Source organism: Eretmochelys imbricata, chromosome 9 (genome assembly GCF_965152235.1).
Source record: "Eretmochelys imbricata isolate rEreImb1 chromosome 9, rEreImb1.hap1, whole genome shotgun sequence".
NCBI classification, from domain to species: domain Eukaryota; kingdom Metazoa; phylum Chordata; order Testudines; family Cheloniidae; genus Eretmochelys; species Eretmochelys imbricata.
In genome coordinates, this window is record NC_135580.1 from 56648436 (window position 1) to 56719499 (window position 71064).

The 71064-nt window shown below is 47.5% G+C and overlaps 2 protein-coding genes across 4 annotated transcripts; one reads left to right on the plus strand and one right to left on the minus strand.

Annotated features, from left to right (window-relative positions):
• Positions 1-4116: 4116 nt before the first annotated feature.
• On the minus strand, positions 4117-10881 carry LOC144270208 (centrin-2). Of its 2 annotated transcripts, none has more exons than XM_077826530.1 (5): positions 10753-10881; positions 9149-9307; positions 7366-7494; positions 6470-6607; positions 4117-4261 (listed from the first exon to the last, which is right to left on the minus strand). In XM_077826530.1, exons 1-5 carry the CDS (start codon positions 10753-10755, stop codon positions 4172-4174), a joined length of 519 nt encoding a protein of 172 aa, XP_077682656.1. In that variant the 5' UTR covers positions 10756-10881; the 3' UTR covers positions 4117-4171. The 2 variants fall into 2 exon arrangements, with proteins under 2 accessions (XP_077682656.1, XP_077682657.1); XM_077826531.1 differs by having other exon boundaries at positions 4117-6363.
• A 193-nt stretch (positions 10882-11074) lies between these two features.
• NSDHL (NAD(P) dependent 3-beta-hydroxysteroid dehydrogenase NSDHL) lies at positions 11075-42287 on the plus strand. 2 transcript variants are annotated; one of them, XM_077826348.1, is made up of 8 exons: positions 11075-11196; positions 13021-13071; positions 17138-17299; positions 18166-18312; positions 21009-21137; positions 35629-35771; positions 37901-38003; positions 39110-42285. In XM_077826348.1, exons 2-8 carry the CDS (start codon positions 13051-13053, stop codon positions 39440-39442), a joined length of 1038 nt encoding a protein of 345 aa, XP_077682474.1. In that variant the 5' UTR covers positions 11075-11196; positions 13021-13050; the 3' UTR covers positions 39443-42285. The 2 variants fall into 2 exon arrangements, with proteins under 2 accessions (XP_077682474.1, XP_077682475.1); XM_077826349.1 differs by lacking the exon at positions 21009-21137 and having other exon boundaries at positions 39110-42287.
• The last annotated feature ends 28777 nt before the right edge of the window (positions 42288-71064 follow it).

Genomic DNA, 71064 nt, shown 5'->3' on the forward strand with positions numbered 1-71064 from the left:
GCAGAAGGGAAGGGAGAGGGATAGCACTTTATCTATCGAAGAGACAGTGCCTGCCCCTGCCTTCCTCCCCAATACAATGCTAGTGGTTACCCAGGTTTTAATTAACCCTTACATACCCCAACACTCCCCACTCTCTTCAAAGAAGGGCCCAGGTGCCCCTCCTTCCCGCACACTGGATGGCGGGGCACTTGAGCTGGAAGCCCTGGCTCCGATTAGCTCAATACCTTGGTCCACCAGTCATGCTAGGGGTGAGAGAGCAAAGGTAGGTTATAAAAGGCATAAGCCGCTGAATTTACAAGTATGGATTTTGGGGCAAGGCTAAGGCAGCATATAATTTTAAGCACCCCATTAATATGATTAATAATACAGTTAGTATGAATAGCACCCCTATAACGTGAGTAATATGACCAAGAAGCGAATGAGGGTCCATTAGGCCTGTCCAAAGGGCACAGACTACATCAGTCCAAGTACAATCAATCAGCAGTTCAGTAGCTAGTTGGAAGGCATTCATTCCTTGAAGGGCCCTGGTTTCCAAGACCTGCATTTGGCGTTGCTTGGCCTGGAGCTGCCACTACTGTGTCCATATCATGAATATTTACAGAGAAACGGGGCACTGTCCAAACCAGCTTGAAAACTTGGTATGGAATTGGGTAATGCACTGGTTCAATTTGTCTACAGCAATGGGTTCCACAGATCCATTCATGCACCAAAGTTCCAATGGCAGCATGTAATTGTGCCAGATGCTGGTGCACTTGTACTCCCAAGTGTTCTATTACAGAATTCTCAAAAAGAAAAGGAGTACTTGTGGCACCTTAGAGACTAACCAATTTATTTGAGCATAAGCTTTCGTGAGCTACAGCTCACTTCATCGGATGCATACCGTGGAAACTGCAGAAGACATCATATACACAGAGACCATGAAACAATACCTCCTCCCATCCCACTCTCCTGCTGGTAATAGCTTATCTAAAGTGATCACTCTCCTTACATTGTAACAATCCAACTATTACATTGTAAGGAGAGTGATCACTTTAGATAAGCTATTACCAGCAGGAGAGTGGGATGGGAGGAGGTATTGTTTCATGGTCTCTGTGTATATGATGTCTTCTGCAGTTTCCACGGTATGCATCCGATGAAGTGAGCTGTAGCTCACGAAAGCTTATGCTCAAATAAATTGGTTAGTCTCTAAGGTGCCACAAGTAATCCTTTTCTTTTTGCGAATACAGACTAACACGGCTGTTACTCTGAAACCTGTCATATTACAGAATTGTGCACACTCCCAGCAGAACACTCCATATCCCATATACATTACACCCAATTGTTCACTCCTGGCACAGGGCACTGGGCCTGCTTCTTTATGGCCATTGGAGAGGGGCACATTTAGATATTTTATTTGGACAAATAATTACTTAACTGAATTATTGTTTATTTTAAATCATTTGATCTTTTTAGTGGTTCCCAGTGAGCTCTTCCCTTTCTTATTATTTCCATAGGGCTCATGGGGACCACCTTAGTTACAGTCTTATTTCAAGGTTCCACTGCAACTATTACCCAGGTGCTAGCCCCACTAGTTGAGCATTTTGCATTCCCATACACATTTCCCCCCCACACCCAAATTTCATGCACTTAACCCTGTGGTTCCTAATGCTCATAGATTCCTTCTGCAGCAACAATTCTATGTGTATACCCTTTAAATTAAATTAAATTAAATTAACAATTAAATTGTTGCTTTAACCCTTTTATGTATGTGCTGCAGTTAGAGTGTACCCTGTCCACCCACCATTCTTTGGCTTGTACCACCAATTTATATAATGGACTGAAAGGACACACTGACGAGCTTTTGGTGCACCCGCTCCCACACGTTCGCCCATAAGGACGTATTTTCAGCTCCAGGCTGCAGCCAGCTTAAATCAGGATCCTTCCATCTTGGCATCCATATTACCTGTAGGGTTACATTCTGCAAAGCGGTTAAATTGTTATATTCCTTGTGTCCCAGGGGAGACTTCTTGCCCAGTCTGGTATGTACATAACTGCAAGCTTAAGGATTGTCCTCTGTGGAGGTACCATTATGATTACACATTGTAACACCACACCCCAACAGCGGAACCCCATAACCCAAACACCCCAGGAGGCCAGAGAATTATATTTTTGGGCCCTTTGTGATAAACCACCTGTCTAGATGACTGTTTCCTGCTGTCATGCATTATGACATATTCTAAAGAATACCATGCAATATTTCCAGATACATTTAGTATTCTTCACTGGGTTAGGATTCCCCCCTCCAATTCATACACCACTTACTGACATTGCTTAATTCCCATGGGGGGGGTGGGGGAGGGCTAGTAGTACAGTTTTTTACGGGGAAATCCTTAGAGTCCCCATCTGCCTCATTACCACCACTTGGGGGGTGTAACAGTTCACGTGTTTCCTTCCTTTGCCACTTCACATCGCTGGATTTGGGTAGGGCTTACAATAGCAAGAATAGCACCAATGATTGTTTTATTCCAAGTCAGGGTGGATTTTGTTTTTCCTTTGTGGGTCCACCTGTAAGATGCATGCAACAGAATTGATTTATTCCTATTTTTAACCCCCACTCTGTGTAGTCTCAACTCCATATAGTCCTTGAGAGGGTGACAGCCCTTCTCGAGGGTTGCACTCGCTCTCTGCGGTTAGGCCCTTTGGCCCTGCTGCCTCCTGGGACCACATCTCTGAGCCCTCAGCATGCCTTTCTCTCTCTCTCTGAGCCCCCCTCAGGGAGTCCACTCGTTCTGGACCCCCAGGGCCTCCACACCCAGAGGGAATAATGAAACCCCAATCTCTAGACTGCAGTGACTCTCAGCCAGGGTCAAACAGAAGGGTTTATTGTACATCTGAACACAACACAGGAAGTTCTCAGGACCCTTGGTCCTCAAAAGTCTTAGCACCATCCATCTGGGTCTATACTGCATCCAGATGCCTCAGGCTGCTCTTTATCCCCACTCCAGAAGCGATCTCCTTCCAGTTGACCACCCAGTATCACCTTCCAGAAAGCCCCTCCTCCATTGTTTGTCTTTATTCCTGGGCAAACAGATCACCTTTGTTACCAATGGCCAGAACCAGCTGGCTCCCAGGCTGGGGTGGGCCTCTGGGTCACTGGTTGCTAAGTTCCACAGTATCCAGGTCATTTTCTGGGGGCCAGGCTACTAGGCGAGATCATGCCTGGTCCTCTGCAACAACAAACACGCTCTCCCGCCACCTCGTTAAACATGCAGCACATACGGTATTCATGCAAAACACAAAGAAAATCCCCCACTTCGTCACACCTAAAATTGACCATTTAAATATTAAGAGTCTAATAAGAGAATTTGGCACATTTGCTTTAGGTTGTTTGCAAATTCAAGAAGGCAGCTGTGTCCATTTATATTCATGTTACTGTATGTTAATTTCTACAAACATGATGGCTAAAAAAAATAGTATTTCATTTCAAACAAAATTGTACAATTAGGAACCCCTGAATGTTCCCCACAACACACAGTTTTTTAACAGTTGTAACTTCTCTTCTTCTCCCTCACCCACTATTAAGGACAGATTGCACAAAGAAGAACTTCTCTGATAGATAGCAGTACAATAAGCTGTAACAATCTGCTCACTTACATGTTTTTAACAGTATAATAAAAGAAGGAAAGGGTTTGTTCTTTGCATAAAACACAAGCTTGGTGTTCTTTGGACAGAGTTAAAAAAAATAAACAACACTGCTCCCTGTCAAATGCAGCATTTAATATCACTGTGCCCAAACCAAAACTCTGGATTCAAATGCACCGTGAACTGTGAGGCAGTTTGTATCAAAAATCTCTGGCTTCGAGTCCTCTCTTTTATTAACAATTCTGTAAGCATACACAATCTCTTTCCGGTGCTGTTTCAGTCAGATAAGGCTCTGCAAATATGAATTGTATATCTGAAACAAACTGGGTGTGAAAAATCTACAAGAATAAATGTGTGAAGATTTTTCTCAGTGAAAACAGTTTCAGCTTAGCAGTGGAACATTTCACAAATGAAGTTTAAAGATCAGACACACAGAACACAATGACCCAACTTTTCCTTTGTCCCTGAGAAATGACAGAGGCTGGAGAAAACTGATGCACCTACCAAATATATTTCCAACTGTATAAAAAGAAAATCCACAACAAACATATCAGTAAAGGCTGGTCTTCTTCATGATCCTCAGGAATTCCTGCTCATTCACTTCCCCATCTCCATCTCGATCTGCTTCATCAATCATTTCCTGTATGATGTTAAGGATTCAGAGACCAAATTAGATGGGTCCATTAAGGTATATCAGGGAAGGGAGGGAAATGGAATGGAAAGGACACAGGATTTTATTACAGCACATTTCACATTCAATCTATTCAAAAGCAGTTGTTATGCTGCTATACACACTGTGTGGTACAGGAACTATCCTGGAAGAAAACAACAGATCCTGCTGTATTGTATCTTTGTAACTCCAGAGTACTGCAATTTCACTGAAGTCATTGGAGTTACTCGGGATGTACAAAAGGATAACGATAGGGGGAGGGATAGCTCAGCGGTTTGAGCATTGGCTTGCTAAACCCAGGTTGTGAGCTCAATCCTTGAGGGGCCATTTAGGGATCTGGGGCAAAAATTGGGGATTGGTCCTGCTTCTAGCAGGGGGTTGGACTAGATGACCTCCTGAGGTTCCTTCCAACCCTGATATTCTATGATTCTAAGTAGGATCCACCCGGCCATATATGCTCAACGCAGTCTTGGCCTTTAGAACCTATTTCAGACACAGATTGTCATAAACTCTTTAACTTTATTTTTTGTACTAGTGCATGTGGAAAGGACTTTGATTTAAGATGCTGAAGGATAGCACAACATTCACTTAAGTAACGCATGACAGTGTCTGCACTGAGCAAGAATCCCCATTGTGGTGTGGAACTTTAACTTGCAATCTTTAGTCCCAGAGTACTGCCATTTGAGCCAGAATGACACCAGGAGAGTAAAGGAAACAGGAGGGAGTGGGAAAGAAAAGGGCAGTGGGAAATGGAGATAATTTAAGTAAAACTCAGCACTTTCTGTTGTTACAAATATAATTTACAAATTTACCTGCTTGCATCCAGGGCAAGAGTGGGTTTAAACAACCTTTCTATCCCATCCCTGATCCTGGTGCTTGTGGTGTGCCCCTTCCACGTAAGCCAGAGCAGCCACAGGATTGTGCTGGCTGAGAATAGCCCCCAAGGAGCCATAACACCAACCAGGGTTTGCAGGCACACAGCAACACTCTGGACACATTTCCTTGCCCTCCCATCTCCCTGCCTTGAAGACTGAGAGGGTTTTAACACAGATCCAGTTATTCCACCAAGGAATTTCCCCACACAAGGGAAATCCTCAAGTACTTGGTTAGGGCAGTCTTATGGACCTTTTGCACTACAACAGCAACGCAAAGGGGATATGTCAGGGACTGGGGATCCGGCCTATGGAGTGCGAAAGAACAAAAGATCTCTTGGGTCACCGATGTTGTTAGATGTTTGGCTGTGTGTATGTGTTTTTCCTGTGTGCTGTCCCAGCTTTGCGCAGACTTGGGCAAACTGCCCAATGACACAAGATCGGTTTAGGAACGAAGACACACAGCTAGGGTTATTGTAGATGAAGCACGGTAATAGCACCTGGCAGACTCTGAGGATACTAAAATATGTATGCCCAGGACAATGGATGCAGCTTAGTTAGTGGCAGGACTTTTCACTGCCCCATAGGCTGGCCAAAGACACTTCCTCGGAGACTTTATTTTATACATTAGTATAAACAAGTTACGTACTGCCCTTCTGACATGGTTAGTTAACACCCTCTGACGTAGTTGGTTACCACCCACCACCTTATACATTTTTATTCATTACACTGTTATTCTGACCTTATTTTTAGGAGGGGTCTATGTGTCCCTGTTATCTCTGGGGAATATTTATATACCATCCTTAATACTGAAATGCTCTGATACCACTCTTCTAAAACGAGTTTGCTTAAGTACTTTGTGCCTAGCACTTCTTACAAATGTATGTTTTTTTTCAATATTAGCCCTGTTCTTGCCAAATTCTGTAAATTTGCAAGCAGGCAAAGTCTAACGTTTGCTCACAGCCTAACTTTGCTTCAGCAAAGCTTGTCCACTACTTTAGCTCAGGCCTCATACCAGCCCTCTAAGACAAGGGCTTATATTTTAGGCTCTTTGTACTGCAATGTACACCCATCTCTTTAAAAAGAGCATATTCAAGGCCCCATGTACTGTGTGGCAAACTAAACCAGAACTCTGTTGTAAAACTTCTGGATTCTGTGGCACTCTAGTGTAGCAGACTGGTAATTCCGCAGCAGTTTCACCTAAGTTAAAAAATGAATGTTAATGAATTAAATCTGAAATGAAATAATACAATCAGTGACTACTATGTATACAACATACGTAGGCAAAATCATACAAGGCACAAACCTGTAGCTCCTCATCTGTGAGATTTTCCCCAAGTTCCTTGGCCACACGTTTAAGGTTTTTGAAAGAGATTTTTCCAGTTTCATCATCATCAAACAGTTTGAAGGCTTTTAGAATCTCCTCTTTGGAATCTTTTTCAGCCTTAAAGAAGTAAGCAACATACCAGTTCATAGCCAAAAACTTTGTTAACTTGTAGTTAAATCTAAGAGTACATATCAGTAATTTAAATGTAAAAGTTGTACTTATCAAAACAAATATTAGAAACACAGGAAACTAAGCTAAGATTCAATATAAAAGAAACCCAATTATTAGAAATTATGCAAATAGTGAGTGAAAGCACTCAGCGAGCCTTAATTTTGCCAATGTAATGATGTTCTCTGAATGTCACTTTTATGTTCCTGTCATGTCTAGGACCAGATCTTTGCATGATTAAAGTTTTGCAGCATCAACACTGTCAAATATGTTATTTTGTTATCAATGAGTTTTTCTAAGAATTTTTAGGTACAGTACACAGATCATGGACGTAGATATCTTAAATTTGGAAAAACACTGTACTGGCATAGTGACTATCACTGTCATCCTCACAACTTACCAAAACTTAGCACAGCTTCTCTTCTTGGTGGCCAATGTTGTTTTTCCTCTTTGGTGTGGTTTTGATTATATTAATTTCTCTCCACTCCCTTCTTTGTAAGCAATTTTATCCAAGAGAAAGATCTTAAAGACACCACCAACTATGATGGGATGGTTCCTGTTTGCAACCATAAATTTTGCACATGTGGTTGCTAAGATTAGGTAGGGAAGTTTTGAGTCCTTTCAACTCCCACTGAAGTCAACAGGAATTGAAAGGCATTCAGCAACTTGCAAAATTGGTTTCATTGTGACTGTCCCAATTTACATACCATCTTCTGAGTCATCACCACCAGAAAGTCATGGAAGCTGATCTTTCCTGTTCCTTCCTTATCAATGTCTGATATCATTTTCTTGATCTCTTCTTTTTTGGGTTCAAACCCTAGTGCTCTCATGGCCACCTGCAAACAATGAAAAGAGATTAGCTCCTCAGTGGGCAATGGAAATACAAGTATGGAAGAAAAAAAGTTAAACTATGCCATGCTGTGGTTAAATTAGGTATTTTTTTCTCAAGGCAAACAGCAAGGTCAAAGAGGTGATGGAAAAATGGTCTACTAATAACACTTAGCAACCTGGCGAGAGCTGAATGTCTTAACAGCAACCCTTGTATAAGGCTTGTATAAGGAGCTTTCTAGACATACTCTGGAGAATAATGCCTTCTCTAGTCAGTACTAGCAAGTAAGTGGAGTCAGTAAAGGGGGAAATTAATGGAAGAGAGAAGTTCTTGGTGCTCTGCAGACCCTCTTTCCCCTATAAGAAAAAAGCCCAACAGATGTAAGACTCATCATCCATGCTGCCTGAGAAATTGTACCCTCTGGTCCTGAGGTCTTTAACCTTATTCATCTGATCTTTCGCATTCCAACTCATTTTCTGAGGTCTGGGTTTTCCCTCTTTCTGGTTACGACTCAGACACCCACTCAGAGGGTAAGTGTTCTAGTTAGGTGAAAGGTTTGGGAAAACAAATAGAACAGATCTAAAAGACCACCTTTTCTCCACGGAAAATCAAGGTACAGGAAAATGCAGAAAACGCTTGTATTCTACTGGTCAAAGGGTCACTACATTACTATTTGGACACTACATTCAGGATGAGGAAGCTCAGATATACTAGATATACAGAGTTCCTGGAGCCACTAGGGAGGTAACTGGAGGGCAAAGAAAGGTCACAGTCTTCAAGGAACGTGACCCCATGGGAGAAGATCCCATCATGCCTAGTACTGTACTGAACTCCAATCTACTGTGCTCAACTCAACCAGCACTTAAGCCTAGAGGGAGTTAGGGTCTATACCTTGACATAAACCTTCAGAAGAAGGTCTAAAACAGCTGGGATTCTGGTTCCTCTATAAATCTTCTTTAAAAAAGCTGAACAGTTGGTTTTGTCTATCATGTATATAGAAATTACTTCTGCCCCTGCCACATTCCACTGACATAATGGAAATTTCTCTCTAAGGAGAGTAGAAAAAACACTTAGAATCCCCTCAGGAAAGAGTTTCCCCATCCCTCCACACTCTGCTTTTCCACTCCCTAGTGAAGAGACAAATGACAGACTTGAAGGTTGCCTTTCTGCATGGTCCTCTGAGCGAGGCAGGATTTAAACTGGAGAAGCAGAAGAGGGAGCTGTAGAAAGCAGGAAAATCCTAGACGGGGTTAATCATCATCCTCTCTAACAGAATGAGTGAGGTGGAGACACCAAATATCTGCTCTGTCACAAACAGTGACACAGAAATTAATGACACTGGCATGTCCTTTAACTATGGCTTTCGGAATGGTATGATCCTAAGATGGCTTTCATAATGACCTAAAACCTTGGACCTTCTGCCAACACCTACAAAGCTCATGACATCCTGGAACTACATTTCAGAGTGTGATTTTGTCAATCCAGCTCCAAAGAGCCCCATGGGAGAAGGGGACAGCACAAAGAGCGACAGATAGCAGTTGTGTGGGGATACAGTGACTTTATGTTGTAAAGGGATCAACCCTCCTCTGCCCCAGCTTAGATTAGTTTAAGTCTCTATACATCTAGGTCCTTTTTTTCTTTAACATCGAGTTTAATCTTGCCTTTAGCTCCTTAACATCTATGTTCCCAGTGCCATCGGTATCAAACAGATCAAAAGCCTCTCGGATCTCCTGCTTCTGGTCTTCAGTTAGTTCAAGTTTAGGACCGGTCTTCTTCTTCTGGGCTACCGCCCCTAATGTAGATTTCTTGAAGCTGGAAGCCTTGAAATATTAATAGAAGATCAGAGACTAGAATTAGATTCCCAAAGCAGGCAGACAAGACTTTCAGCATCAGGGGAGAACAATCCAGAATGAAACCAGAAACTTCCGTTCTCAGCAACCCTTGTGATTTCCAGTGAAGCCAGAAAACAATAGACAATGTGGCCACACAAAAATCTAACAAGCTGCCCTTTTAAAGGACAGAGATATGGCTTGTGAAGACAGAAGGTTCCAGCCTGAAGGTGGAACTTGCAGGGGTGATAGGTCCCTGCATATTATGCTCCATCTATATTTGTATATAAGTGCATTGAAACTGAGACAGTGAGACTGAGGCTGGTAATTTTTGCAGGCTACATGCAGAGCTGTCCCTAGAGTATGGTGAATTGGGGCAGCCGCCCCAGGCCCCACGCTTTGGGGGGCCCCTGTGGTGGCCGCCCTGAATCGCCTTACCCTAGGGACAGCTCTGTGAGCGTGTCGTGTGGGGGGTGCTAGGCCAGCCCAGAGGGGGAGTGGGGGGCCAGGCTGGCCCGGGGGGTTAGCGGGGGGGCCTGGCTCCAACAGCAGAGGTCAGGCCTGCACACACCATCGGGAAGTGGCAGCAGTAACCCCAGCCCCCCCTGCCAGCTCCCAGTGTCACTCGGGGGGAGGGGGCGGAAGCCAGAAAGAGGCGGAGCAGGGGAAGGAAGAGGTGGGGGGGGGGGGGCTTAAGGGAAAGATTGGAGTGGGGGCAGGGGTGGTCCCAGGCCGCACACTCACCTAGGGACAGCCCTGGCTACATGGTTGGGATCAAGATGATACAGTGCACACCAGAATATCTTTGCAAGCCACACAGCCGGGACCAGCACCACGTAGCACACACTAGGGACTGTTGCCTATGTAGGCCATGCCACCTACATCAACTGGAGCAACTCATTGTGGCAGTATAGCCTAATGGATTAGCACTGACCTGGTCTCAGAAGACCTGGTTCTAATCCCAGCACTATTATTAGCCTGTAGGGTGACCACCAATAAGTAATGTCGCTGCTCTGTGCCTCAGTTTCCCCCATCTATAAAATGGGGATAATGCTACCGCCCTCCTTTGTAAAGTACTTTGAGATTGACTGATGACAAGTGCTCCAAAAGGGCTGGGTGTTGTTATTACGGCGGGGTGGGAGGAGGACCAGCACATGTGGGGGTCTGCACCCCCTTGGAAGTCCCCCTGCAGCACGGGCAAGGATGCAGCTAGGAACTCTGTACCTGCCACGCCAGCGCGGACCCAGCCCTCTGGACCTCAGGGCCCACTCCCGCAGCTGCTGTGTGGGGGCGGGGCTGCTAATTCCCTGTGACAGGCTTCGGGGCCTACTGCTTCAGCACCATCACTCCATCAAGTGGCCGGCCTACCCCGCGCCCCTCCGTGTTGTGTCCCCCCGCCCCGTCCTCCAGACCGGACAGCTCTCGGACCCACTCACCATCCCTCAGGCCGGTGCTGCAGGAACAGCGCCTCGGGTCCGGACAGAAAAAAGGGGCGGGCACAGTATCAACGGCAGCCTTCCCCATAGGCCAATAGTTCTACCTTGATGCCATAGCAACCATTTTTTTCATTATGCTTAGTGGGCGGATCCGGAAGAAGAGAGGGGTCTATTCCGCCTTCCGCCAAGACCAGTGGCTGATGAGGAGTATCCAGGAAACCAATCAGTGAGCGCGTTGGAGCTCGGCTGATTCTCGGCCGCGGGGCGGGACGGGGCTGCGAGAAGAGGGGGAGGGCGGAGCTAACAGGAAATGCTGTCGCCGCTTGGAGCGGCTGAGGGGTGCGCGGGTGTCCCTGGGCGGGGAGAAACTGGGTCTGGGGTGGGGCCGGTGAAAGCAGTGGCGGTGTCGGGATCCTGCCTGCTTCTTTTCGGGGCTGGTGCCAGGTAGGGGTGGGGAAGGGCTGTGGCAGGAGGTTGGGGGCACGGGGGAGCTGGGAGGGGGCTGGATTGGCGGGAACTGTGGGGAGAGGGCAGAGCTGGCGGGAGGGTGTCTGGATGCTCAGGGCCGTACGGGCCTGTGGGTGGGGAGCCCTGAAGCCTGGGGGCGGGGGGGACAGTGGGAGTCCCAGTATGGGTGTTGGGAGGGGTGGTATCCCCCTAGGCTTCGGCCCAGGGCAGGGACTCACCTCGGGGCTCTCTCCCATGTTGCCTTTGTGTGGCCAATTCTTGTGCTTTTATTAAAGCTCCAGCTGCTGGAACTGCTATACTGCATGAGAATCTGAGTTTTCATTTTTTTAAAGAAAGTGTCTAGCCCTCCGTGGTGAGGAAGCAAGTGCAATGTGAAGGCACAGAAATATTTTATTATGTAAAATAACTAGTGGATTTTAAGACAATCTGATTATTTTTCAGGGCCAGACTCTGTTTTTTGAAGACTGTGGACTGACAATACTACTCTTCCCTGCCAAAATCCCCCTGATAAAATCCTAACAGCCACTAACTTAACCTCAAATTTTTCCATAAGAGTCACCTTTGCTGTTATACTTACAAACCCCAGCCTGTTAATCATAGCTGGGATAGGGACAAGCTGTGATTCTTCCTCCCCAGTTTGAAAACAGTCAGGGTACATCCTATGTAACTAAGTAGGGCCAATTCCTCACCAGATTCATTTGCTTATGTTATAGTCTCATTCTTTTTGTCTTTAAATTGTAAGCAATTCAGGGTAGGGATTGTCTCTTTTCTCTGCACAGAGCACAGTGGGGCTCTAGTTCCAATTTGGGAGTTTGCCCTACCATCATTATTAGAAAATATTTTTGTATTATAGTGGTTCAGTTCTGTCCTGGCTAAGGATAAATCATGTGGCCACTGGTTCCTCTGCCTCTGGATGTTGTGCAGATGAGCCTCAACAGATCTGCAGTAGATATTGATTGGCCCAGTGTGGCTTCCAGAGTGGTAGAACTGGTGGGGAGTTCTAGCCCGCAGCCCTGAAATGGTTATACAATAAACTCATACTTGGGAGGGGAGGCAAGATTGGGAACCAAAGAGGCTGGAGTGGCTACCATGGGTTGGGGGTCAGGCCAGAGAGAGGGACCTGCAGGGGCTGGAGTAGGCAGGGACTACTGGGAGCCTCCTTCCCAGACTAGAAACTCACTCCATTTCCTGGCTGAGTCTCAGTATTACCTCTCAATCCCCCACATTTTCAGGGAGCTTCTAGCCCCACTCCCAGGCTGCTCTCTGGGAATTATATTGCACAGTCTGCTGGTGTGTTTGCATTATAGTGTTCAATTCAGAGATGACATGGCAGTTTAAACTGTCTAAAGTGAGAAGGATTTGCTGATTGAGGCATTTTCCCACAAATACACAATTATCTGAGCTACATAACCTGTTTGGAGTTCTGTCATTGGCGGAGAATCTTTATACCAAATTGAATTTCAATAATTTATGTATTTTCTGGAGCTTAAAATAATAAGAGCTCAACTATGTTGGCGAGAAGTTTTATAAAAAATAGCCATTTTGTTTTTGTGGGACCTACACAAAAACAGTGTGTTCTCCCTATGAAGATGATGCCAGCGAGTAAAGTGTACAAGATTGATCCAAGTTACTCATCTGTTGTGGTAATGTTATATGGGAAAAATCTGTTTTTTCCAGTTTAAATGGCAGGTGTTTAAGTTCTTTGCACCACTCATTAATTGGTTAATTAAATGTGATATGTTAAAGTATTAACATCATTATTTATTTATTTATTTTTTTAATTTATTTTATTTATTTTAGGAATTAGATTTACAGTGAATCCTCCAAGAAATGGCTACACAACTCAGACTAGTAAGTTTAAAGGAAATATTTTTTCCAAGTTTGTTTTCTAAGCATCACTTATTTTTGTTGGAAGTTTATCCTGAAGAGGAAGAAAAATTGGTTATCTACCCTGTGATAAACACACAGCTAAGGGTAGCATAAAATCCCTCCTTTACCTGTAAAGGGTTAAGAAACTCAGGTAATTTGGTTGGCACCTGACCAAAGGGACCAATGAGAGGAGAAGATACTTTCAAAATCTGTGGGGGCAGGAGTTTGCTTTTGGTCTCTTTGTTGTTTGCTCGGGGGTCAACGAGGAACCAGGACAGGGAAAATACATCTCCCTAAGCCATATCTGAACTAAGTATCTAATCTTACAGAAATAGTAAGTAATCGCAAGAAAATGCATTAGATTATCTTTTGATTCAGCTTGTGAATTTTCCCTGTGCTAAGAGGAAGGTTTATCCCTGTTTTTGTAACCTTAAAGTTTTGCTTAGAGGGGAAACCCTCTGTGTTTTGAATCTGATTGCCCTGTGAGATTATTTTCCATTCTAATTTTTACAGAGGTGTTTCTTTTACTTTTCTTTTTAATAAAGTTCTGTTTTCTTTAAGAATCTGATTGGGGTTTTTAGTTTCCCTAAAAACCCAAGGTTGGTCTGTGCTCATCTTGTTTATTCTCAAGCCTCCCCAGGAAAGGGGGTGTGGGGCTTGCGGAGGATATTAGGGGGGAGATAGGGGTCCAAGTGGCCCTCCCTAAATGTTTATTTGAATCACTTGGTGGTGGCAGCTGAATCCAAAGTACAAGGGAGAATTTGTGCCTTGGGGAGTTTTTACCCTAAGCTGGTAAAAATAAGCTTAGGGGGTCTTTCATGCGGGTCCCCACATCTGTACCCTAATGTTAGGATATAGATATTCAGGCCTGTATGTAAAGGCCTATACTCTAAGAATTTAGATGTATTCTTATCACTTGGCTAGATAGAGGTATAGAAGAATCAAAATCACTGTCTGCCAGTGTAAGGTCCTTCTCTTACTGTGACAGTCTGAGGCTCTGTGCTTAGGCTACGGCCTTAGGCTAAGCAACAGAGGCAGCCATAAGCTGGGCGGCGAACGGTCACATCCTCACATTCCAACCTAGTCACATTGAAATAAGGTGCTATTGGGCTGTTAGGAATACAATCCTGTCTTGATAATGCCTATCGCTGCCAGAGAAAGGGAAGTACCTAGAAAATGTAAAAGGGAACTTAGTTTGATAGCATCCTGTCTGGCAAGAACTCACTTATCAATAGCTGGGATGTGAAATCCTCACTTCTGTATTGTTTTGTCATTCTAGTTCCCACTTTGCTATTGTTTGTCTGTATAATCTCTGTCTGGTTCTGTGATCGTTCCTGTCTGCTGTATAATTAATTTTGCTGGGTGTAAACTAATTAAGGTGGTGGGATATAATTGGTTAAATAATCATGTTACAATATGTTAGGATTGGTTAGTTAAATTTCAGTAAAATGATTGGCTAAGATATAGCTAAGCAGAACGCAAGTTTTACTACATAGTCTGCAGTCTATCAGGAAGTGGGTGAGTGGGGGAAATTGGAATTACGTTTGGCTAAGGGCAGGAATGGGAACAGGAACACAGGTGTAAGGCTCTGTGGTGTCAGAGCTGGGAAGGGGGACACTAAGGAAGGAAACTGGAATCATGCTTGCTGGAAGTTCACCCCAATAAACATCGAATTGTTTGCACCTTTGGACTTTGGGTATTGCTCTCTGTTCAAGCGAGAAGGACCAGGGAAGTAAGTGGGTGAAGGAATAAGCCTAAAGTTCAGAGTGGGGAGGAAACCCTGACATAGCCAGTGAAGTCAGGGACTGTCGTCCAGGACACTGGAATACTCACTCCTGGTATTACTAGTGGGAACGGAACCTGGAGTTGTTGGGATCTATTTATAACATGATTGCTACTGATGCAGTTTTAAAAAGATTCAGGGATGTGTCTAACACACATTTAGGCTTCATCTACACTACAAAATCCACAGGTCTGGAGATTCAATTACAATAGGGCTGTACCTTGATACCGTGCAGATGGGTAGTCTGACTGTTTTTGTTGTTTTTTATTTTAAACCATGTACCCGGAACTTGCTAGAGCCATTGTTATCCTGTTACTCTGATGTTTAGAGTGCTTGCAGGGAGTTAGAATGGGGAAAGAATAAAATCTAATTTAGTTCATGTAACTTTTTGGGCGTAGGTAAATTGTACTCGTCAAGTGTGAGCTCTGTTATTGCACAACAACTGTTTATTGTTTTCAGAGGAAATTCTGGCATATTTATCCTCCTGATTCTTTTTATATCATTATTTTTTTAAGCTTTCTTATGATAAGGACAAGTGAAACTGAGAGATAAGAAAATAAGCGTGAATGAAATAAAATGTTGAGCATGCTTCACAGTGGCAGTTGTAATGCTGTGTTTTACTGGGCTATGGGTAAGATTAGTACACACGCAAGTTGGGACTTTCTAATCTATGCTATGGCATCAGATGGCTCCCTCGCTCCTCATAATTATGACATCTCTGCTTGCTGCAGTGCTTTACACAACCCGTTCAGAGACCCTTCAGAATAAGCACTGAACTTTGATATAACTGAACAAGTCCAGTAGACTTTTCTCATCTCCATTCTGGAAAACTGGTACTCTGCAATGGGATCCATCGAAAGACACAGCACTTAGAACCCATTGAAGAGTCACTTGCCTTGGGCAGTTTCAATGGGATAATTTTCCCCTTGAACTCTGTAGAAGATTTGCTGAGGCGAGTTTTTGTGTAGTAACAATAGGAGCAAATCTATTTGCAAGCAGGACAGAGGGTTCGCTGTACGAAGCTCTTCTGCAAAACCTCAGTTGCTCGCTCTGTGCTGGTGTTGAGCCCATAGGTCACTGGTCTTATTTCAGGCAGGTGAGTACCCAGACCAGAGTGCCTGATACTGACTCTGACCAATGTCTCCATAGAAAAAAAGGCTAAGGATTAATTAAAAGGATAAGCTGTATCTGCTTGGCTGCCTTCCTGGTTTTGGAGCCATTAGTCCTGCTCCAAGCTTTGTGAGAGAACTAGTTTCACCTGCTCCTCTCCATCACTGAGGATGAAACTCTATTGGAATAAACTGTAGCAAGCTAAGTTTGTAGGAGGGTTAGAGCTATATATGAAGGAAACATCTGGAGACGAGGAGCTACTGACAGCCAGAGTGGCCTTTGTTCTCATTGATTTTAAGAGACACTTGGGGCAAATAGATCTACAACTGCACCTATCATCCATGCTTTGGTTTGTAGAGACATACATATATTTCATACTGTGCAAGCAGTGTATAGAAGTAGAGAAGAATTTTGCAATCTGAGTGCTCTAGAGATTGAGATTTTGTAAATGAGTGAGCAAGTGGAATATATAAAGAGTGGGGCTCATTGGCAGAATGGATGAGGGGGTAGACAGCTGGCATGTTGCAAAGCCCAAGAATCCCAGCTCCAGTTCACAGGAAGCTGAACGGACTTTTCTAATATTGGGAAACTAATGTATTTGTTTGATATCTGAGCCAAATTAGTGGCATTACATGGGTTGTGAATCAGTACATAAAGTCAAATAGGATTGTGTAGAACTTAGTTCATCATATTTTTAGGGGTGGCTAAGCTCTTGTTTCCCGTGTCTGTCTCTTGAGCAGTTTCAGCCTGCTTGATACAAGAACTGGGAAATTAAACAAAATAAATGAGTCTAATGAATTTTTGCACTATAATCAACCTCCTAGGAAGGTAAATATAGTCAGGATAAACCTAATCAATGAGAGAGAATGAGACAGGATCTTCTTACAAAGGACATAAGCTGTGCATGTCTACTACGCTCTATCCACTGAAGTGGATCTTGGTGAGTCGCTTAATACCTGGATTCAGATTACTCTGATCAGCCTAATTTACTGACTTGTCTAACTGCAGCAGTGGAAAATTTGAATTCTGGACTTCAGCCAAGTGAATGAGATCATCACTCCTATAATCCTGTGAAGTTCAAGGCTGGGTTTAATGAAAGACTTCACAAGTGTGTCTGCTTGTTATGATACTTCTCTCCCCTTCTTACCTCTGCAGGCCAGTAAGAAATGCACCGTGATAGGTGGCTCAGGATTCTTAGGCCAACACATGGTGGAGAGGCTGCTGGAGAAAGGCTATACAGTCAATGTGTTTGATATTCAAAAGGGGTTTGAGAATGATAAGGTGCAGTTTTTCCTGGGAGATCTCTGCAGTAAAAAGGTATAGTATGAACAGAGCTGACAAATATAACACTGTGTTAGGTAACAAAAGTGAAATATATAAACTGAGCTTAGGATCTTGTAGAGACACGTTCCCCAAGGTAATTGACTCAGTTTTTGTGTGAGACATGTAATGTGTTCCTTGAAAGGTGGGAAGGTCAACACTACAGCAGTATTTCGTGGAATGGTTGCAGTAAGACCTTGTGAAAGGGTGGTCAACTGTATCCCCTCTCTGCTAGTGCTGTCCTTCACTTCTCTTTCACCAGTGGCTCAAAATGATCCCTAAAGGAACACTCTTCTTGAACTCTTTGGAACAGTCCTTGGGTGTTTTAGCTTGTATCTGTACAAGGACAGGGCTTATACCTGCCTTCCAATGTGGAGACATGCATCACAATGTGTCTTGGAAATAACTTGCTGCATGTGTCTTTGAGAGGACTTCTCCACAGGCATGATGTACTCCTGAGGGATGCACCATAAAGCTGGGCAGTAATGTTGGGATATGGGGGTTAAATCCTTGGAAGGGGTTCTATGCTGAGTTTTTAACTCCTATCCGAGGCATCCTTGGCCTTCTGCCTGCACCTGACTAGCTGGGCGTGGCTAGTCTCCAAGCCTTGGGAAGCTTCTGGATTTTTTCCTGGGGGGTGAGGGGGAAGGGAAACAAATGGAGCTTCCTGCCTAGCAGAAAGAGGTCTGGAGATACAAGAGCTGGTCCTGTATCTCGACTCTTCAGCTTCATGAAGATGATGTGGCTGTTATGTTTCACAAAACAAAATGTGGGTATGTGTGTGTTCATATAACCTACACAGTTTTCAAATGGAAAGCACTCCTGGTGTTTTCACTGGTGTCTTGCCTCATCTGACCCCCTAGGACCTGTTTCCAGCTCTACAAGGTGTGACAGTGGCTTTTCACTGTGCTTCACCAGCACCTTCCAGTGACAACAGGGATCTGTTTTACAAGGTGAATTTTATGGGGACCAAAACAGTCATTGAAGCCTGCAAAGAAGCTGGGGTTCAGGTAAGAATAGAACAGCATATGGGAGGGGCATGAGATGCTGAAGTCCTGATATAAGGCTATAGAGTAATAGCAGCATTAAAGAAATGTGAACTTAATGACTCCAATAGTAACTGTAAGACAACTGCACCATTTTCCCCTTGGTCTTTCCAACATCACATGAGCTTTTTATTTCAATTTCTGCCTATTGAAATCCTCGAGCACTGGATGAATGAGAGACTTTATTTTTTGGTGGAAGGAAGGTTGCTTGTGAAATACAGCCACTGTACAGTTTCTGGGCGGAAATACAGAATTACTAAAACAATACACAGAATTAAATGATGCATGTCAGGTATGGACTCCTGCCCCACAATTGCTTTCTTTCTATAATAGGCTGCTGGGAGGAAAATAGGCCATGCGTTGTTTACCTTCAGGCTTCAGATTGGGATTCGTCAGAACAGGGAGTACATTTCAGTCTAGAACTTGTTAGGCAAAAAGTAATGTCTCTTTTAAATTGTAAAAAATTAAAAAGTCACATTTCAGAGGGTAATTTGATGATATTTCTGATCATCTGTATATCTTTTACTTCCCATTTCAAATCTGCTGGGCTATATCATATTCCAACAAATGCAGCATAAAAATCTTTTTAAAGATACTTTAACGACTAGCAAATACCAATGTGTGCTTTTTTAAGAGGTATTAAGAGTTGAAATGTGCCAGGAAAACAGGCTAAGTGGGCATTCAAGTTCTCCTTGGAAACTATTTTTCTCTCTTGATTGACAGCACTGGAAATTTTCTGAAGTGTCCACTTCACCTGTTTCTGAAGCATTTTGTTACTTCAGTAGGATTATAAAATCCTTAGAGTAGGGTATATTATGAGAAGTTTATGTTGTCAGGCAGTTTGCAGTGGCTCACGACCATGAGTTTCTACCTCAGGGCAGACTGTCAGAACCAGGGGAGATACCGCAAACTGGTGGTCTATTCTATAATTAGATTTCACCAAGCCAGTAACAAATGTGAACTCCTGCATCACTGTAACAGTTTTAGCATAGAGTCAGGCAGTCCTCTTACTCTCCAGTCTATCTTGCCACCCAGACAAACTGGACTTAGTGATAAATGGTTATGTATACCAAAAATCATACCATATTCACATTGCTTCCAATCCCAAGAGACCAGTTACTTACCCCAAATCAATTGGTACCCTAGATTTTACACCAAAGACAATGCTTGTAGCTAATCTTGTAATAAGCTATCTAAAGGTTTATTAACTGGGGGGGGGGCGGGGGGCGGGGAGTTAGTTACAGCTTAAAGCAAGCAAATGTATACACACAAATGACTTACCATCTAAATTCTAAGAGCGACAGATTTGTAGTGTCTTTCAGAGCAGACCAGGAGGCAGCCTCTGGGAATCTCTAGCTTCAGTTTGGTAGCTCTGGCCCTGTGAGAGTTCAAACTGCAAAAAGAGAAAATCTTCCTGTGACTTTGTTTGTTTTATTAGAATTTCCCAGGTGCAATAGGGCCATTAACCAGTCCGTAGTATTGTGATGTTCCTTGATGGCCCATCTGTTTTTGATAGTCCTTTGGGGTGACTGGGATGCCTGGGTTCACAAGTTCAGAGTAAATATTTTCAAAGTTATAAAACAAAACTCATGCATTTTCTTAGTATGGAATACCAACATTACAAGTGAGATTAATGCATGCAAAATTTTACAAGCATTTCTTAGAGGCTAAACATTAAATACATTCTTATAAGATAATACCTATTTTGAGCAAAACTAACAAACAGGTGAACTGGTCTGGTCTCCAGCTATGAGTTTGTCAGTTCTTAGCTAATGCCTGCAGCATGGGCAAGAGCTGGCATCTGGTCTGCCAGCATCACATATGTATAATGAGAAGTTTATGTATATTTTGTTTGCTTTTTCTCTGTGTATTTAAAAATTAATAAACAGTTCATAGAAATAAATACATTCCTTGGAATAGGGACTTCCTCTGATTTTTTCAGCAATGTGCTATCTAATGGAGCTCAATTGAGAAAATGGAGTTTTTATAACCTGTAATTTTCAGATCACTTTCAATTAAAGCATCTCTAAAAGAAACTGCTGCATTCTCTGTAGAACTAGCTAAGAAGAAGCTAATCTTGTTCCTTCACATTGACTTTCCCTTCCATGCAGCCTTTGTAAACAATATATCTTTTGGCTTATCCTCTAATACAGTGGTTCCCAAACTTTAACAGCCCGCAAACCCCTTTCACTAAATTGTGAAATCTCATGAAGCCCCTCCTAAAAATGAATATTTCCAGGGATTTAAGTTTAAATTTCCTCCACACTCTGTGGGTCTCCTGCTGCTGGACCCTGTTGACCACCCTGGTCAACTGAGCTCAGGCTGCAGGTCCTGCTGACCTCTAGGGCTTGGGCTGCCAGCCCCAACTGCCCAGCCCCTTCTCCCTGGGGCTCGGGCTGCCAACCCCGCTTGGAGTGCTGGGTTTCAGGCTGCTGGCTCCCCTGCTCGTGGGGCAGGGCTCAGGCTGTCAGCCCCAACTGCCCTGTCCCACTCTTGGGCTGTCTGCCCTGCAACCGGGTCCCACCTGGTGCCTCCAATGCCTGGGGTCCTCTGGTTGCCATTAGTGAAATTTTTCTGGCGAACCTCCTGTAACGTTCTGCGAACCCCAGTTTGGGAACCACTGCTCTAATACATTACTTTTCTTCCATAACCATTGTCAGAAACTGGTGTTAACCAGCAGTGCCAGTGTAGTCTTTGAGGGCACAGACATCAAGAATGGAACAGAAGACCTCCCTTATGCAAAGAAGCCCATTGACTACTACACAGAGACCAAGATCCTACAGGAGAAGGTATACAGCACCGTGCTGCTAATGCTATCACTCTCTGGGCTTAAACCAGCATTTCTTCTTTGAGTGATCGTCCCTATGTGGATTCCAAATGTGGGTGCTCATGCACGCCATATGCTGGAGCCGAAACTGTTCATAATAGTGTCAGTTGACCTGCATGACCCATGCTGAGTGAGGCTTTAAGAGGTTGCGTGGGTCGATGCCGCTCCAGTTCCCTCTTACTGCTGCATCGCCAGAGTTGGAATCTCTGTTCCTCGGTGCTCTTAGCTTAATAAGAGACAGCTTCTGTCCATTGTACATAGTTTTTTCTCCTTAGTTAGTTTTTCGTAGTGTACTTATTTGTTTATCATTAGTTGGTTAGCTTTTTCCCCTAGACGTCTCCCCTCTGGGGACTTTTTGCCTGGCAAGCTGGATTCAAATACTGTGCTTCATGCCCGCAATCCTTTTCTGTGAGTGACGAGCACCAACATTGCTTTGGCGAGGCTCATATTGCTGCCCACAGCTCTATTTGTCGATCATTTCTGTCACGCATCTGCAAGGCCAGAGAACGTCACCGCCACAAAAACCTCATGGAATAGGCAATGCAACACAACCATGTGTGCTTCCGGGATCCACAGATCTGCTGGAACGGGGTTCAACACTGGCAGTGAACACCTCTCCAGAGCCATCCCACCCAGCACCAGCTGCATAGAAAGCACACTCATGGGCATAAAGGTAGCTCCCTGATGGCGACTGCCTCCAAGCACAGTGTTGTCTCCCTGAGCCGTGCCAGGTCGGGTGAGAAGTTGCTCGCCAACTCAGACGCTCCTGTTCCAAAGAAGTCCCACTCTGAGCACGAGTCTAAGCCCTGCCACCGGCCATGGTGTCTGGCCCACCACTGTCGCCTCAGGCTCTGTTCAGTCTGCTGGGTCTATCCAGATATACCTACCCAGTACCATGCATGCCAGGACACTTGTCTCCCATTACCCCAAACTTATGCTGCTGTACGCGGTCTCCCTGCCCTGTCCCGGGACCTCTGTCACTATCTGCCTACCATCCCCCCTGGACGAGCTGCTCCTTCTCCAACCTTCTGTTCCGCTCTTCTACACTGGGCCCCTCTGCAGAGGAGCCTCTGTTGCTCCTGGTCTGTCCTCTCACACCAACGGTGCCAGCAGTTCTGACGGCTCTGCCCCTACCAGACCTGTCTTCTGAATCTAAGTGGTCTTCCAAACTGAACACTGCATTCTCACCTGCACGGTCCTACAGCCTGGACCTTCGGTGCCATCCATACCCTCCCGCATACACCCCACTGGCCGATCCATAGTACCATTATGCCCGAGCACTACCGCCGCCTGGCGACTCATATGCTGGGCCATGTGAAAGCCCTACCATGACTGTGGCATGCCACCTCACTTGTGACACTGTCCATCCCCAATGCACGTGGCCTCTTCCTCCATCTTTGAGGACCCACAGGCTGTCCGTGTTCCGTCTGCACTGGTGTTACTGACTGTGACCTCATCAACCGCAGTCCATACGGGCGCTTCCTAGTCTCCAGATGATGCCATCATCCCTCCTACACTCTCACCTCCTGCAGATCTAGTGTCGTACTGGGACTTATTTTTGATGTCCAGGACCTGCAGGATCAATTCTTGGATATCCTACGATCCCCTGGACCCTTGCATGTTTCCCTCCCGATTCACAATGCACTCTTACAACTGTTTAGCACATCCCGGCCTCCTGTGCCCCAACACCGAAGCGGGTGGAATGCTGCTATTGCATTCCCTCTAAGGGCATGGACTTTCCTTTCACCCACCCACTCCCTAACTTGCCAGTGGTCCAACCTGCGACTGAGCGTGCCCGGCATCAACACCTGCGGCCCACATCCCTGATTGGGCTGCCAAGAAGCTGTACCTCATGGGCTGCAAGGTCTACTCCTCTGCTGGTCTTCAATTCTGCATCATCAGCTACCAGGCCATCTTGGCCAAGTATGACTTCCTGTCACAGTCCACGCTTACAGACTTCCAGGCCTTCCTTCCCCCAGAGAAGCAACAAAGACTTCTGATGCCAACTGGATGAAGGCAAGTTGGTGGCCAAGGTTGCTGTCCAGGCTGTGGTTGATGCTGCCAATACTGCCACCAAAGCCACCGTCCTGCTCGCTAGCATCCAGGGTCATCCCTCCCTGGGATTCCTGGCTTCACTCCAGTGGCTTCCTGAAAGAGGTCCAAACCATCCTTGAGGACCTCCCCTTTGACAACCATAAGTTGTTCAGCTACAAAGTGGATGAGTCCCTACACTTCTGTGCCACTCTCCAGTCCCTGGACCTTTATCCCCCCCACCGCTGCCCATTATCAACAACGTTCCTCCTTCCATCCCTGCCCTCAGACCACGTACCAGCCTTACCACCAGCCCTATTCTCAGCTCCCACAGGATTCTTCTCTGTGCCACCTGTGCACCCAGCGACCTTGCTAGCCTGCCACTGCTTCATCTGTCTCCAGCATTCCTCAAAGCAGCCTTTTTGACTCCTTCCCTGAGATCCATGAACCTTCCCACCACCTTCCTGCCACTACAAAGGTGATTTTTGGGGGGTCAAGATTACCAGCGACTGCTGGGTGCTGGACATTGTTCATTGGGGGTACCTGATTGAGTTTCTCTGCTTCCTGCCCATCCCGGGAGCACCCTGCCACATTGTTGCACTCTCCCCTTCTCCAGAAGGAAGCATATGCCCTCCTTCTCACCTCCTACAGAAGGAAGCATATGCCCTCCTTCTCACCTCCTACAGAAGGAAGCATAAGTCCTCCAACTCAAGCACTGTCGGGGCTTCTATTCCCCTTATTTCTTCTTTTCGAAGAAGGGCGGTGACTTTGGTCCTATTTTGGACCTCAGCCTTCTGAACAGATTTATCTGCAACTTCCGTTTCCTCATGACTCCCCCTCCCCCTCATTATTTCCTCCTCTTCTCCCCCCCCCCCCCCCCCCAGTGGAGCTTGGTTCACAGTATGAAGGCATCCTTTTATTTATATTTCCATATTGACGTCCACCCTGCTCATCGTAAGTTCCTCTGCTTCACAGTCAAACGTTCTCATGATCAGTTCCGGGCCCTACCCTTTGGGATTGCTAATGCTTCCCACGTCTTCACAAAGGTCTTTGCCCTCATGTCAGCTCATATTCACTGCCTGGGCCATTCTGTGTTCCCATGCCTAAACAATTGGCTCTTCATGGCATCATCCCAAGCCCATCTCACCACTATTCAAACCTTGCATGCCCTCCTCGGCGCTCTAGGGGTTTGCATCAATGAGGAAATGTCTATCTTCACCCCTTCCTGTTCCCTCACCTTTATAGGTGCTCATCTGGACGCTGTTGCGGCCTGCACGTACCTTCCCTCAGAATGCTTCACCACTCTCACCACCCTCCTGCTGCCACCAGTGTACCCACATCTGTCTTGCCTCTCCCTTCTGGGTCATATGGCGGCCTGCACCTCCATTACCCCATACACCAGTCTCCATTTGTGCTGCCTCCAACTGTGGCTCCGGTTCTTCTACAACCTGCACTTCGACCACCTCAACAAATGGGTCTTCATTCCCCCACCAGTTCTTGCCTCTCTCACCTGGTGGCGCAATCCAGCTACAGTTTTGGCTGGTGTTCCATTTGCACCTCCCACACCACACCTTAATCTCACGACAGATGCTTCGCTTGTCGGCTGGGGTGCTCATCTAGACGACCAAGTGGCTCAGGGTCTCTGGTCACCCAGGGAGGCGCGGATGCATCTCAGCATCCTAGAACTGCAAGCCATTTGCCTTGCCTGCCGGCCTTCCTACCTCTCTTTGGATCCTGCTATGTACATCTGCTGTTGGACAGCATGGCTGCTGTGGTTTATGTCAACAAGCAGGGTGGAGCCCGATTTCCCCCTTTCTCTACCAAGGCCATCCTCCTGTAGAACTGGTGCCTCCAGCACGACATCATGTTGCAGGCAGTACATCTTCCCGGCACCAGCAACTCCATGGTAGACCTGCTCAGCTGCTCCTTCCGTGCCAATCACAAGTGGGAACTTTACAACTCTGCTCTCTGGTCCCGTTTCTGCCTGTGGGGCATGCTGATTTGGGACCTTTTTGCCATGCCAGAAAACCACAAACTTCCCCTCTTTTTTGCTCCAGAGGCACTCTTGGCCCAGGCTCCTAGGGCAAGGCCCTCCTCGTTCCCTGGACCCACAGCCTATGCTATGCGTTCCTGCCTATTTCCCTACTTCCCCAAGTCCTCCGCAAAGTACGGCGAAATTGTGCAACTCTTCTCTTCAGAGTTCCCTCCTCACCCCGCCGGTATTGGTACATGGCTCTCCTCCACCTATCTGTTCACCCTCAGATACGTTTTCCGGACATCCCGAATCTCCTCACACAACATGGCTGACTGTACCATCCCAACCTGGGTCCTTTCCACTTCACGGCCTGGTATTTGATGAGGCTTATGCGTAGACAACACATGTTCCTCTCCTGTTCGTGGCATCCTTTCCCAGAGTCGCCACCCATCTACTAGGGCATGTTACCAAGCTAGCCAAAAGGTGCCGTTTTTTGTTGCCTGGGCACAGCACCGTTGGCTCCCCTTGGACTATTTCCGTTCCTGCCATTCTGGACTATCTCCTCCACCTCCATCAGTCGGGCCTTGCCCACTCTTCTGTCTGTATCCACCTGGAGGTGCTCAGTGCTTCGATTTCTCCATCTTCACCCACCCGACTACCTCCTCCTCTCTTTTGGAGCTTTCTCAACTCCTTCCCCACCATATGAAAGCCTACTCCTACCTGGACCTTAACCTCATCCTCTGAGCCCTCACCAAACCACCATTCGAGCCACTTGCAACATGCTTCCTCGCCCACCTCTCCATGAAGGTGATCTTCTTAGTGGCCATCACCTCTCTAAGGCGAGTTAGTGAACCTAGCAGCCATGATGGCGGGACCCCCTTTTACTGTTTTGCACAAGGATAAGGTCTCCCTTTTGTCTCCATCCCAAATTCCTCCCCAAAGTTGCTTCCCCATTTCACCTCAACCAGTCTGTGCACCTCCCCACCTTCTACCCTAAACTGCAGGCCTCTCCCCAGGAATGGGTTTTCCACACCCTGGATGTTTGCCACGAATTGGCTTTTACCTCCAGCATATCCAGTGTTTTTTTGGGCCTCCCCACTGGCTTTTTATCACTATTGTGGAATGTTGCTGCAGCCATGCCCTTTCGTTGCAATGCCTCTTAAAATGTATTTCTTGTTACTTCATGGACTGCTATACGCTCTCCCATATTTCTCTTCCGTCCCTCCCCCTGGGAGTCATGGCCCACTTCACTGTTACATCCACCTGCCTGGTGGATGTCCCATGGCATGACATCTGTTGGGCTGCCACCTGGGCCTTGGTCTACACCTTTTCTGCTCATTATGCCATCGCCTCTGCCATGTCAACGGATGCTGCGGTGGGCCATGCTGTTCTTCATACTATCTCTTCTTCCAAGTCCTCGCAGCCACCTCCTACCTGTGCACTACTCACTAATCTCCCATGTTTGGAATCCATATAGGGGTCACCACTTGAAGAGGAGGAGGTTACTTAGTGTAACTGAAGGTTCTTCAAGATGTGTGGTCCCTATCTGGATTCCAATCCTGCTGTCTTTCCCCTCTACTCTGGGCATCTTTGTTGCCAGGTAAGAAGAGGGAACTGGAGTGGTGTCCACCTGCACAGCTTCTTAAAGCCTCGGATGCAGTGGTCAACAGACGCTACTATGAACAGTTCCAGCTCCAGAACGTAGTACGCATGCACACCCACATTTAGAATCCAGATACAGACCACACACTGTGAAGAACCTCCAATTACAGTAAGTAACCTCCTCTTCCCAAAGTGGGACATGCCTTGTGCAGTGGGTGCAGACAACTAGCCACAGGGTGGACAGACCTCTTAGTTGTTTTTTAGAGTCTCAGCTTTCATTTAAAAAACAAGAGGTCTCTAGCTCTTATGGTTGCAAAGAAAACCTTCATAACATGAGCCAAGTATAACCGATGCAGCAAAGTTTGCCCAAGTTCTCAGAGCCTGAAAGGATAGCTCTAAACTATATGTGCCATTCATTTCACCAGGGTTGCTGTTCTTCTTCAGGTGCTTGTTCATGTTAATTCCTTTCTAGGTGTGTGTGTGCACACGCATGCCCACGTGCACAGTTATCAGACACTTTTGCCTTAGTGGTATCCGGAGGGCTGGCTGTGGCATCCCCTTGAGTGCCGTGCTCATGCATCAGTATATCAGGCGCCGCTGGTCTTACCCACTCTGTTCCTTCTTACCGACCCTGGTGGTTAGTAGGAGCACCTCTTTCCCTTGCTTTGCAAGTGGTCAGCATTTTTTTTCCCCCCTACTTGATCTTTAGTGAATCGAGCTCAGTTTGCTTGTTTTGTTTTATTTGCTTAGTAAACTGCTTTGTTCTGGTTGCTGTCCCTTTAACCACTTAAAATCTGCCTTTTAGAGTTAATAAACTTGTTTTGTTTATTATTAAACCCAGTTTGTGCAATTTTTAACTGGGGGAGGGCAAGAAGGTGTGCATAACTCTCTTCACATTGGGGAAGAGGGTGAATTTTTATGCGTTTGTGCTGTGCAGATCTTTCTACACAGTGCAAGACAGTATTATTTTGGGTTTATTCCCCAAAAGGGGTGTGCACATGACTTCAGAGCTGACTTCAGTCTGTGTCTTCAGCTGGGTGTGGCCCTACCTGTGTTGGAGAACCTGTGCTGGAGAGCCTAATTCAGCAAAACGGAGAGGGAATCTAGGCTGGTGGAGCAGGATGAGGGGCTCAGTGAAACCACAGTACATCAGGTGGCACTCCTGCCGGGGGTCTAACCCGTCACATGCAGCACCCAGTTCTTTGGCATGTAGTGCACCTCCAGCACCAGGCTCTTCCCGGCAGTGGTCCCCTTCACCAGTGCCCACGAAGAAGGCCAAGAAGAGGGACCTGGCACTGAGCAAACTGGATAAAGGGGCTTTGGGCAAAGGACCTGCTTGGCTGGCCCACCCACACTGGAGCTGCAAGGGGGCTCTGCCCCGTGGAGTACCATCCCCCTATTGGACCCGCCACCAACTCTAGGGAGTGGTAGGGGAGCCAGGCTGATGGCTCAGTCAACGCCCTCTCAGCTCCCAGTGCCTGGAGAGCAACGAGCTCTCCCACCGCAATCAGCGCTGCTTGCAATGATGGACCCAGCTAAGGCTCCCCACAGAGGCAAGCCTGCCATGAGGGCCTCCCAGAAAGTAAGTGAGCATCCCCGGTCTCCGGAGCCAAGGCAGAGCCACGTGCCCCACCATTGGTCTCCATGTCAGCCCAGGTCACCAGTTTGTCACTACAGGTCGCCAGCACCGCTTTACCGGTCTCTGCCCTTGCTCAAAGACTCATCTAGAGAGAGACACTGGTTGCCTTACAGTTGGCACCAGTCATCTTCGCGATGATGGTCACCATCACCGAGGCCTCAGGGTTGCTCCCCAACTCAGCATCTCTCCTCCTACTCGGTATTGGTTGGACCATTCCAGGCACCGGTCACTCGCAGCAATGATTAACCACCAGACCCGGGCCTTGATGACCCTGCCCTGATCTCCGGAGGAAGAGGACTTCTCCAGCACAGAGGAAGTTCAGCCCCTCCCCCAGGCAGCAGCGCAACTGGACTATAGAAGGTGCATCCGCTGTGGCGGTGCTGACGTGGCAGCAGGGTCAGTGGCTGACACAATGGTCCTATTGGAAAGCCTGGGGTGTACCTGTTATGCTGATGCCCCAATCCCACTACTCCTTGGTTGCCACATCGGCCAAACCTCAGTCGGCACTGATGGCACTGGGCTCGGTGCAGGATGTGCCGGTGGGCGCTGCCGTGGAGGAGTAGGTGCCCACCCTGAGGCCTCCTTCCCCTTCCGGGGAAGATGCCCTGGGCTGTCCCCTGATAGTCCAGTCCGCCTCACCGGAGGAGGATGTGGCTGGGCCCTCCTGGCCTAGCCCACCAGATGACTTCAGAGATTATCAAGTGCTGCTCTGCTGGGGGCCACCAACTTGGGCCTCAAGGCGGAGGAAATGATGGAGCAATCAGACACTTTATTCAGTGTGCTCTCCGTGTTCACCCCTGATCATGTCTCACTCCCGGTCCTGAATATTGCCAAGACCATCTGGCAAACCCCATCCTCCATCCCACCCACTTCCAAGAGGACAGAAAAGAAGTATTTTGTCCCCGCAAAGGGATTTGAATACCTATACATCCACCCACCCCCGGAGTTGTTGGTTGTGTCGGCAGCCAACAAAAGGACAAATGGGCCGGCCAGTTCCATCCCAAAAAATGAGGCCAAGAGACTGGACCTTTTTGGGCTCTGGTGGAGGAAGGTACCGCAGCGGCACAGTGCTCCCTCCAGATGGCTTGGGATGCGGCCAATTCGGCTGCCAGGGTGGTCGCCTCAGCGGTGGTCATGAGGCACAGTTCCTGGCTCCAGACTGCTGGCCTATCCTAGGAGATGCATGCCTCTGTTCAGGACCTCCCGTTTGATGGAGTTGGGCTCTTCAACCAAATGAACGCAAGGATGCATGGCCTAAAGGATGGTCAGGCCACCCTCCACTCACTGGGGATGCATGGTAGCCATTCCATCCACCCGCACCGCTAAGGTAGTGGTAGCCTCGGCAGGGACCTGCAAGGAGAAGGGACTCTGGTTTTAGTCACCACCACCCCTCATCCTCCAACTCACTGGCACAGCCTGGCCCTGCAAAACACCATGGGGGCCAGAAGTGCTCGATTTGAGGGCGCGCTTGAGAGCGACGCACCAGTCACCTCCCTGGATCTGCCCCACCTTTTCCTCGACCGCCTCTTCTGTTTGGCCTGGTTGAGGGTTACCTTGGACCATTGGGTGTTAGACATCATGTCATCAGGCTACACCATCCAGTTTTCGGCCACTCCTCCCTCCCATCCCTCTTCAGGGACCCGATTCACGAGCAGCTCCTTGTTCAGGAAATAAACCACCTTCCGCAACTGGAAGCGGTGGAGGAAGTCCCTGAGGAAATGGGGGGGAAAGGATTCTACTCCCACTATTTCATGAACCTAAAGGCAACAGGTAGCCTACGTCCCATTCTGGACCTGCGATGGCTCAATAAATACCTCAAGAAGTCGAAGTTTTGCATGGTATCCATCATTTCCTCCCTAGCTCTGGGAGACTGGTATACCGCTTGACTTGAGAGGTGCTTATTTCCATATCTCTGTCTTCCCAGGACACAGGTGGTTCCTTTGTTTCATGGTGGGCCAGTGCCATTTCCAGTTTACAGCAGTCCTCTTTGGCCTATGTCAGGGTTCCCTCCCCACTCTGAACTCTAGGGTACAGACGTGGGGACCTGCATGAAAGACCCCCTAAGCTTATTTCTACCAGCTTAGGTTAAAAACATCCCCAAGGCACAAATCTCTATTTGTCCTTGGACTGAGGTATGCTGTCACCACCAAGTGATTTAACAAAGAACCAGGGAAAAGGACCACTTGGAGTCCTCTTCTCCCAGCAATCCACCCAAGCCTTTACACCCCCTTTCCTGGGGAGGCTTGAGAATAATATCCTAACCAATTGGTTACAAAATAATCAAAGACCCAAACCTCTGGGTCTTGGAATAATGGAAAAATCAATCAGGTTCTTAAAAAGATTTTATTTAAAAAAAAAAAAGAGGTAAAAATCATCTCTGTAAAAATCAGGATGGAAAATACTTTACAGGGTATTCAGATTCAAAACACAGAGGGTTCCCCTCTGGGCAAAACCTTAAAGTTGCAGAAAACAGGAATAAACCTCCCTCTTAGCACAGGGAAAATTCACAAGCAAAACAAAAGATAAACTAATCCACCTTGCCTGGCTTACCTATACTGGTTGCAATATTGGAGACTTGGATTAGGATGGGTTGGAGAAGATGGATTTCTGTCTGGCCCCTCTCAGTCCCAGGAGAGAACAGCCACAGAAACAAAGAACGCCCCCCTCCCCCCCCATTTGAAAGTATCTTTTGTCCCCATTGCTTCCTTTGGTCAGGTGCCAACCAGGTTATTTGAGCTTCTTAACTCCGTACAGGTAAGGAGGAATTTTTAGGTTACCCTTATGGTTATGACAGCCTATCCTCGGCTCTGCAGGTCTTTACAAAATGAATGGCCCCAGTAGATCCCAGGGGATCTATTCTTATCTTGACGATTGGCTCATCAAGGGCAGATCATGTACAGGGCAGCCTCAATCTGGTACGAGCCACATACCGCGACTTGGGCCTGTTAGTGAACGAAAAGAAGTCAAGCCTTGTACCAGTGCAATGGATAGAGTTCATCGGGGCGGTTCTCGACTCCACGCAGGCAAGGGCATTCCTCCTGGAGTCCTGCTTCTGAGACATGTCGGATGTAATCTCTTGTGTGAGGGATCATCTGCTCACCACCGCCCGTACCTGCCTAAGGTTGTTAGGTCATACCGCGGCCTGCACCAACATGGTCTACCATGCCTGGCTCCTTCTCTGCCTGCTGCAGGCATGGTTGGCGTCGGTCTACATCCCCAACAGGCACAACCTGGACCCGGTAGTCAAGGTGCCAGACCACATTCGGGCATCCCTGGCATGGTGACTGGACCCTGCATCAGTCTTGCAGGGAGGTCCCTTCACAGCTCCGGCCCCGTCGTTGACTCTGGTGTCCGATGCCTCAGACATAAGCTGGGGAGCCCACCTGGGAGGGTTCAGTACACAAGGCCGCTGGTCGGGGGTCAACTGCACCCTCCACATAAATGTCAGGGAGCTTCAGGGCGGTTCGCCTGACCTTCCAGGCTTTTCGGTCCCAGCTGCAAGGCAAGGTGGTTCAAGTCCTGATGGACAACATTGCCACAATGTTTTATATCAACAAACAAGGTGGAGCCAGGTCATAAGCCCTTTGCCGGAAAGCCAGCTAGCTCTGGGACTTCTGTGTGCAGCATGTCATTTATCTTGTGGCAGCGCACCTTCACGGGACCAGGAACGTTTTGGCGGATCACCTCAGCAGAACCTTCTCATCTTGCCACGAGTGGTCTCTCCATCCTGATGTGGTCTACCAAATCTCCCGGAAGTGGGGGTCTCCCCAGGTGGACCTGTTTGTGACTTGCCAGAACAGGAAGTGCCAGCTGTTCTGCTTGTTCTGGGGAATAGACAGGGACTTCCTATCGGACGCCTTTTCACTTCTGTACTCTGGGGTTCTGATGTACGCTTTCTTGCCAGTGTCGTTGCTCCACAAGGTCCTCATGAAGGTCAAGCAGGACAAGGCCAAGGTCATCCTGATCGCCCTGGCTTGGCCTCACCAGCACTGTTTCAGCATGCTTGTGGACCTGTCAGTGTCGGACCTGGCCAGATCTCCTGTCGAGGAATCACGGTTGTCTCCTGCACCCAAACCTGGCAGCGCTGCACCTCACAGCTTGGTTGCTCCATGGTTGACTACTGAGAAGCAGGAGTGCTTGGTTAGAGTCCAGCAGGTCCTACTGGGAAGCAGAAAGCCCTCCACTAGAGCTACCTATCTGGCTAAATGGAAAAGCTTCATGTGCTGGACTTTTGGCCCGAGGGGTTGGGCCTGAGCAGGTCTCGCTGCAGCTGATCCTGAACTACCTTATGCATCTTCAGCTCCAAGCCTTGTCCCTTTTATCCATTAAGGTCCACTTGGCTGCTATATCAGCCTTTCACTCTCCGTTCCAGGGCAGATCAGTCTTTGCCCATGGCATGACGGTCTGGTTCTTAAAAGGTCTGGAGCGGCTCTATTCTCAAGTCTGGGATCCTGTCCCTCCATGGTACCTTAATCTGGAACTCAAGCAGCTCACGAAAGCACCCTTCGAGCCCTTGGTGTCCTGTTCTCTTCTGCTCTCCTGGAAGGTGTCATTTCTGGTGGCGATAACTTCTTCCCAAAGGGTTTCCGAGATTAGGGCATTCACATTGGAAGCACTGTATACTGTGTTCTTCAAGGATAAGGTCCAGCAGGTGCCACACCCGGCTTTCCTGCCCATGGTGGTTTCGCAATTTCATGCTAGCCAGGACGTATTCTTGCCAGTCTTCTTTCCAAAGCCTTATAAGTCTGAGGAGGAGTGTAGCTTACACTCCCTGGATGTCAGGAGAGTGCTAGCCTTCTACATCAAAAGGACCACACTATTTCACAAGTTGACTCAGTTGTTCATCGCGGTGGCAGATAGGATGAAAGGCCATTGTGTGTCTGCCCTGAGGATTTTATTTTGGATCACTGCCTGCATCCGTTTCTGCTATGATTGGCTGAAGGTGCCTCTGCCAGCAATTGTCACCCCCCACTCAACTAGAGCTCAGGCCTTGTCGGCTGCCTTCCTAGCCCAAGAGCCCTTCAATATATCTGCGGGGCTGCTATCTGGTGGTCCGTTCACACATTCATATCTCACTACGTGCTTACCCAACAAGCTCGAGACAATGCTTGCTTTGGTAGAGCAGTGCTGCAAGCTGCACGACTGAACTCCAAGCCCTCCTCCGTTAATACTGCTTGTGAGTCACCTAGAACGGAATCGACATGAGCAAGCACTCGAAGAAGGAAAAATGGTTACCCACCTTTTCATAACAGTTGTTCTTTGAGATGTGTTGCTCATGTACATTCCATTACCCAACCTCCTGCCCCTCTGTTGAAGTTGCTGGCAAGAAGGAACTGAGAAGGGTGTAGGGCCGGCGGTGCCTGATATACCGGTGCATGAGCATGGCACTCAAGGGGGTGCCACAGCTGGCCTTCCAGATAACGATAAGGCAAAAGTCTCCAACTGTGCATGTGGGTGCACACACTCCTGGAATGGAATGGATCTTGAAGAACAACAGTTACAAAAAGGTGGGTAACTGTTTTTTTATTTAGTCTCCTTGCTGACAATCGCAGCAAAGAGGTTAATGAGCCGTAAAGAATGCATGAATATCTGTCATGTAGAGACGATGGAGACTTTCAAAAATACAAATAGCAGTTTGCATGCACCTTTGAAAGTCTCCCCTGGTGCCTTTAAAATAGCATTGTGGCACACTGATGGGGCAGTGGAAAAGATGCTTTCACAGCAGATGCTCATGGTGTTCCTGTTCTTTGGATAAATATAGAGCTTTGTCTTCACAGCTGTCAAACCTGCCCTTATACCAGCAGTACCTTCGCTTAATAGAAAAGAGCAAAGTAAACCTGTGGCATAAGTTAGGCTATTGAAGGAGGGTATACGTTTGAGACATGTTTATTTGTGCAGAAGGTGTGCCAGAGGATTAGTGTGGAAAGAGCAGGAAGGTGAGACTGAGACCGGTAAAGTTAAAGGGACACTGTCAACTTAATCACATGTTGTACAAACACATTTTGTTGCCTCTGGTGCAGAGAACATCTTCCATTATGAAAGTAAAAACTTGTCTGTCTTTGTGCACTTTACATTTTCTCCCACTTGGGACATTGAAAATCTCTGAAGTCTGTTTCACATTCAAATTCTTAGTGCTGCAGGAGTTGGGTGTTAAATATGGCAGGGGACTGTTTTCAAATGAAACAAAACCAAATCCTTGTAATTGGAATTAAAAAAAATGTATGGAAATAGTCTAAAGTTTCATAAAGTTTTCAGCAGAATTTATATTTGAATCCCAATTTGAGTTGACCCTTAAGCAAAAGTATTAGGCTTAACAGCCTTTTTGCATTCCTTGAAAAAACCTTTAATTTTTTTTAAAAAAAGCCATGTACTTGCTATTCAAAAATCGCATCAGCGCATCTATTCATTTGCTAACTCAGCTGCCTTGCAGATTGATGAACTAATGGAGTAGGAGGCTTATGAATACACGATTAGACAAATCCAGCACAATACGCCCATAATTATGCCTTTGTTTTTGGCAAAGCAGTGGAACTATCCATATTTATTTGCACATACAACTCAGTACTTCATAACAAATAACACTGGGTTTCTTTTGGGAAAGACACCAGCTGCTGGAATGTGGTAGAACATGTTGTTTGGAAACTCCTAATGGAACTAAAACTAAACTAAGTCTGCATGTTATCAGTTGGTGATTCCAGTGGAGTGAGATGATGCTTTCTCAAAAAGTGGATTAAGGGAGCTAATGATGGAAATTTTTCATTTATTGATGAGCTAAAGGATTTTGGGGTGGAGAAATAATTCTTTCTACTTCTCCTATTCCCCACTACCTCAGCAAGGGGTGGATGGAGTGATGCAGTTCCAAAAGTTCCAGGGTTCCACTGTTCACCTATAGATATGATTTCTTTGGTCCTCCTTCAGGTCTCTCTTTTGTTGGCTGATCTGTGAAGTTGTGTCTGACAATGAAACTGGATGCGGCCTTGTCTGCTGCCTTCTTGGCAGGAAGAGGAGTGAAAAAAAGGAGGCGATCCAGAGGGAAAAGGTGTTCCACAAAGGCATAGATGGGCATTAGCTCATACATTGATGCTGGAGAAAGGTTCCCCCCCAAAATGCAGAGGAAGCAGTTCTATGGGATGATGCAAGGGATGCATTTCTAAGCCATCTGTTGGTCTCGCCAGTCTTTCTTGACTAACTTTTTGTCTCCCACAGGAAGTGCTAAATGCTAATGACCCAGATGATGATTTCTTCACAACTGCCATTCGCCCTCATGGGATATTTGGTCCCAGGGACCTCCAGCTGGTTCCCATCCTCATTCAGGCAGCTAAGAGTGGCAAAATGAAGTTCATGATTGGGTGAGAGAGACTTATATCTTTGTCTCATGGGAAATTTGATACCAAAGTGACATACCCCATTTGGAAGAGAATGTTATTAGATCTGTAGTGTCAAAGATGTGGATGGTGCTTCTCCAATGTTAAATCAAAGGCCCTGCCTGGAGATGCCCAAGAACTAGGCAGAATGTGTGATTTAACAGTCCATCAACTTCTGCACAGAACCTACTCAGGAATCATAACATTTTTTCCCAGGAAATGATGGGTTCCCCAGCTATACCACCACTGCTTTGACCCAGGATTCATTTTGAAGAAGCCTTCTTTTTGTGGGATACTGGCACTGAGATGAGTTTGTCTCCTGTTTGAAGAGACATCAATTGAGCTATCCATTAACCATCTAGAACAAATGTATATAATTATAATATAACTATGTACAAATATTGCTTAATGCACTACTGGATGGTGCTCAGACTCAACAGTAACGAGAGTGGCATATAAGCCTTTATCAGATAGACCATCTTTAGGAGTTTCTTGTTCTATGCCAGTTTATAGTGAAGATTCGTGATCATTATGGCTAAATTATGGTTGTGACATTACAGGTCAAAACAAAGATTGACCTATAAATCAGAGAGAAGTTATATTTAAATGCCACAGCCCTAGTAGTTTGGACAGTAGTTCAAAGCTGACCAGTCACACATTCATCATGGTCAAGTTATGTTCATATGTAATATGCAACAAGACCTGACAGAACATGGATTGTGTTACGTTAACTTATCTAGTGCTATACAATTGTTGCATTCGACTGTCTTATTGTGATCTCAAAACTTAAATTGCATTTTGATATTCATATTGATAACTATAATAAAGTTCAAAAACTTTGCTTCCTCATTGCAAGTGGTACAACTCATAGTGTGGAATTTAAAGTTTAGAGCAAGAAATAGTACTGACTGTGATTAAGACTTTTTTTAGACTCGTGTATTGTGATTTAAAAAATAAATTTCCCATCCAGTTTATAATAGATTTAATTGCATACTGGGAGGGGTAGGTGTGTGTGTGAGAGACCTATTTAGAGAGAGAGGTGTCTTGTGTGGCTTGTGTTAGCTTGCACTTGTGCCATCAATTAAATTTACCTTCTCAAGCTGCTTTATGAATCATGAATCCAAATAAATTTAAGCTTCCCCTTCTTATGTTACTGAAACATTTCTTTTATAGTCTCCATTTTCCTCCGTAAGAAAGGTGTTGGCTCTGCAGAACTAGAAACACTTATGTATTCCCTTCCAGTGAAGACTCTTTTCTTTTCTATCTTTGTATGACCCATTAAAGCCACAATGACTGAAAATTACAAATCATCAGGAAGTTGTTTCACAACAATTAGCTTTCAGGGACAGGGGCTGGGAGAGCGCATCTGACAATCCAGTTGTTGATTTAATTAGGCTCTTAAAGAGAAATGAACACAGTGGGTTAAATTCAACTCTGATGTAAGCAGGTGAAGATCCCCCTCATTTTGGCCAGGGCTAAATTTGGATGAAATGTAATTTTAATGAGTCAGGCAAATCTATAAATGAGCAGAAAGCTTGTCCTTAAATAACCCTTTGTGTGCTAGATACAATAGTCATATCTGTTCTGCTTCTGTGGATTGTTTCATTGATGTTCTGTGGGTCCCAAAACCTTCAGATTTCAATTAGATGTGACTGCAGGTTTTAAAGCCTTACCTGGGACATTGGACAGGAGCTGGGATGGTGCCAGGCTTGCTCCTGAGTAGTGATTTAGGCTTTGTCTACACTAGCAATTTTATTGATCGGGGTGTGGGAAAAAAACACGCTCTCCCATCAACATAGCTACCACCGCTCATTGGGATGGTTTAATTATGCTGGTGGGAGAGCTGTCTCCCATTGGCATACAGCAGCTACACAGGCGACCTTACAGTGGCGCAGCTGCAGCGGTACAGCTATGCCACTGTAAGGTCCGTAGTGTAGACAAAGCCTTAGAGGCTTCTCGTTCAGAAAGGGGTTGGCCTGAAGCAGGACCTTTTTCTGACATCTGGGGAAGAGGTAGCTGGGAGCTCAGCTATGTTGGTAGCTTTGCCTTTTGCCACTTGCTGATTTTCAGCTGCCTTGTACATTGAGATAAGCTGTTTCCTTTTGTGTATGCAGGGATGGGAAGAACCTAGTAGACTTTACCTTTGTGGAAAATGTGGTCCATGGGCACATACTAGCTGCAGAGCATCTTCATAAAGACTCTCCCCTGTGTGGGAAGGTAAGGTAGTCTCCCCATTGCATATGGATAGCAAAACTGGGTGTGATCAGAGGTTCCATTTCTTTGTGTCTTAGCTCTTCTTTCCTCTCAATGACTTGGATGAATTTTTATTACACAGGAAAGTGACTGCACTAACTAGAATAAAACACACTATGAAAAAGTGCTGTGTAAACTTTCCCCAGACTCCATCTCCTCACCCGCACATGCACTGCTCTGCCACACCCCAAGGTCGGGACTTAAATGGGGTTGGAGTGTGGTACCCTATCTATGCTCTGCCCACACTCCTGAAATAGCTGCATGTTTCTGCTAATAGGATTGGCAATAAAATAGTTAATACTGACATGGAAGTATTGGTCTCAATGGGATGTTAACTTTGAAGACCAATGGAGGTGGTTCACACCTTGTAGCTATTTTTCTTTTTTGTCTGCAGATTCATTCAGATGGCTGTGCATCTGGTAAAAGCTTCTCGCAACCATAAGGGCTAAAGATAGATAGACTTTAAAGTTACTGCTCAATCAAAGCTCTAAGCACTTAAAAAGTATAACATAGCAGCTATAAAACACCTACTCCAGCAGAAATTCTCAAGGTTATCTTTGGGTAAAGAATTACAGTGCAACAATCACTAATAGTCTGAGGTCTTGTCTACACTTAAAATGCTACAGTGGCACAGCTGCGCAGCTGTAGCACTTCAGTATAGACACTGTGTACACTAATGGGAAGGTTGGTCCCATCGGCATAGGTAATCCACCTCCCCGAGAAGCAGCAGCGAGGTCAACAGAAGAATTCTTCTGTCAACCTAGAGCTGTCTACATGGGGACTAGGTAGGCTTAACTATGCCATTCGGGGATGTGAATTTTCACTTCTGGTTTGTTGGGAGCAGTGGGCTCTCTTAACAAGGGAGGGAGTTGTAGTTCCATAAATGGCCATTTCTTGATATTAAATATAGTTAATTTTTCTTTTTTAAGTCTGATGCTAAGAGTCATCAGAGCAAAGCTGCGGGTGTTAATCTATTCAACAATAAAATGAAATTAAAACTAGGGCTTTATAAAAATGTGTCCAAATTGTCACATTTAACCACAAGGCTTTTTTTGTGTTCTTTTTTTCAGGCATTTCACATCACAAACGATGAGCCAGTCCCTTTCTGGTCATTCATGTCCCGTATCTTGACTGGCTTGAACTACAGTGCACCCAAATACCAAATCCCCTATTGGGTGGCATATTACTTAGCTCTCTTACTGTCTCTGGTGTTGCTGTTGCTGAGTCCACTCATCACGATCAAACCTACCTTCACCCCCATGCGGGTAGCATTAGCTGGGACATTCCATTACTACAGCTGCAAGAGGGCCAAAAGGTACATGGGCTACAAGCCGGTGGTGAGCCTGGATGAAGCAGTGGAGAGGACTATCCAGAGCTATTCCCACCTACGCCGGGCCAAGTAAGGAGACCCAGAGGAACCCCTCTAGCTAACACAAGGGCATTGAAGAGACCCTAATTCTCTGGACAAATGAACCTTTCTTCAAGCCTCTCCTAGGGATAATGCGTTTCTCTGGATTGAAGGACTTCATCCTGTAGTTGTACTAACAGCCTGTACCTCCCTGTGACTGCTTTGTGTGACAACCTGTTCTAAAATAGCTATTGGCTGCTACTCTGTTTGAATAAACACCCGAATGTTTCCTCCTAAAATAGTGAGCTAGTACATCCACATCCCATCCCCTGCTCTGTGCGCCCATGTCTTCTTCTATTTCACTGCTTTGGTGACTATGCCAGCCTTTCCTAATGGCTGTGGATTGAGTAACAGGATAGGCACAGGAGGAAGGGGGCGAGCAAGCTGCTGGACCACCTCTGGTTGTGGAGGACCCCTTGGTACCAGCTTCCTCCTACTTGTCACCAGATGAGGCTATAGTGGGGCCCCCTCCACTGGTTCCCTAGAATGATGCTACAGCACATAAGGAGCTGTTAAAGAGGGTTGCCGCCAACCTGGGCCTCCAGGTGGAGGACTTAGAGGAGCCCGCAGACTCTCTCTATGATGTTATCTGCCCCTTAGCCCCAGCCAGGATAGCTTTCGCCTTGCCTGAGGGGGTCACGAAAATTACAAATACCCTCCTTGCCTCCGATCTCCAAGTGATTTGGTCCGCTTGCATAAGGGCTTGTTATGAGCTGGCAGGGGATTTGGGTCCCCAGTCACTCAGTGAAAACTGATAATCAGAGCCCTCTTGCCTAGAGTGCAGGCATCCTTGGCGGCCTTCCTGGCATGTGTTCCGATCCAGGACATCTGTAAAGCCATGATGTGTGGTCCTCAGCACACGTTTGTGGCCCACTATGCCATCACGCAGCAGGCCAAGGACGATGCTGGGTTTGGCAGAGCTGTGTTGCAGTCTACATGTTCATGAACTCCTTACCCGCCTCCATGGGTAGTGCTTGGAGTTACCTAAGTTGAATGGACATGAGCCATCACTCGAAGAAAAGACAGTTCCCTTTTTCCGTAACTGGTGTTCTTTGAGATGTTACTCATGTCTATTCAACGACTCTGCCTCCTTCCCCACTGTTGGAATTTTTGGCAAGAAGGAACTGAGGGTAGAGGGAGCCGGCGGCGGCCTATATGGCATAGCATATGTGCACCACTCCAAGGGGCTCCAGAGCAGGTCCCCTATGGAGACTGCTGAGGGAAAAACTTCTGGCACGGGTGCATGTGGCGAGCACACCCCCTAAGTTGAATGAGCAACACATCTCGAAGAACACCGGTTATGGAAAAAGGTAACTGTCTTTTGCAACCCCCAAGAGTGTGAAATTTAAAGTTTGGATTCTAGACTACAATCCTTTGGCAACGAGTGGCCTCTGTGACATGCTATACTACCTGAGTAGACAGGACAGTGCTGAAACCTCTTGGGTCCATATCCTGCCTCTAGCTTCAGTTGGAGCCAGGTGCCCTCATACATGGACCGCCCTGGATTTTACTCTGTATGTTCGACAATGACACAGTGGTGTTAGCACTAACTAGTGACTCAAGTGGAGCCATCCTTTACACTCTGTATTTGTAACAGTGGTGGGAATGAGCATCAGTTCTCTTATCCTTTAGTAAGCAAAGGGTGTGCCCTGTTCCTAACTTGTAACAATCTTGGGTTTTTCCTGTAACCAGGATATGCCATGACACCGCTAAACCACAGTTGCCATTACTCATTTCTGTACTGCATGGTCCTGCAGAGAGCATAATGAGAAAACAAGCTTCTCTCCTCAAAGCTTACACCTAAATTAAACTTTTTAGTCATTATCTACCTCTTTGCCCTCCCTGGCTATCCAATTCTGTGTTGGTTCTCTGCCAACTTGTATCCCTCCACAATGGAATGCACCTGCAATTGTGAGGTCATGCCACTTTAGGGTGGGGGTTTTGACACCCTGACTTTGTGAAAGGCCCATAATGCTTCCTGTGCTAAAGAGTGTGTTGGGATATGTAAGGATTAAGTAAAGACCTGGGAAACTGCTGGTGTGCTAGCATGGGAGTAGGAAGTAAAGGCACAGACAGGCACTGTTTCTTCACTTGACAGATAAAGTTGCCATCCCTCTCCCTTCCCTTCCGCTTGTTAAGGATAGATAAGCATTGTAGTTGCATAAGGAATGTGATTATCTGAAGGATACCCTTTGTGTAAAGAAGTGTTCTCCCCCATCCCTTCCTTTCCCAGCTACATAAATGAGCTCGGAATCATGGCCTCTTTCTCCCTCCCCTGTGAACTGCTGATTTAAGGGAACTTGTGGCTACAATTACTGCAAAGAAATGTGTCTTCAATGTAAAAATGTCTATAATATGCTTAATGCTGTAAACAGGGGCGGGTATAATTATATTTGGTATATAGCTATTCATATTCATTATATGGGCATTCATATTATCAAATAAGGGTTTTGGGGGTGTTGTAGTAAATGGGGGTATTTACATATTAACTTAGATAAAAGAGCGTGATGTGATTAACTCAGGTTTCAGAGTAACAGCCGTGTTAGTCTGTCTTCGCAAAAAGAAAAGGAGTACTTGTGGCACCTTAGAGACTAACCAATTTATTTGAGCATGAGCTTTCGTGAGCTATAGGTCACTTCATCGGATGCATACCGTGGAAACTGCAGAAGACATTATATGCACACAGAGACCATGAAACAATACCTCCTTCCACCCCACTGTCCTGCTGGTAATAGCTTATCTAAAGTGATCATCAAGTTGGGCCATTTTGGAGGGGGGTGAGGGAGTGAGAGAACCTGGATTTGTGCAGGAAATGGCCCACCTTGATTTTCACACACGCTGTGAAGAGAGTGGTCACTTTGGATGGGCTATTACCAGCAGGACAGTGAGTTTGTGGGGGGGGGGGGGCGGAGGGTGAGAAAACCTGGATTTGTGCTGGAAATGGCCCAACTTGATGATCACTTTAGATAAGCTATTACCAGCAGGACAGTGGGGTGGGAGGAGGTATTGTTTCATGGTCTCTGTGTGCATATAATGTCTTCTGCAGTTTCCACGGTATGCATCCGATGAAGTGAGCTGTAGCTCACGAAAGCTCATGCTCAAATAAAGTGATTAACTCAGTGCTTTCTTGACAATTGGGTCGAGAGGAACAAGTACTGCAATAACGAAGCCCATTTACTCAATATGCCTCTGGATCAGCCTGCTCTTTTCATCTCTAACAGAGTGGGGAAGCACTAGCGTGTGTTGTGCTCTTTGCCGAGTAGTCAGGCAAGTTACTGGTGTCCAAATGTGTCTTATTGCACTTCCACTTTTAGCATTTTGTGTGAGAGGAAGCATGGGCCTGGGATTTACTCGCTTCTGACCTTGGACCCATCCCTTAGCCTCTCTGGGCCTCATTTTCCTATCTGTAAGTTGTGGGACACTTGCCCTGTGTTGTGAGGATGAATGCAGAAGGGATTGTGAGGTGCTCAGACCCCAGGAATGAGGGCGAGATAAGTACAGTACCAATGATAGAAAGTGAAAAATGAGCTGTTAGAGGCAATATTGAGGTTGGCCTGCAGGTGGCACTTGCCAGCTAGAATTGTCTGCCAGCTTCTGTTTTCACCATACCACAAGTACTGTCTATCTCAACTATCAGCAGTAATTGCAATGGAGGGCTGCCCCTTTCCTCTCCTGTTGTAGATCATCAGGGTATCAAGTGAATGTAGAATCTAGCCAGAAGTGCTACAGGACCTGAAACCTTGAGACTGGTGGTTGGACTGGTGTAATGTAAGGAGCAGTGTGCGTGCTAGAATTTTCCCTCTAAAACCCAGCTCAAAAAGAGAGGAATAAATGAGAGACTGTGATAGGTGAGGTAGCTAGAATGGTCTCCCTGTGCTGGTAGCTCACAAAAAGTATATGAGAGAATTGGAATTGGACTGACCCACTAGGTGCTCCTTATTGATTAGGTCACCTCACCATCTCTTCAACATAGCATCACTAGCCTTTATTTTCCAAACCAGATAGAAACCTTGCACTATGGCTGGGCTGAAGCCAGATGTTAACATGGCTGAAATTATAGCCACTAGCTTAGAGACACCTCTTCTCCATAAGGACCCAGATCCACACAGGGACTTAGATGATGCAGTGCTGAGCGTCGTGGCTCCCATCTTTTCGGTGCCTAGAGAATGACAGAACACAACAGTGAGCCACAGAGCCTGAGTTGGGCTCCAAGGTTCCGTATACAATAAATGGGGAGAGATAGTTACCTTAGAATTTGAGTCACAGAAGCCAGCATGCCAGGTGGGGAGCCGCCTAAAGTAGCCAATGGGAGATGCTGAGCTGAGAGCTGTGTGCTAAGTCCTGCCCCCCTCTCAGAGATGATGCCTAATTCCAGGCTGCAGGCAGAGGCCTCACAGTGCTTAGTGTTCCAGGAACAGGAACCAGCCACTTTGGCATCTGGTTTAAGCACCTAAGGTACTTTCCTGGGGAATGAGTCAGGCACCTGCTTCACTTCACACAACACAGCTGAAGGAGGAGGCAGTGGCATCTCAGCAATTAGAGCACTTGCCTAAGACATGGGACACCTGGGTTCAATTCCCGCCCCCCCCCCGCCAGACAGGGAAAAAGGGTTTGAACTGGGCAAGTGCCCTACCACTGAGGTGCTCCCTCAATCTCCTCTCAAAGCTGTTCCACTGTGGGTAACTAATGATTCTTCTTCAAGTAGATGCAGATGTGTATCCTATGTGTGTTCTGTGCACAGGGGCTGGAGACTTTTGCCTAGCAATACCTGTAGAGAGGCAGCATTTGTGCATGTAGTCCTTCCTGTGATTCTATGAGGTGGCCCCCCTCAATTCCTTCTTACTGCCTGTCAACTGCAGTTGTAGCTCTGAGATTGTTGCTTCACAATCTCACAAAATTATATCTTAGCCTAGTTGTGTATAGTTGGTGTTTTGTTAAAAGTTTTCAGTATAGTGGTAGTGCTCCTGGTGATGCCCTCACTGGGGTTCAAGCATTACCCTTCATGTGGAGAGGTGATTCCTAACAGTGACCCCACACACGGTGCTCGCTCTGCCGCGGCGAAGCCCACTCTAAGGAGTGCTGTGCGATCTGCAGATTGTTCAAGAAACTGACTCAGGTGGTGTGGGCCTTTGCTTTAAACAGCACCTGCTTGAGCAGGCCATGAGGCTTGACCTGGTACCAAAGCCTTCCGCTGGCTGCAGATCACCCACTGGCTCAGAAAGTGTTACTGCCTCCTGTTCTAGAGCAGGGACCTACCAAAGAGGTGCAGGAGTTGTTCCCCATAAGTGGTGCCAAAGAAGAGGTCACATAAGACTGACTAGGAGCACCCTAGGTCTTGGGGCAACTCCTCTGCCTCCTCTAAGAAGAGCGTCGACTGTGACTGTTCGGCATGCGGAATGGCATGGGTGGTGTGATGTTGTCGACATGAACTGTGACCATATAAGTCATTGTTGCAACCAAGGTCCTATGGTGGCACCAGGTCTTGTACAGAGGAGGTCAAGTGGGGTGTCTATGGAAAGGTGGTAGTTTGCTGATTATGATTATGCTGACTGTATGTGTGTATCATTTTTGTATTTGAAGTTATGAATATTGGCTATCTACTTGTATCTCAATGTGTTTGGTTCTAACTAGCCTCAGTGAAGCATTTGGTCAGCTTCTTGAGAAGGGACTATTCTCAGTAAGTGCCCAATCAAGAAACACTTAACTGACAATGGACTTTGGGAGACACCAATCCACATCTGAGCTTTCCTGGGAACATTCAAACTAACGTAAACAATGGTGTTGGCCTGCAAAAAGCTGAATCATTCATGGACATGTGACTTGGCCACGTGGCTACAAACTCCATCTTGTTGCTGTGATTTTGCACAGGAGAACAAAGGGGTTTCCAACCACGAGAGAGAGAGTATAAAAGGCCCTGGAAACCCCTCCATTTTGTCTTCTGCTGGCTTAAGAGATGGCCTCTCTACCCCCAAGAGCTGCCTGAAAGAAACTGGAACAAAGGACAGTAACTATGGGGGTGTGAGTGATTGCTGGACCCAGACTAGGAAGGAGTATAGTCTGTGAAAGAAGCTTATTGGAACATCTCTAAGTGTGAGATTTACCTGTATGCAGTTTCTTAATGTATTAGGCTTAACTTGCGTGTTTTGTTTCATTTTGCTTGGTAACTTACTTTGTTCTGTCTGTTACTTGGAACCACTTAAATCCTACTTTTTATACTTAATAAAATCACTTTTGCTTATTAATTGACCCAGACTACGTAATTAATATCTGGGAGAGCAAACAGCTGTGCATATCTCTCTATCAGTGTTATAGAGGGCGGACAATTTATGAGTTTCCTCTGTATAAGCTTTATACAAAGTAAAACGGATTTATTTGGGGTTTGGATCCCATTGGGAGCTGGATGTCTGGGTGCTAGAGACAGGAGCATTTCTTAAGCTGTTTTCAATTAATTCTGCAGCTTTGGGGTGCGTGGTTCAGATCCTGGGTCTGTGTTGGAGCAGACTAGCTTGTCTGACCTTGACAAGTCAGGGTTTTGGAGGCCCAAACTTGCAGAGAAAACTGACTCAGAGGTAGTCTTAGTCTCCACACCATTCATGATTTTATATGCCTCTATCATACCCCCCTTAGTCTCCTCTTCTCCAAAGCAAAGAAAGGCCGGGAGGGGATGTTCTCCTACGTCCCATAAACGGAAGGAGAGGGCTGAAGGAGAACAAAGACCTGCGAGGGGCAGCTCTTCCCCTCTGGACAGAGGTCAGTCCCTGACTCCCGTTGAGTGGCCGAGCCCACTCCAGGACTCGCCTGCCACTCCAGGGAGCGGCAGAAGTCCTTGGCACCTGGCAGTGTCATCCACTCTGGAGGCCTTTCAGGCCTTATGAGACATTCTGTCTTTGCTGGTGCTGCCCACGCTAACTACAGATGAGGGATAAACTGTCCTTGGAACCCTTACAATGGTCCTCATCTGTATGGCACCACTCCTTGCCACAGGAGGTGCCCTGTCAATGCTCACCTGAGCAATGGCACCAGCCCATGGACGCAGGCTGGCTGGGCTGCCAGAGTCCCTGGTGTCGGTCCATGGACTCCAGGCAGTGTTCCTTGGGCTTGAGGTGGCGATTGCCAGTTGGCTGGCGCAGACCTGTAGAGGCATGACAGCAGTCCTCAGAGCCCCAGGACTGGGAGTGCCTGAGCCCCTCACCCAGCGCACAGCACCACTCCACAAGGTCAAGACGCCAGTCCCCGGAGCCACGCCACCGGTTGCCAGACCACTGGTACGGCTCACCACGAGTGCTTCGGTCTCTGAGTCATCAGTCGACCTGCTCATGTTCCTGTTTGATGGAGCAGCGCTGCTCTTGAATCGCAAGGGATTGATCATGGAGGTACTGTCGCAGATCCACTGAATGTGGCTGCTGGTCACCAGGATTGTGGCACTGCGAGGCATTACCATCCTACAGAGCCTCAGCAGAGGCTTGGGGCCAGAGCCGATGGGATTGGAGTCGACAGGTGGCCTTGGAACTGGCCTGGTCCCCAGACATGTACCCCCTCCTTGAGCAACGACAGCGAGGAGGAGATACTGCCCATGGGCCAGAGCTACCCACTGGGGCAGCGGCATTCTCCACTGGGCCACCAGTGGCAGCATAGCCACAGGGCCAGTGGCCTGCCCTTTGGCAGCTCTGGAAACCCTGGGGATTTCCTCAGTCATCACAGGGGCATAGCTTTGTTGCAGGGCATCCTACAAACAGTTGGCAACAGTCTCCTGCTCACCCCTGGACTTGGACGTGGAGTCAGAGTGGGTCCAGCCTGCCTCGGATGAGTCTCCCATGACAGAAGTGGAGCAGTTGGCATCTAGACCCATCTGTACCTGTCTCATAATCTTCACCTGATGAAGTGTGTTAGAGAGCTTATTCCTTCACTTCCCCACTTCCCTGGTCCTTCTCGCATGAAAAGAGAGCAACAATACCCGAAGTCTGAAGGTGCAAACAATTCGATGTTTATTGGGGTGAACTTCCAGCAAGCTTAAATACAAGTTCCTTTTTCCTTATTTTTGAATCCCAACTTACTTTGTTTGCCCCAATTTATATAGTAGTATTCTTAGCTATACCTTAACCAATCATTCTACTGAAATTTAACTAACCAATCCTAACATATTGTAACATGATTATTTAACCAATTATATCCCACCACCTTAATTAGTTTACACCCAGCAAAATTAATTATACAGCAGACAGAAACAATCACAGAACCAGACAGAGATTATAGAGACAAACAATAGCAAGGTGGGAACTATAATGACAAAACAATACAGAAGTGAGGATTTCACATCCCAGCTATTGATAAGTGAGTTCTTGCCAGACAGGATGCTATCAAACTAAGTTTCCTTTTACATTTTCTAGGCACTTCCCTTTCTCTGGAGGTGATAGGAATACAATCCTGTCCTGATAGTGCCTGACAGCCCAATAGCACCTTATTTTAATGTGACTAGTTTGGAATGTGAGGATGTGACTGTTCGCTTCCTAGCTTATGGCTGCCTCTGCTGCTTAGCTAAAGGCCTTAGCCTAAGAACAGGGCCTCAAACTGTCACAGTAAGAGAAGGCCCTTACACCAGCAGACAGTGATTTTGTTTCTTTCTTTTATACCTCTATCACTAGCCAAGTGATAAGAATACCCCTAAATTCTTAAAGTACAGGCCTTTGCAGACAGGCCTGAATATCTATATCCTAACAAAGCGATAGCAGGACCCTCTCACCCGGTTCCCCAGAACGATGCCAAGGCTCACCAGAAACTCTTAAAGAGGGTTTTCTCCAGTGTTCCCTCTAATTTTTCCCATGCATGTGTGGAATTAATTTTGTTATGTGCACCAATATGGAGGTGATGTGGTGGGGCTGAGTGGTTTGGAGTGTGGGAGGGGGCAGAGGGTTGGGGTGGGGGGTGAGGGCTCTGGCTGGGGTGCAAGCTCTGGGGTGGACCCAAGGATGAGGGCTTTGGGGCACAGGCTGCCCCAAGACTCCCCCACAGCAGCACCTGGGCTTGGGGGGAGAGACGCTGCTTCTCCGGCTGTGGCAGGCCGGGGCGCTTCTCTCCTGGATGCAGCCCTGAGCACCTGCGCAGTGCTTAATAGGCTGCTGTGCGACCACTCAGCTTAGAGGGAACTTAGGTCACCTCCAACATGGGGCTGGAAGCCGAGAAGTTGCCAGAGCCCTTGGACTCCTTGTTTAATGTACTCAGTGCAGCAGCGCCAGTCAGGGTGGCATCGTCTACGCACAAGGGGGCGGCAAAAATCACCAAAGCGCTGTGGCAGACACCTTCCTCGTTGCCACCCGTCTCCAAGTGGGCAGAGCATAAATACTATGTAACTTTAATACCCACTGTGACAGGTTGGACCCCTTAGGAGACCACCTGATGCCACTTGAGCCTGCCTATTACGCCAGTTTGGGCACCTTTTTACCTATCTTGCTGAGTCAGGCTATTAAGCCTGCTCCAACACACACACAGGCAGGGCTACCCCCAACTGCAGAATGAAACAGGCACTGAGATCAGTTCTGGGAAGGCTCAGTTTAAGGGACTTGCCTCAGCACACTGGTGTCCACCTCCCTGAGAGTGCAGACCCAAAGATATATTATGAAATCCACCTCCTCCCTCAATGTGGAGGAAGGTATGCACATCTTCTGCCCCACTCCAGTTAGAAATTACAGAAACTGGGTTTAATAATAAAACAAATTTTATTAATTATAAAGGCAGATTTTATAATATAATGGGGTAAAAGGGGTAACAAACAGAACAAAGATTACTGAGCAAATAAAAAAAAAAAACTACGATCAATATACTTAAGAAACAGGTTACAAAATGTAAATTCTCACCCTAAATGTTATTTTAGGCAGGTTGCAAAGTTTCTGTGGTTCAGCATTCCAGTTATATTCCTTTTCAGACTGGACGCCGTCTCAGTCTGGACTCCCCTCTTGCCTTCCCTTCAGGTGGCTTTAGCAGTCTCTCTTCTTGGGCAAACAGCCATGGAGAGGAGGAGTCCCGTTCGCCTTCCTCCCCACCCTTTAATAAGCTTGACATAAGGCAGGAATCCTTTGTTTCCTAAACTTGACCTCCCACCCCTTCTCTTCCAGTGGAAAGTTACAAGAAGTTCCAGGTAACGTTTAGTGTCAGGTGACAAGACCATCTGACTCTGTAGGATCACAGCATCCATGAGTCACTTTTCATAATCCATTGTCCTTGCTGATGGGCCATTGTTTCCTTTGTTGTACCTGAAGCGTTAGCAGTGGGCGTCACCCAAAGTAGCATAGTTGAAATACAGATACATAGTTAATATTCATAACTTCAGATACAGAAATGATACAGGCATACAGATTGGATAATCGCATTCAGTAAATCATAACATTTCCAATTATATCTCACGTGAGCCATCTTGCATAAAGTACATCTCAGTTATGTCATTCATATCATAAGCATATTTTCATAAAGAATGTGGAATGAAACGTCACACCCACCCTGCCCCAAGATCACTGGTTGTGTTGGCAGCCAAAGATCACAAAAGACAAGACCAACCGGGATCTATGCCCAAGAACAAGGAAGCAAAGAGGCTTGATCTCTTTGGTAGAAAGATTTATTTTGCCTCCAGCTGAGAGTGGCCAACCACCAGGCCTTGCTTGGCCGCTATGATTTTAATATCTGGCAGTCCGTGGCCAAGTTCTTGGCTGCACTGCCAGAGGACCTCATGAAGGAATTCCTGGTAGTCCTGGATGAGGGAAGGGCAGCAGCCAGGGCAGACCTCCAAGTGGCCTCAGATACCACAGACTCTACAGCCTGAACTGTGGCCTCCGTGATTTCAATGAGGCGTGTGTCCTGGTTGCAAACATCAGGCCTTTCGATGGAGGTTCAGCAGTCCATCTGTAGTAGTAGGATTTTGTTTGTATTTTATATAATTTAGAATGAAGGATAAAGAAAAATAATATAGTATGTATTAAATGTATGAATGTATGATTTGCCATATTTAATATTTAATATTCTGTATCTGAAGTTATGAATATTAACTATGTATCTGTATTTCAACTATGCTACTTTGGGTGACGCCCACTGCTAACGCTTCAGGTACAACAAAGGAAACAATGGCCCATCAGCAAGGACAATGGATTATGAAAAGTGACTCATGGATGCTGTGATCCTACAGAGTCAGATGGTCTTGTCACCTGACACTAAACGTTACCTGGAACTTCTTGTAACTTTCCACTGGAAGAGAAGGGGTGGGAGGTCAAGTTTAGGAAACAAAGGATTCCTGCCTTATGTCAAGCTTATATTCTGCCAGCCACCCTTTTTAAATAGGAGAAAGGAATGGCCTAATGCTCCATCCGCCAGAATCTGTGTCTGGACTGATTTCAAGGCAGTAACAGATCCTTTGAGGGTCACCAATTTGTTGTAGGTTAAGCATTTTAAAATAAGTAAAGGAATGCCATGATTTTTTTTTTACACTGCAATTTGATGTTCCTGTTCAAAATGTTCTGTGTAAATTAATTCTATTGTGGGTGTGAATGAGGAATGTGTGGGTTAAGAGATAAGTCTGAAGGCCATTGCTGAACCAGATGGCCTAGGGAGGAGCTGGAGACAGACGCAAGGGCTCCAGGAGGCAGCAACACACTCCTATTGAATCATCAGAGGAGGGCAGATTGATGACTCTAAAGATGAGACAGGCACCTATCAATGGGGACAAGATAGCGGTGATCAAAACCAGCATGGAATAACTCCCTGAGGAACTTGATGTAAAGAATGAGAAGGACAATTTAAGAAAACAAGCACTTGTCAAACAACAATTGATTACAGCATGACAGTGGAAAACTCATTGGTACCAGTGAAGGAAAGTCACTATATAATCAGGGTGTCTTGCCATGAAACTTTGGGTTCGTCCTGCCAAGACTTCGCTGGAGCATTGTGTTGTGAACCTGGCTCCTCCTCACCGATCAACCTAGTCGGCCACTGGGCTGGTAACTATAACATACTATAACTCTGGACTGGTAACTATAGCATCAACTGGTGGGATTGTGTGTGTTGTGTATGTGTGTGTGTGTGTCTGTGGTGTGATACAATAATTAGCATAAAGAAAAGGAGTACTTGTGGCACCTTAGAGACTAACCAATTTATTTGAGCATAAGCTTTCGTGAGCTATAGCTCACTTCATCGGATGCATACAGAGTTGAGAGCAGGAAAAAGTAACAAGGAAGGAGAGGGGAAACAGGAGGAACACCAAAGAAGTGTGGGAAAAGCGCACCCTGGGGCTATAGACACCAGTGCTGGCAAGGAGGTGGTTTAATCTGCAACATACCCATAGGTTCAGGAGCTAACCTTGGTCAGAGCCCTTCTGCAAGAAGGGCAGGGGCTGTAAGGATCGGCAAGGCAACAGTCGGCTTCCTCCCCTCACTCAAGCTCCACCCATAATCAGCAGGGTGGTAAGTAGGCATTTTGAGGGTGTGCTCAAGGGCGATCTTCCAGCCTGTGTCCTGGATCCTGCTCCACTGTTATTTTGCAACTGCCTGTCCTCCTTGATTGGGCCTCTATAACATCAGACTAGTGGGTCCCCAGCACAGTAGCAGGGGGATATACCCTCCAGGCCTTTTCTGGGTGGGAGCTGTGGAAGGAGTCCTGCTGCATTTAAGGGGCAAGGGGTTTTACTCCTGCTATTTTTTGATCCTAAAGGCCAAAGGGGGTTTGTGGCCCATCCTTGACCTGCAGAACCTCAACAAGTCTCTCAAGAAGTTGAAGTTTTGCCTGCTGTCCCTGGCCTTCATCATTCCTTCCCTGGATCCGTGAGTTCTCTGCCAGGAGGCCCTCTGCCTGTGGGACTTTTGCATCCAGGATGCAATCCACCTGGAAGCCTCGCATCTCCCCAGCATCCAGAACATGCTGGTGGATCGCCTCAGCAGGTCCTTCTTCTCTCACCATGAGTGGTTGCTCCACTCAGAGGTCATCAAGGCACTCTTCTGAAAGTGTGTGTGTGTGTGTGGGGGGGGGGGCTCTCTGAATGGACCTGTTCGCCACCAGACAGAACAGAAAGTGTCATCAGGTCTGCTCTCTCTAGGGCCTTGGCAGGGGCGCCCTTTCCGATGCTTTTGTCCTGTCGTGGTTGAGAGACCTGATGTACGCCTTCCCGCCGATTCCACTTATCGGCAAAGTCCTCTTGAAATCAAGAGTCATTATGATTTCCCTGGTGTGGCCTCGCCAGCATTGATTTGGCATGCTCATGGAACTGGCCAGGGTAGCCCCGTGGCCACTGCCCAGTTGCCTGGACCTACTCTCACAGGACTCTGGTTGACTCCTGCACCTGAACCTTATCTCTCTCCACCTCAGGCTTGGATCCTGCATGGCTGAACCCAGAGGAACAGGCCTTTTCTAGTCAGGTACAGCAGGTTCTCTTGGAAAGCAGAAAGCCCTCCACCAGAGCGACTTACCTAGCAAAGTGGAAGCACTTCTGCTGGGCGTCGGAGCGCAACATCTCCCTGACCCAGTTGTCTTTGCAGTCCATCCTGGATTACCTGCTTCAATTAGAGCACCAGGGCCTTGCCTTCTCTTTGATCAAGGTGCACCTGGCAGCCATATCGCCCTTCCACCCTCGAGTCCAGGGCAAATTGGTATTCTAGCATGAGATGTCGATCAGGTTCCTGAAGGGCCTTGAACAGCTCTTTCCACTGATCTGGGACCTGGTTCCCCAATGGGACCTCAGCCTAGTCCTCTCCAGGGTCACAGGCCACCCTTTTGAGCCAATGGCTTCTTGCTCCCTTTCCCATCTGTTGTAGAATGTTGCTTTTCTTGTAGTGCTTACTTTGGCAAGGTGCGTAGCCGAGATTAAAGCCCTCACTTCAGAGCCACCATATACGGTATTCTACAAAGACAAGGTCCAGCTGCTGCCCAATCTGGCTTTCCCACCTAAGGTGGTGTCCCCTTTTCATGTCAACCAGGATATCTTCCTCCCGAAGCCACAGTCGACCAATGAGGAGAGGCGGCCTCACACTTTCGATGTCTGGTGAGTCCTGGCTTTCTACCTGGACTGCACCAAGCCCTACCGTAGGTCAATCCAACTCTATCGTGACAGCTGACAGGATGAAGGGCCTTCTGGAGTCCTCTCAGAGGATTTCAAATTGGATCACCACCTGCATCCATACTTGTTACAAGATGGTGCAGGCCTTGCCTCCACCCATAGTGAAGGCTCACTCGACTAGGGCTCAGGCGTCTTTGGCTGCCTTCCTGGCACATGTCCCTATCCAAGACATGTGCAGGGCCACAATATGGTTTTCAGTACACATGTTCACGATGCATTACACCATCACCCAGCAAGCCAGAGATTATGCTGGATTTGGCAGAGCTGTGTTGCAATTGACATGTCCATGAAGTCCTACCCGCCTCTGGTGGTACTGCTTGGGAGTCACCTACAAAGGAATGGACATGAGCAAGCACTTGAAGAAAAGACCTTTTTGTAACTGGTGTTCTTTTGAGATGTGTTGCTCATGTCCATTCTCTGACCTGCCCTCTTTCCCCACTGTCGGAGTTTCCGTCAAGAAGGAACTGAGAGTGGGGGGAGCTGGCGATGCCCCTTATACTGGTACATACGTGCGCCCTCTAGAGGGTGCCAGAGCTAGTCCCCTGTGGATACCACAGAGGGAAAAACTTGGCGAGCGCAGACATACCTACGATGGAATGGACATGAGCAATACATTTCAAAGACCAATAGTTACAAAAAGGTAAATGTCTTTTCCGGGGCTTGGTATGGTCACAGTACTGGAGCCAGTACAAGGCGCTTCAGTACTGTGCCCTTCCTTGACACTGGTGCAATCGATGCTGCAGCTGGTTCCATGAAAGCTGTCTCCACCCTCAACGTTGAGGCATACAGGCACTCCAGTACCATCATTTACAACAGGCCTGAACTTGCCTATGGCACCAACCTTTTCAGCACTGTTGGTGAGGACTAATTTGGGAGCACTGATCCTGACCTCATTCTGGGCTATGGATTAATCGGATTGCCTATTGGCTCCCTCTGGAGTCGCTGCTCCCATGTCTCCGAGGTCCTGGGACTCCTTTTCTTCAGAGTTGGGTTTTGTTTCACCTGAGGGCATCCAAGAGTCATCGGTGGACCACTATGGCTACCAAAATTGGCATGTGCCTCGAGGCCATGATGGAGGTCCCTTGACCAGCACCTACTAGCTACCAATGCCTTACCTGTACCAGTGGCCACCTCGGGCCCAATGGGAGACTACTCACTCTCTGAGGTCTCGCTCGTCGTCCAAGTCAAGAGCGAGATTCCCTGCTTGTGTGGCATTGGTGGCTGCGGATCAGATGCAAGTTCAAACACCTGCGGTCCCCCTGCCTGTGGAGCCACCAGAGTTTCTTCGTCCAGAGGTGGTGTACCAGGAGAAGGACCTGCTGGAAGTCCAGACAACAGACTCATCCTTGTCCCTTGATGATGTGGTGTCGCCTGGTTCTTCCTCCTCTTCCATCCTGGAGGATTTTATGGCATACCAGGACCTGTTATGCCAGCTGGCCTCCTCCCTGGGTACTCAGGTGGAGCTTTTCCAGAAAAAATACCTATAAACTCATGGACATTCTCCAGCCCTCTGTCCCTGGGAGAGTGGCCTTCCCAATTAATGAGGTGCTCCTTGAGAGTACCAGGGCTTTTGGGGCACACCAGCCTTGGTGCCACTGTTAGCTGAGCAGTTGGGGAAGTGCTAATTTATCCCAGTTTAGGGATATTAGGAGTTTTATTCCCACCCAACCCTGATCTTCCTGGTGGTCACAGCAGTGAATGACAGTGCCCAGCAGGGCAGAGTCAAGTCCTCCCCCAGGAGGCTCAAAGCTCCTAGACCTCCTAGGCCAGAGGTAGGCAAACTATGGCTCGTGGGCCACATGCGGCCCGCAGGACTGTCCTGCCCTGCCCCTGAGCTCCTGGCCCAGGAAGCTAGCCCCTGGACTCTCCCCTGCTGCCTCCCTCCCCTGCAGCCTCACCTCGCCACGCTGCTGGCGCAATGCTCGGGGGGGGGGGGAGGGGGGGTGATGTGAACTCCTGGGGCAGCGCAGCTGCAGAGCCTGGCCTGACCTGGTCTCTGTGCTGCGCAGCTGCCTGTCCTGGTGCAGCCACGCTGCCAGCCATCAGTGCTCCAGGCAATGTGGTAAGGGGGCAGGGAGCTGGAAAGGGGGGGGTTTGGATGGGGTGGTGGGGGGCAGTTGGGGGTTGAGGGTCAGGGGACCGAGAGCGGGGGGGCTGGGTGGGGCAGGAGTCCCGGGGAGACCGTCAGGTGGTGAGAAGCAGGGGGGGTTAGATAGGAGGTAGGGGCTGGGCTATGCCTGGCTGTTTTGGGAGGCACAGGCTCCCATAACCGACCCTCCGTACAATTTCAGAAACCCGATGTGGCCCTCAGGCCAAAAAGTTTGCCCGCCCCTATACATATATACATCTCATTGTTACTTCAGATGAGTATTGGAAGTCAGCAGGTGCTGCTGGCCAAATATGACTTCCTCAACTGGCTTGCTATCGCCAAGTTTGAGGAGCAATAGCCCGAGGCCTCCCGGGATGAATTTCAGTCATTTGTCTCTGAGAGCTACTTGGTGGAAAAAATGTCTTTGCAGTCTGTCCTGGATGCGGCATATGCTTTGGCCAGGGCAATTACTATGAGAACTTCCTGGCTTCAAAACTCAGGGATTGCTCTGGATGCTCAGCAAGCTATTGAGGACTTGCCATTCAATGGCCGAATCTTGTTTTCAGACAAGAATGATGAAACCCTCCATTCCTTCAAGGATTTGAGGGCTACCTCTGGGGGTGTATACATCACCGGCACAGATACGCCATTATGGGGCTCAGCCACAGCACCCCTTTGTGCAGCCCATCCCCGCGAGACAGCACGACTATCCCAGGAGAAGAAGCACTTGAGCTCAGGGCTTAGCCACTCGGCACACCCTCCTTTGATGCCTACTAAGTTCCCATTTTGACTCATTGAGCCACAGCACTGAGCCAGTTGTTCTTCTTCCTCCTTCATCATTCCCTGTTCTTTTGGGGACAGGCTGGCTTGCTTTTACAATGCATGGATCTCTAGAATGTCTGACAGCTGGGCCCTAGACACTGTCAGATTGGGCTATACCATCCAGTTCCTCTGAACGCCCCCTCCTCACCCCTCTTTAGGGACCCCTCTCATGAGATACTGCTCTTCAAGCAGGTCAGTTCTCTGATAGTACTGAAAGTGGTGGAGGAAGTTCTGCAAGAACACCATGGTCATGGGTTCTATTCCAGGTATTTCCTGATACCGAAGTCCAAGGGTGGGATGAGGGCTCATACTCACTCTCCACAGACTCAACAAGTTCATCAAATACATGAGGTTCTGCATGGTCACTGTGTCAGCTATCGTCCCTGCTTTGTCCCAGAATGACTGGTTGGCTGCTCTGGACCTTCAAGATATCTTCTTCCATATGGCCATTCTACCAAGTCACAGGAAATATATCTTTGTTTCATGGTAGGAGACCACCATTTTCAGAAGATGATTCTCCCTTTCAGCTGCTCTTCTGCCTCCTGAGTCTTCACCAAATGCACGGTGGTGGTCATGGCGCACCTCAGGAGGGAAGGAATCCATATCTTCCCTTACCTCGATGACAGATTGCTGAAGGGCAGCTCCAGAGAGAAGGCTCTCAACCACGTCAACACCACTCTATGCTTGCTCGACTGTTTGGGACTCATTCTAAACACCATAATGTCAACGTTGGCCTCCCACTCAGCAAATTGAGTTCATTGGGGCCTGTAAGAATCCACGAAGTTGAGGGTGCTTCTGCAGACTGATCACTTTCAGGCAATTTGACAGTTGTGCCTCAGTATGTAATCACAGCTGTCCATGACAGTCCATGTGTGCATGAGCCTGTTGGGCCACATGTCCGCTTGTACCCAGGTGGTCCATCTTGCCAGGTCATCCTCTTCAGATGTGGCTCGGGATGGTTTACTGCCCTGCCCTGTGTTCTCTAGACAGGCTGGTTCACCTTCCTCCATCAGTCCTGTAGTCCTTGCGCTGGTGGGAGTCCCCACCCAATGTGTGCCAAAGGGTCCCCTTCACTGTCCCACCAAGTCACTGATTACTGATGTGTTCCTCCTGGGTCAGAACAGGAGACCAGACTCCATATCAACATGTTGGATCTTTGGGCCATCCACAACACCTCTTGCCTTCCTGTATCGGCTCAGGCATTCACTGGTTCACGTGCTCATGGACAATACCACTGTGAAGTACTATGTGAACAAATAAGGGGGCGCTCACTCAAGAGCACTCTGCCTGGAGGTGGCAGTTCTGTCTCAGAGGACATCACCCTGATAGCTGTCCACGTACCAGGGGTCCAGAACCATCTCACAGATTATCTCAGCGGAGTTTTCTCCCCAAGCCACGAGTGGTCCTTATAAAGATGGAGATCTTTCAGATGGTGTTCACGATTGACATCTCTTTGATAAGGGAAAATAGAAAGTGTTGCCTATTCTGTTCTTGAGAGGGGTCAGCCCAGGCTCCCTATTTGACACTTTCCACTGCAGCTGGAACTTGACTTTGCTGTTAGCATTTCCTCCTATCCTGGTCCTTCCCCAAGTCATCGTCAAGCTCAAGGCAGATTGAGCCAGACTCATCCTCATTGCCCTGGCTTGCCCAAGGCAGGACTGTTCTCAGATCATCTTGCTCTGTCTGTTCAGCCTCCCCTGCCACTTCCTCTCCTTTCTGACCTCACACAGGACCGCGGCTGCACCCTGTGTCCGGCAACCAGCTTCTTGCACCTTTCAGTGTGACTGCTGCATGGCTGAACACGGAGGAAGGGCTTTGCTCAGAGGCTATCCAAAAGGTTCTACTTAACAATGGAAAGCCTTCCACCAGAACGGCCTACTTGGCGAAGTGGAAGAGGTTTTTCTGTGTTATCGTTGGCCTGTGGGACCAATCCGGCAGAGGCTTCCATCCAAGACACCTTGGAGTACCTGTTGCACCTTCAGGAATCGGGCCTAGCATTCAACTCTCTGAAAGTGCACTTTGCATCAATATCGGTGTTTCATCCACATGCCCAATCATGGGTGGTGGATAGCATGGGCTGGGGAAGGCTGTGCCTCCTCAAACAGCCTGGCATGTCCCTGCCCATGCTCTGCCCCCAAGCCCACTCCTGCCTGCTTCCAGTTCCCTTCCCTGCACTCTTCCATGGCTGAGAGGCTGGAGCGGGCAGACTTGGGCTGGTGCTCACAAGACCTGGGGCTGGGGCAGGAGCTGGAGCCTCCTTTCACACAGTTCTCCAGGGAAAAGATTATATTTCAGCCACACCTGTAGTTTGTATCCAAGGTGGTCTCTGTTTCACTTGAACCAGCCTATATTTTCCCCCAAACTGCATTCCTCCCTGGAGAAGCAATGCCTCCATATGCTAGACAATAGACACTGTCTAGCCTTCTTTCAGAAGAGGACAGGACAGTTTCATGTTTCACCTTGCCGGTTTGTATTATGCGGACCACATGAAAGGTTAAGCAGTCTCTGTATAGTCTGCCATCTTTAGATGGATATCATCTTGCTTCAAGACTGCATATGAGATAGTATCAGCTACACCTCCTCAACAGATAAGGGCACATTCAACAAGAGCATAGGTAATGTCGGTGGTGTTCCTCAGTGCCATATTGGACATTTGTAGAGGAGCCACATAGTTGCCCATTGATACTTTTATGGACCATTTTGCAATCACTGCTTCTTCCAGAGCGGATGCTAATGTCAGAAGAACAGTCCTGAGATCCTTGCTCAGGTAGACTCCAAGCTCCGCCTCCTGATGGGGGTACTGCTCACTAATTACCTGCTTGGAATACACGTCTGCATCTACTTGAAGCAGAAGAAATGGTTACTTACTGTAACTGTGGTTCTTTGAGATTTCACGCAGACATGTACTCCACAACTCACCCTCCATCCCCCCTGCATTGGAGTCTTCTCCTGAATGTTCAGTGCAAAGGAACTGCGGGGGGTTGGGGCAGTGCCACCTTATATAGCCAGCAGAGGGGTTACAGACACCAGGCACAAGCACCACCCCTCTACAGATACTGCTAGGCAAAAGGCTCTAGCTCCGGTGTGCGGTGCACACACCTACTTGGAATACATGTCTGCATCACATCTCGAAGAACCACAGTTACAGTAAGTAACCGTTTCAAGAGTGACTGGAGTAGGGGGGACTGGACTACAGAATCATTTCCTCCCAGGTGGGTATCTTTCCCACTGGACTACAGAATAATTTCCTCTGTCTCTGCTCCACTGACAAGTCCATTGTGGATAGATACTTAAGTAGCCGTTGGGTGAGAGAGAGAATGACTCTGTAGTCCAGTGATTAAGGCACCGATGAGGGAGACCGAGGGTCCAGTCCCTCTGTTCTATTCACTCTTTCATTATTTATACCCAGTGGAACAGCTTCAACAGGAAACATGGAGGGAGCTCCACATCAGAATATCCTGGAGCTCAGTGGTTAGAGCTGTCTCCTGAGAGGTGGGAGACCCCAGTTGGAATCCTTTCTCCCCATCTGACAAAGAAGTGGGAATTGAACCTGGGTTTCCTACATCTCTGCTGAATGGTCTAACCAGTGAGGTAAAAGTTGTAAAGTGGGTGATAGCAGCAGCACTGGCTCCTCTAGCTGGATTTTGAATTGGATCCCATCAGGAAACGCTTCTGAGCTCATCTACAGATGACTGCACGCAACTTAAGCAGCCAAACATCTGTCTTGCCCTGTTTTTAAATCACTCTGGGGCTTAGGTGGTAGATAAGTGCCCAGGCACAGGGACTGTCAAACTTCATTGCACCACAACCCCCTTCTGACAACAAAAATTACTACACAACCCCAGGAGGGGGGAACCAAAGCCTGAACCTGCCCGAGCCCCACCACCTTGGTCGGGGGGGGGCCAAAGCCCAAGGGCTTCAGCCTCAGGTGGGGGGCCTGTAACCTGTGATCCACCACCCAGGGCTGAAGTCCTTGGGCTTGGGCTTTGGCTTTGGCCCCAGGCTGTGAGGCTCAGGCTTTGGCTTCTGGCCCAGCAAATCTAATGCCACCCCTGGCGACCCCATTAAAATGGGGTTGCAACCCACTTTGGGGTCCTGACCGACAGTTTGAGAACCACTGGCCTAGAGGAAGGAAGCAGTGTGCATGTCTAGAGGCAGAAACTTAGGTGCCCACAGAACTTTTACCCTGAAAACGTAGGCATCAAGTGAGTTTAGGTGCCTACAGGATTCAGTGGCAGTTTTGTGGATTGCAATGGAGTCTAAAACTGGGACCAGGCATCTAAATACTTTTGTGAATCTGGGCCCAAGAGTCCTTTATATCTTCCTGAACCCTCTGTTCTCATCTTGTATGGTTTTCCCACAATTCCCTTTGGCATACAACTAGCCAAACAGCAACTCTGCCCTCTTCAGGGCTCTGTCCTTTGCTTACTGTAACTGCAAGAGATGAGACATAAATGAGAGCCCTGCACTTCCTCTTCCTCCAGTGTCTTGTGTGGCTGTTCCACCCCTTCCATATTCAGAACCAGTATCTGGCTTTCTTGTGGATGACCAAAACCCCAGTTAATTCCCTCTGTCAAAAGCTCCTTTTGACAATCTGGGCTCGAATGTTTTATTACTGCTATGCAGCTGAAGGTTATTGAGCCCTTCATAGACCCTTCCCTAGGGTGCTCTTACCTGGGGGGTCTCTGTCTCTTCCTGCCTTTTCTTTCCTGGCTTTCTCACCATGGCTTTTAATTTTGCTGGCTCAAAACATCAGTGGACTGGAGTTTTTCTGATTTGAGGAGCAATGGGAACAGCAATAAAGGAGCTCTCCTGTATTTCTCTGAGAGACACAAAAGGGTGATAGAGGGGAAGGTAAATGGCCTTGTGGATTATTAGTGGGGTTAAAGCAATCTCTCCATCTCAGGAGAGAAACTGCAGTGTTCAGTGTGTGCAAGCATCGGGAGGACTTTAGGTGTAAAGAATTCCATTCAGTCTTCTCTCTTGAGTCAGATCTGCTGTAGAGCTCTCAGTACAGGTGCACCTAACCGCCAAAAAAGGCATAACCATTGCTCAGCTGTAGAAGAATGGTTAGTAGCTTGGAGCAGGTGAGAAGAACAATCAGTACAAAGCAGATCAGCAGCTATGGTAGGTTTAGGGCTGAATCATGCCCTGGAAGCACAAAGTTCTTCTTCGAGTAGTGTCCCTTTGGGTCCTCCACTGTAAGTGTATGTGTGCCCCTGCACCTCTAATTGGAGATTTTTGGTAGCAGTGTCCCATTGAGCCTGCCAGGGCTGGCTCCAGGCACCAGCTTTCCAAGCAGGTGCTTGGGGCGGCAGTCCGTGACCTGTGGTGGCAATTCGGCAGCAGCTCCGCTGCTCTTCCTGCCTCAGCAGCTTTTGGGCGGCAGCTCCGCCGCTGTTGCAGCAGTGGCAATTCGGCGGCTACTGTTTGGGGCGCCAAAATTGGTAGAGCTGCCCCTGGAGCCCATGCATGTGCCCTTCCTCCTTCATGGACTGCCTCGAGACTATTTAGCATTGCACGGGTGAACCCCCTCACTTCCTTCTCTATCGCCTTTGGCCTCAGAGGGAATGAGCAATCTATAAGTAGTGTTTGTTTTGTTACCTTTGTTCTCCTTAAAACTAGTTAGGCTAGTATTAGTTTTATTTTATTTCTTTGGGTTAAAAAAAAAAAGAGAAAGGAAAAGAACTTCAGTTTCCTGCCCTGTCTGGGGGCATCCCTCTCCCTTTCCCTCCCCCAGACATCTAGTAGACTCATAATTTTTTTTTTCAGTTTAAAAAAAAAAAAGTAAAGACGACTTTCTTCTCCATATTCCTCCCTGCTAGAGGATGACAACTCCTGCCCAGGGGCTTGCCTGGCTCTCTCTGCTCCAAGCGGTGCCTCTCCTGCCAGGAGTCAGTTCATGTAATGACCAGACACTGTGCCTGTGAGACCCTCACAGAAGTGCTTTACCTGCCACAGCTAAAACGGCAGCCTCACAGGAACTGGGAGCTGAAGTTAAAACTCCTCCCTATGGAGAAAACACTTCAGTCTGCAGGGGACTCCAGACTGACCCCGGATCATCCCCGGAGCGTTCACTTCAAAAGGGGTCAAGTAATGAAGAGGAGGAAAAAAAAAGCCACCAGCAGACTTCCCCCTGGGAAGACTTCTTTCCTAAAAAGAGCTCTTCCAAGCAACTGGCCAGCCAGAGGGATTCCCCAGTGCGGCCACCTCCGGACTGATCCCAACATATGGGTTCTGAGTAGCTGACCAGCCAGTGGGGCTACCCAGGGCGGCCACCTCAGTAGGATGACACCAGCAGCTCTGAAGCACGGCACTGAGAAGGGGCCCACATCTGAAGCAGGCACCTGGGAAGGGGTCTCCTGCTGTGAGCTCTGCAGAGACACCAGGGGCTTCCACAGTCATGCTCTGAGGCAATGGTACCGCCCCCTAAGGAGAGTGGACAATTACTGTACCATCTCTAAAAGAGCGGCACAGAGAAACCCTTTAGAACCAGGTGCAATAAAACTCCCATCTAAGGCCTGGGCTACACTGGGGAGGGGATCGAACTAAGATACGCAACTTCAGCTGTTGAAGTATCTTAGTTCGACCTACCTGGCCATCCTCATGGTGCTGAGTCGACCGCGGTGACTCCCCCATCGACTCCATTTACTCCTACTGCCGAGGTGGAGTACAGGCGTCGATCCCCGATAGATGGATCACTACGTGCCGATCCGGGGGGTAGTGAAAGCGTACCCTAGAAAGTGTTCTGCACCTTCTCAACCATCGATACTGACAACATACTACAAACACTCCTCTGTGGTACCATGTGAGCCCATGGTAAAACACATGCTCTGGTGCTCTGGAGACCTGTGGCCTCAGTACCCAGGGAGAGACCATTTCTGTACCATCTCTAAAATAGTGGCACCAACAAACTTTCTGTATTGGGTGCAACAAAACTCTCATTTAGGGAGTGCTCTGCCCAACTATCAGTACTGACAACGTACCACGGACGCTCCTATGTGGTACCAAATGAACCCATGGTACTGCATGAGCTCTGGTACCCTGGAGACCAGATGGTTGGGAAAGAACTGCAATCCCCATTACTTGGTACCAGAATCCCAGTATTGAGCACATCCTGGCACCCAGAATTGCTCTTGGCACTAGGCTGTATACTGCCAATACCCCAGTCAGCGTCACCCTTACCCACTGATGAATCCTGGCCAGTGTCAGAGGAGATTATTTCCCTGGCCCTTCATCGTGGCCCACTACAAGGGTCCTCCCCAGTTCCATCAAGTCAACCTACAATCGCGGTACAGACCTGCTGAAGTTAGACCACCGCCCATGCCCGCTTTCCTCCCTCTCCCCCCCAAAGCCATATTGTAACTCTTGGGCGACATACACACACGTCGCAACCATCCTCGGTGTCTCTCAGGGAAAGTTTGCTTTCCATAGCACCTGAGCTGGGGCAGGAGAAAGCTTTTTCAGAACAGGAAAAAAAGCACCCGAAGAGGAAGCTACCCCTCCAGCACACTTCTCCTTATCTCTCCCAGGTGAGGCTGTGCTGCCCACCCCTCATCACTAGGTGAAGATTTTAAGAACTTTCTGGATCTTACCAAGGGGGTGGCAGACGAGCTGCAGATTCCCCTACTGGAGGTGGCAGATACACATCACAAGTTGGTGGAAATTCTGCACACCACCTTCTCATCTAGAACTGTCCTCCCAATGAATGAGGCTATTCTAGATCCTACCAAAGTCATCTGGCAGACACCAGCCTCCATCGCACCAACCAGCAACAGAGTGTAAAAAAACAAACAAACAAAACAAAAAACCCCACCTACATCTTTACCCAAAGAGACAGACTTTGTTTTTAACATCTGCACCCCAACTCCATCATAGTGGATGTGGTTAATGGACGAAGCAAGCAAGATAATGGCAAGTCAACTACATATGATTAGGCTTGGGAAGACGGTGTATTCATCTACAACATTACTGTTTAGAATAATAAATTATCAAACTGTCATGGCCAAATACAATTTTATTAATTTTGGAAAACCCAATGTGTTTTTGGAACATTACTAGAAACACAAAAAGAACAGATTCATACCATTCTCAGTCAGTCAGTTAATAGCCAGACTGGTCCTAGAGACAGTACTGGATAGAGTGGCCTGCCCAGTCTCCATGACAGTGGGACTGAGGCAGGTTGTGGGGTTTTTTTGTTTTTTGTTTTGTTGGCTACACCTCTCTAGATTGTCCAACGAACTACAGACTTCCAGTTTGAAGGGCCAAACTCTTTGCAGAGAAGACAAATTTTCTCTCCACATCTTGAAGGATTCTCGGACCACGTTACGCTCCTTAGGAATCTACGCTGTGGGACAGAAGAGAAGATATACCTCTCAACTGCACCACAGGTCAGAATATTCTCAATACCCACCATCTCAGTGCTGTTATGAGCCACAGTGTAAGAGGACCAGGACTCAAAAGTGGGAACAGTCTGCACTCCATCTCAGCAATCTATAGAGCAACAACTTGGGCCTCTGCCCATACTTTCACAGAACATTATGCGATCACTGAAGATTTGGCTGCTGTAAAAGACTCCACTTCAAAGTCTGAGCCTCCAGTGGTGGGTACTGCTCGGAAGTCACCTACAGTGGAACACCCATAGGGACACTACTCGAAGAAGAAGAGGAAGTTACTCACCTAAGCGGCGAACAGCAGAGAGGCTAACAGAGGGAGTTTGCCTGGGATCTGTCTGAGAGGAGGTATGCTAAGGGCTGCATTAGGGAGGCTGTGTTGGTGACTGTCTGAGTGTCTGTTGTGGGGACAGTTTAAGCGTGTGCTTGATTGGTTGGTTGGTTGAAAAGTGTGAATTGGGAGTGCTTTGTTCCAGGTGAGCCTTGAGTGGGCCTGACTGTTATAAAAAGCCAGTCAGCTGCAAACCAGCTGAGCGGCAAACAGCAGAGAGGCTAACAGAGGGAGTTTGCCTGGGGAGAGCCCACTGAGGCTTACATCTTGCCGGCTTCTCTGAATAGTTACTACAACTCCTGAGGAAGCTCGTAGAAGGAAGGTAATATGGATGGGGAGCATTCAGCTGTTGTGACCTGCACTGGATGTGCCATGTTTTTCTTTCTTCCACAGGACAGAAGCGACTTTGTCTGCACAAAGTGCAAGCTGGTCTCCATATTGGAAGAAAAGGCTCAAGGTCTGGAGAAACAAGTATTGACCCTGCGTTGCATAAGAGAAACTGAAGATTTCTTGGATAGATGTCACGATATGCTTCTATGGGCACAATGTTCTGCAGATTCAGAGCAGGCCGCGCAGCGGGGACAGGAAGATGGTGAAGAAATTTGGCAGCATGTGACCTCCAGAAGAGGAAAGGGGAGAGTCCATGTACCAGCAGTGCAGATACAGGTAAGCAACCGTTTTCATGTTCTCTCCACAGGTACTAATGCAGAGAGTGGACTAAATGATACATCTGTGGGAAGGGAGCAGAAGGAGACTCCACCGATTGGAAGGCATGAGATGCACTGTCCTAGGGTTGGGGGTTCCATAACCACCGCTCCCAAGAGAAGGAGGCAGGTGGTGGTGGTTGGGGACTCTCTCTCCTCAGGGGGAATGAGTCCTCTATCTGCCGCCCCGACTAGAAAAACCGAGAAGTCTGCTGCTTGCCAGGAACTAGGATTCACGATGTGACGGAGAGACTGTCGAGACTCATCAGTCCCTCGGATCGCTACCCCTTCCTGCTTCTCCACGTGGGCACCAGTGATACTGCCAAGAATGACATTGTGTGGATCACTGCAGACTACATGGCTCTGGGAAGAAGGATAAAGGAGTTTGAGGCGCAAGTGGTGTTTTCCTCCATCCTGCCCGTAGAAGGAAAAGGCCTGGGTAGAGACCGTCGAATCGTGGAAGTCAAAGAATGACTACGCAGGTGGTGTCGGAGAGAAGGCTTTGGATTCTTTGATCATGGGATGGTGTACCAAGAAGGAAGAGTGCTAGGCAGAGACAGGCTCCACCTAACGAAGAGAGGGAAGAGCATCTTCGGAAGCAAGCTGGGTAACCTAGTGAGGAGGGCTTTAAACTAGGTTCACTGGGGGAAGGAGACCAAAGCCCTGAGGTAAGTGGGGAAGTGGGATACTGGGAGGAAGCATGAGCAGGAGAACACGAAAGGGGAGGGCTCCTGCCTCATACTAAGAAAGCAGGACAAACAACAAATTATCTCAAGTGCCTATACACAAATGCAAGAAGCCTGGGAAACAAGCAGGGAGAACTGGAAGTCCTGGCACAGTCAAGGAATTATGATGTGATTGGAATAACAGAGACTTGGTGGGACAACTCACATGACTGGAGTACTGTCATGGATGGATATAAACTGTTCAGGAAGGACAGGCAGGGCAGAAAAGGTGGGGGAGTTGCATTGTATGTAAGAGAGCAGTATGACTTCTCAGAGCTCCAGTATGAAACTGCAGAAAAACCTGAGTGTCTCTGCATTAAGTTTAGAAGCGTGAGCAACAAGGGTGATGTCATGGCGGGAGTCTGCTAGAGACCACCGGATCAGGGGGATGAGGTGGACGAGGCTTTCTTCTGGCAACTCACGGAAGTTACTAGATCGCAGGCCCTAGTTCTCATGGGAGACTTCAATCACCCTGATATCTGCTGGGAGAGCAGTACAGCGGTGCACAGACAATCCAGGAAGTTTTTGGAAAGTGTAGGGGACAATTTCCTGGTGCAAGTGTTGGAGGAACTAACTAGGGGCAGAGCTCTTCTTGACCTGCTGCTCACAAACAGGGAAGAATTAGTAGGGGAAGCAAAAGTGGATGGGAACCTGGGAGGCAGTAACCATGAGAAGGTCAAGTTCAGGATCCTGACACAGGGAAGAAAGGAGAGCAGCAGAATACGGACCCTGGACTTCAGAAAAGCAGACTTTGACAACCTCAGGGAACTGATGGGCAGGATCCCCTGGGAGAATAACATGAGGGGGAAAGGAGTCCAGGAGAGCTGGCTGTATTTTAAAGAATCCTTATTGAGGTTACAGGGACAAACCATCCCGATGTGTAGAAAGAATAGTAAGTATGGCAGGCGACCAGCTTGGCTTAACAGTGAAATCCTTCCTGACCTTAAACACAAAAAAGAAGCTGACAAGAAGTGGAAGATTGGACAAATGACCAGGAAAGAGTATAAAAATATTGCTCGGGCATGCAGGAGTGAAATCAGGAAGGCCAAATCACACCTGGAGGTGCAGCTAGCAAGAGAAGTTAAGAGTAACAAGAAGGGTTTCTTCAGATATGTTAGCAACAAGAAGAAAGTCAAGGAATATGTGGGCCCCTTACTGAATGAGGGAGGCAACCTAGTGACAGAGGATGTGGAAAAAGCTAATGTACTCAATGCTTTTTTTGCCTCTGTCTTCACGAACAAGGTCAGCTCCCAGACTGCTGCACTGGGCAGCATAGCATGGGGAGGAGGTTGTTAGGGGGCTTATTCCTTCACCCACTTATTTCCCTGGTCCTTCTCGCATTCACAGAGAGCAACAATACCCGAAGTCCAAAGGTGCAAACAATTCGATGTTTATTGGGGTGAACTTCCAGCAAGCATGATTCCAGTTTCCTTCCTTAGTATCCTCCTTCCCAGCTCTGACACCACAGAGCCTTACACCTGTGTCCCTGTTCCCATTACTACCCTTAGCCAAACATGATTCCAACTTCCTTACTCCCATTCCCTGTTCCCATTTCCCCCTTTAGCAAAACATGATTCCAATTTTCTTACCCCCATTCCCTGTTCCCATCTCCCTCACCCACATGCCCATGCCCACCCCCACCCACACCCAGTCACTTCCTCATTGACTACAGATTATATAGTAAAACTTGAGTTCTGCTTAGCTATACCTTAACCAATCATTTTCCTGAAATTTAACTAACCAATCCTAACATATTGTAACATGATTATGTAACCAATTATATCCCACCACTTTAATTAGTTTACACTCAGCAAAATTAATTATACAGCAGACAGGAACAATCACAGAACCAGACAGAGATTATACAGACAAACAATAGCAAAGTGGGAACTACAATGACAAGACAACACAGAAGCGAGGATTTCACATCCCAGCTATTGATAAGTGAGTTCTTGCCAGACAGGATGCTATCAAACTAAGTTTCCTTTTACATTTTCTAGGCACTTCCCTTTCTCTGGAGGTGATAGGAACTATCAGGACAGGATTGTATTCCTAACAGCCGAATAGCACCTTATTTCAGTGTGACTAGTTTGGAATGTGAGGATGTGACTCTTTGCTTCCCAGCTTATGGCTGCCTCTGCTGCTTAGCCAAAGGCCTTAGCCTAAGAACAGGGCCTCAGACTGTCACAGTAAGAGAAGGCCCTTACACCAGCAGACAGTGATTTTGATTCTTTCTTTTATACCTCTATCACTAGCCAAGTGATAAGAATACACCTAAATTCTTAGAGTACAGGCCTTTGCAGACAGGCCTGAATATCTATATCCTAACAGAGGTGACCAGCCCGCTGTGAAGAAAGAAGTGGTTCGGGACTATTTAGAAAAGCTGGACGAGCACAAGTCCATGGGGCCGGATGCACTGCATCTGAGAGTGCTAAAGGAGTTGGCGGATGTGATTGCAGAGCCATTGGCCATTATCTTTGAAAACTCATGGCGATTGGGGGAGGTCCTGGACGGCTGGAAAAAGGCTAATGCAGTGCCCATCTTTAAAAAACGGAAGAAGGAGGATCCTGGGAACTACAGGCCAGTCAGCCTCACCTCAGTCCCTGCAAAAATCATGGAGCAGGTCCTCAAGGAATCAATTCTGAAACACTTAGAGGAGAGGAAAGTGATCAGGAACAGTCAGCATGGATTCACCAAGAGCAAGTCATGCCTGACTAATCTAATGGCCTTCTATGATGAGATAACTGGCTCTGTGGATGAGAGGAAAGCAGGGGACATGGTGTTCCTTGACTTTAGCAAAGCTTTTGACATGGTCTCCCAGAGTATTCTTGCCAGGAAGTTAAAGTAGTATGGGCTGGATGAATGGACGATAAAGTGGATAGAAAGCTGACTAGATTGTCGGGCTCAACGGGTAGTGATCAATGGCTCCATGTCTAGTTGGCAGCTGGTATCAAGTGAAGTGCCCCAAGGGTCGGTCCTGGGGCCGGTTTTGTTCAATATCTTCATTAATGATCTGGAGGATGGTGTGGATTGCACCCTCAGGAAGTTTGCAGATGACACTAAACTGGGAGGAGAGGTAGATACTCTGGAGGGTAGGGATAGGATACAGAGGGCCCTAGACAAATTGGAGGATTGGGCCAAAAGAAATCTGATGAGGTTCAACAAGGACAAGTGCAGAGTCCTGCACTTAGGACGGAAGAATCCCATGCACCGCTACAGACTAGGGACCGAATGGCTAGGCAGCAGTTCTGCAGAAAAGGACCTACGGGTTACAGTGGACGAGAAGCTGGATATGAGTCAACAGTGTGCCCTTGTTGCCAAGGAGGCCAATGGCATTTTGGGATGTATATGTAGGGGCATTGCCAGCAGATCGAGAGACGTGATCGTTCTCCTCTATTTGACATTGGTGAGGCCTCATCTGGAGTACTGTGTCCAGTTTTGGGCCCCACACTATAAGAAGGATGTGGAAAAGTTGGAAAACATCCAGCGGAGGGCAACAAAAATGATTAGGGGTCTGGAACACATGACTAATGAGGAGAGGCTGAGGGAACTGGGATTGTTTAGTCTGCGGAAGAGAAGAATGAGAGGGGATTTGATAGCTGCTTTCAACTACCTGAAAGGTGGTTCCGAAGAGGATGGATCTAGACTGTTCTCAGTGGTAGCAGATGACCGAACGAGGAGTAATGGTCTCAAGTTGCAGTGGGGGAGGTTTAGGTTGGATATTAGGAAAAACTTTTTCACTAGGAGGGTGGAGAAACACTGGAATGTGTTACCTAGGGAGATGGTGGAAACTCCTTCCTTTGAGGTTTTTAAGGTCAGGCTTGACAAAGCCCTGGCTGGGATGATTTAATTGGGGATTGGTCCTGCTTTGAGCAGGGGGTTGGTCTAGATGACCTCCTGAGGTCCCTTCCAACCCTGATATTCTATGGTTCTAATGATGGTTCTTCGAGATGTGTCCCCCTGTGGGTCTCCACAACCCATCCTCCTCCCCTGCACTTCGGAGTTCTCTTTAGGGCTCTGCGGTAGAGAAGGAAGTGAAAGGGGTTCACCCGTGCAGTGCTAAATAGCCTCAAGACAGACCACGAGGGTGGGAGGGCACATACACGGGCTCAATGGGACACTGCTACCAAAAATCTCCAAGTAGAGGTGCAGGGGCACACGTACACCTACAGAGGTGCACCCATAGGGGGACACGTTACTGCACAAGGTGACTTCCTCATGTGGGGACTGATTTCTGAGTCTGTCTCAGGAATGGGTATGTGTTAGGTTTCAGGTGGAGAGAGCTAAGGACCTGAACTGTGTACAGGTTACATCTCGCATTGGAGGTATGCTACCATCCATGTCCCTTATGTTAGGATCTTGTTTTTAGTATCCCAATGGTAAAGTACATTTTTTTGGAAAAAGACTATATGAAAATTGCACCTTCCTACTCAGCAGATCCCTACGTATATCAGAGTCACATCTGCT

What these genes read in the sequence shown, in the direction of transcription:
- LOC144270208 (XM_077826530.1), bottom strand. An exon ending in TAGATGTTAAGGAGCTAAAG is followed by an intron (nt 7,495 to 9,148) that starts GCAAGATTAAAC and finishes CATTGTTTGCAG; the next exon opens with GTGGCCATGAGAGCACTAGG. An exon ending in TCACAGATGAGGAGCTACAG is followed by an intron (nt 4,262 to 6,469) that starts GTTTGTGCCTTG and finishes AACATCATACAG; the next exon opens with GAAATGATTGATGAAGCAGA.
- NSDHL (XM_077826348.1), top strand. Translation starts at nt 13,051, where the DNA reads ATGGCTACACAACTCAGACTA. An exon ending in TGGCTACACAACTCAGACTA is followed by an intron (nt 13,072 to 17,137) that starts GTAAGTTTAAAG and finishes TTACCTCTGCAG; the next exon opens with GCCAGTAAGAAATGCACCGT. An exon ending in AAAATGAAGTTCATGATTGG is followed by an intron (nt 35,772 to 37,900) that starts GTGAGAGAGACT and finishes TTGTGTATGCAG; the next exon opens with GGATGGGAAGAACCTAGTAG.